Below are 72,089 nucleotides of genomic sequence, written 5' to 3' on the forward strand. Positions count from 1 at the left end.
AACAGATTTCAACAAATATTTATAAAACACCATCTTGTTTTGGGACACTGAAATAGGTTCTTAAACAGAGCCTGCAGTTTATGGGTCTCCCTGGATAGAAATAAAAACAACTTAGCTTTCACATTAAGAAACTCATTCAATGTATATTTAATGACATTGGACTTTGAACTCCTCTAGTCTAATATGATGTTGGATTCTGTTGTAAAGGAAGAGATAGTCACAGAGATTAGATAGTCGAGATCAGGGGCCAGCAAACTATGGCCTGCAAGTCAAATCTGTGTAATATCTAGTGACTCCATGGGGCATGGAATTGTGTTCAAAGCCCTGGTATAATGATGCCCCTGATTGTCACTGCTTAGCCAGCTGTGTGATCATACATAAATTGTACAACTCTCTGAACCTCAGATTCCACATCTGTGAAACCCAAGTAGGAATGGAGGACTTGAATGAGGTGGAGAACTTACAGTAATGAGTTCCTAACCTGTCACTGAGAAATCCCACCCTGAGAAATATTGTGTGAACCCGTGTTGCTCCTAGTGTTGCAAATGAAGTTTTATTGGAACCCCGACACACCCATTGGCTGGCACACACCTGCAGATCCTTTTGCAGTACAGCAACAGAGGGCAGAGGACACACAGAGCAGAAGATGCCCCTGACCCTCAGGCATGGTTTGCTGACTCCTATTGTAGATCAGCATCCAGGAGTTGAGGGACTCACAGAGTTTCCTCTTGGAAGTGGCTCCTGGGCTTTCTTCTCATATTGATGGGAATTATCTAGGAGTGGCAGGAGTGGGATGGGGGTGGGAAGCAGGCGAGTGCAGATGACAGGCTCAGAGAACCCCTTGTGAAACTCCTAGAAAACTTTATAAGACTTGAACAATTCAGTATGAACAGGGCATTAGTAATCACCATCCCTGCTCAGGAATCTTGGCATTTTTAGTTACTTCTAAATGTAGGAGTAGGGTCACCGCCACTGCTACCCCCACCATGGCCACAATAAGCTGCATCGTTGACTTGGGTGAGCCCTTGTGCTTTGTGAAATAGGTACCCGCAGGGCTGTCAGACGGCTGTTGGTTGAGGCAGGATGCATCTGTGTTGGCCAAGAGTCTCTATCCTGAGCCACAGCAGAGGGAACAGCCTTGAGTGGGGTGATGAGAGATTCCCATGGAGACCCAGGACCTCCAGCAGACTGTCCCGCATGGTGTGGTTACTCACCACTTCCTGGGGGGGCATGTGCTGCCCTCTGGGAAAACATCCTGGGATGGGCTACAACCCCAGTCTCCTTACCTCTCATCTCCCAGGCTTTGATATGTGCCCTTCTAAATCTTTCTTGCCACCACCCAAATCCTTATTCCATTTTTTTCTTCTTATTAAGGAGACTCAGGCATCCATTAAACAAGCATTGGGATCACCGAGGGTCCGTAGAGTAGATGATTTAAGTGTGGTTTGGATGCCCGATTCTCCAAGTTCAGATCTAAAGTCTGTGTGACCTGGAGCAAGGTGAGTGTGCTTCTGGGGTCCACCTGCTGGCTACCCGAAGCTCCGCCTCACTGAGGAGCTGTGCCATCACTTGGCTCACAGCAGATGCTCTTGTTTTAGTTAGTGATCAAAAGACCTAAGAAGAGCAACATAGAGGTGGAGATGTTGTTTGGGGTTCTCAATTTCAAAATGCCAATTCCATTGCATTGAGCCCAAGGAGAGGAAGAACAATGAGGTGGAAGGGCCTGGTGAGGACAGCAGCTCAGGGCATGGCAGCAGGGAGACAGAGAGAGTTCCATTCACCAGAGACAAAATATATACCCCAAAGGCATGCCCCCAGGGACCCAGCTCCTCCAGCCACACCCTACCTGCCTACAGTTACCACTCAGTTCATGTATTCAAGTGGATTAATGCACTGATTAAGTCAAGGCTCTCATAACCCAATCATTTTGCCTCTAAATTTTCTTGCATTTTCTCACACGTGAGCTTCTGGAGGATACCTCATATCCAAGCCATGACAGCTTTATATGTATGAATTATGCTTATTAGATCATTGGCTGAAAACCCAGTTCCTCTCTCCTGGTGAGCAGGGCTTCAAAATCTTCAAACACTCCTGGAGGGAGAGGGAAACTATCAGCCTTCTCTGTGGGGCTGTGCGTAGGGTAGACATGAGGAGTGGGGGATAGGATCTCTGGTGGCTCACACTCCTGTGGAGCAAAACTTACACACACACTCACACACACACACAATCAGTAACCAAGTTAAGTATTATTTTAACACAATCTTCTTTAAAAAAAAATAATGCAAAATCTATGATGAACAGAATATCAAAACTGTAAGTGAGGAAGTGCTGTGTGGAGTCATATAGGTGCTTGGGGTCACAGAAAAAGTCAGTAATGTGAGCGGGGTGGTGACTTCCTCTCCTCCAGCATAGTGTGGGAAGAAACCAAGAGAGGCAAGGGACCAGTTTACAACTTGAACAGCAGTGTCTTGCCTGGGCCTGGAATGAAGGTTGGGAAGAAGTAGGTGGAGAGAGAGAAGGCTGGAAAGGGAGCTGCTGTTTGAACATCCTTGCCGCAGATTATAAGGTTTATCCCCAGAGCCAGAGCAAAAGGGGTCCTTCCAGGGTTTTAAGCTGGGAAGTGGCATGATTTGATCCTCCTGGCTCATAAGTTGGTGAAGCTTAAATCTGTAGATTCTAAACCAAATGGGTTTCAAAACACTGCTCTTTGGAATGCAAAACTAGCAAGCAATTTAAAATACAATAAGCAAATCTATATGTTTTGTTTATTATGAATGGATTTTGAGATCAGACAACCATAGATATAATTCTGTTCAACATTAGCTAGAACAAAAATGAAAGAAAAAGTTGATTCCAATGAGCTTACTATTAAAACTCCCCTACTTTGATAACTGCCAGTTTTGTTAGCACCCTTGCTTGAATACTTGTGAATAAAATTGAGAAAAAAAAAAAGACAGAATTACTGGATGATGCTAAGTCGTCAATCTACATTTCAGGATGATATTTTTGGCAAGAAGGGATCCATGATATGTGGTTGCTTTTTGTTGTAGTTTGAAATTACCTGATGGTAATTCTTTAAATTTTTCATTTAAAATGAAAGGTTAATAGTTATCCTGCACAGTTCTTGCAAAGTGGAAATGAGATTGGAAAGTTAAAATATAATTAATTTACTTTCCTATTATCCCTTCCGTTGGAGGAATATTCATGCATTCTGAGCAGATAAGTTTTGAAAGAGGCACTAAATTGCAAGTGTTCACACTTGGATTCAGTTTAAAAGTTAAAAGCTTTCAGACCAAATAAATTAGACAAGCAGGCAAGAAGAAGCTCCATTTTAATATTAATGAGTAAATATTCTACCTTTTGTATGTTGTGTGTGTGGCTTCGGTTTTAGACCCTGAATCTTCTTGAAAGTTGCTGTGGGATTATATTTGATATGTGCTTTGTTGAATATATTGTTACTATTTGTACCTGTCCCAATGTCAGCTGTGGCCTTGGGTGATGCAATGGGGAAGGTGCTATTGAGACCTACTGGAATGGTATTTCTGTACCTTGCTTGCCGTGTTTCCTGTAGCTGGCTATTGATTGATAGGCCACTTAAGCTTTCTCTGGTTGCAAGCAAAAGAAGTGATATGGAAAGACAAGGATAAGTCCCCCAGAATCCAAAGAAAAGACAAAAATAAATAGTGAAGTTGCTTAGCAGGAATCCAAGGTAGAAGTGCTCACTGTGGTTCTCAAGGATGGCCTTTGCATGTCCCAAGGTGGAAAAGTGAGTTGTATTTAGCTGCCTGTGCTTTATCCTTCATTTACAGTTTACACAGATCCTGTTGATGGGTAAAGTGATAATAGGATTTCTACTTGAAGAATCCATTCATAAATGGCTGGTACTTGTCCTTCTATTTTTCACATTACCAGATTTTTCTATAGTGTAACATAGACGTGTCACATGTCCAAACACTGAGGGAATTAAAGAAAAATGTTGACTTACTGATTTATTTATTCATTCAACAAATATTAATTGATGAGTTAACTGTGTGCTAGATACAGTGGCTTCCAGCACTGTGGAAATGAGACAGACCTGGGCCAATGGAAGGTGCAGAGGATAAACAGTCAAGAGGTTTTAAGGAAAAGGATGCAGTTGGAAGGCTTCAGGCACTGCCAAACAACCAAACCAAACCAAACCAAACCAAAACCAGGGCAGTGGCTCAGAAAATGATACAAGTAGAGAAGGGCACTAATTTAGGAAGTCCAAGGAGGCATTTTTGAGAAGTTGTCATTGGAGCCTAATGGGAAGGTGCCATCATACACATATCAGGGAAAGATCACTGCAGGCGAAGGAAACCAGAAACCTAAAGGCCATAGAGCCGTGGCCAAGCTGAGCACTTGAGTGAGAGATCTCTAGGGTGAAATGGCAAAAGGAAAGGAGAAGCAGAAGGAGAGCAAGGTGGAGGGTGTGCGCTGCCTTAGGGATGAGGGAGGAGACCGGCCAGCATCTTGGGAATATTGCACACCCTCTTCCTGGTCCCCTGACTCAGAACATGTCACCAACTGAGAATCCTTGTGCTGTAAGCCAGAATCAGGTCCTGAACAGAGACTGGGAAGTGGCTGGCAGAAGAAATCAAAGGTTAAAAAAACTCTGAAGGCTATGTCCACCTTTTGATCCACAAATAACTCTGTTTTGTCATTAAACAAAAAACCATGACAGCTTTAATTTGAAGTCTGGTGATTACTGCATCCAATCTAATTTTGGCAAGGCAGTAAAGCATTTTGTAATAACTTTAATATCTTTGTTTTATTCTGTGGAGGTGTGTTTTCAAATATCCTTGAAATTCTCTGATTATAGTTATAAATTGTATCTAGTATCAGTGGAAAATTAAGTTAGGAGACAATGAAACTTTCAAGTTCTAATTAAATTTGTGCACCTTTAATAATTAATCATGAGGCTGTAGCAAATACTTTAGAAACACTTGCATCTTGTAGCATTGTCTGTGTATGAGTGTGTGTGTGTGTGTGTGTGTGTGTGTGTGTGTGTATAGAATATAGTGTTTGGTACAGGTAGGGGTCATGTATATTTCCTGTGTCCCTCCTAACACCATCTCACATATAAATATGTGCAGCTGGAGAAGTGATAAGTAACAAGCGGTTAAGTATTTGTATCACTTAGGGTGAGTTTTTGCCATTGGTAAAAAAAAGACTCAAAGTCTAAATGATGGACAAAACAAAAATAGAAATTTTGCTCACTCATGTAAGAGACATGAGACAGCCATTAAAAGTTGGTGTCATGCTTCCATTTCTTGAACCCTCAGGGACTTAGATTCAGTCTTTTATCATTTGGGGGGGTGGGTAGTCTGGGTCTTTCTGATACAAATTTGCTGCTATGGTGCGACCCAGTGTTTCCAGAGTTCACACAGCAGGGAAAGGAAAGAGAGAGAAGAAAAGCACAAAGGATAAGTACCAGCTGTCACTTTGCACAAATCCCCAGAAATGCTGCTTGGTGCCAGCCTTCACATCACCATTTGTGAACAAATGGTATCCACCATTTGTTCACATGGTCACAGGAAGATGGAAAGGAAGCATACTTTATTATTTTTGGTGTAGGTTACTCTATGTCCAGCTAAAAATGGAACAGTTTCAGTTAGAAACTCCTCTAATATGGAAAAGGGAACTGAATATTGGCAGGGGAGCAACTAGTTCCTAAAACAAGTATGTAAAATTTTTTTAATTCCCTTAAAAATGTGACAATCAATTTAAATACTAAATTTATCTCCTTTATATCCCTTGAGTAGTTATATATTATTGCAAAATTAAAATACTGATTTTATCACTTTTATATCTCTTAAATAGTAATGTATCACTTTATAATAAGTAGTAATATGAATTTAATAGGAAAGTCAGATAGTCCCAAAGAATCAATGGAAAGAGTTTAGCAATCATAAATTTTGTCATTTTCAGAGAGGGCTCTATCTTTATTAGCTGTATGATAAGTCAATGTTCTGCTCTGTTTGATTAGAAGTTCTGGTATTGCCACTAAGGAGCTGTGATCTTGAGCCTATCACAAAATTGCACAGTAGTGTCAGAAATCAGCAGAACACAATCACTGCTTCTAATAAAGGTAATAACACTGATATTTTAATAAAAATATTCACTTCACTTGGTGCTTTGAAAACTAAATGAACTGATATAGGTCGGAGAGTCTTGTAAGCTGCTAAGGACTATGATAATTGTCATCATCCAGAACATTTGAGGTTCAAAGGAAGTTCCCTTTGTGACTGTTCTAGGTCAGGACACTGGCTTTGCAATTTGAATTAAAGGATTAACATGGGGATAAGGTTTCCTATGATCCAGGATGTGTCAGTCTCAGAGCTGGTTGTCCTCAGAGACCCCTGGTTATCACCCCTGCAGTGCGAGCTCAGCAGACAGTTGCAGGGCCTATTGCAGACCTGTGGGCAGTGCCGCCTCGAATCCTCCATCTGTATCAAATCTCACTGTATGAACTCTCTCTAGTCGCAAACAATTAATTGGAACAAACATTTATTAAACAGTGTGCAAGTTTTTCTCATGGTTCTGTGGCAGATACGCGGATGAATGAGGATTTTCTACTCTCTAAGATGGAAAAAAAAATTTACAACAATTGTTAAAATGATCAATTTGAGAATTCTATTCAAGGCAGATGGGGGCAGTGACATAATGTTTCTAAAACCAAGGTCAATTTTAGTGAATAAATAAAGATTTCTATCTTTCAGATTAAACTGCTAATATTCTTAATAAAGATTGTAACTGTGTGTGTGTGTGTGTGTGTGTGTGTGTGTGTGTGTGTGCTTTTCCTGTTCTGTTCCATTTTTCTTTTCTGACTATTCCTGTCTCCTGAAGGGAAAATACTGAGAGGGAGCTGAGGGGGAAAATAGACTGATTTATAGAACAATTAAAATGTGAGTTGGTGAATTGCCTGTAAAAGCCAAAATTATCGTTTAGAAAACTGTAGCCTGTAGTTTTTCCTTGTTTTCTTTTAAGCTGTAACATTACTATAGATTATTTTATTCCTGTTTCATAATGCATAATGTAGTATGGTGACTATAAATTATTACAATATTAATTATCCATGGATGGTGGTGCTTTGCATATAAATAAAAGCAGTTTTTACTAATAATGCATGGTATTAAACCTTAGTTTCCAGTGTCAGTGAGGAAACACTACAATAAGATTGAGTTAAAATTAATGTATCAGTGAATTTCAGAAAGAATAGGAAATTGGAGCTCAATAAATTGCTACACCAGTAGAGAGTTATGATTGAAATTTTGAGAGGGAGAAATATAAATACTGTAAATAGGGAAAGAGCGTATTGGTAAGTTACAGGCAAAGGACCAAATATGGTCCGTCTATATAAATAAAGTTTTATTGGAAAGTGGCCCAGACCTTTCATTTACATGTTGCCGGTGGCTGTTTTTGAAGCACAATGGCAGATTGAATTGTTGCCACAGGATTTTTGTTGCATGCTAAGACAACTACAGAGAAAGTCTGCTGATCCTGCGTCACTAGATTGGCTCAACTCATGGTTCTTAATTCCCTCTCTCTGTAATGCTGCTCTCCTTTACTCAGAGTTCTGGCTTTATTGTCCTTCAGGTCCCACATTCAAAGCCCCCTCCCCAGGGATCCTGCCCCACAAAACCCCCATCTACTTCTCTACCATAGTGTTGGTGGTGTTTTTCTCAGTACTTCTCATATCTGAAATTGCAAGAAGGAGTGGCCAGGGGTACGTATGTGTTCAAACTAATTAGCTAATAGCAGTTGGGGATCTCATCTGTCTCTTTCTCCTCCTTATCACAGAGGTCTGAAGAGTGTAGCTCACGAATCTCAATGAACGAGAAATAAGCCATCTTGGATGTGTCTCCATGGGCAATAATGTTTATATCCCGAACATATTCAGTATTACCCTGGATTACAAGGAGCAAGTGTGTGTGAGAGTGAGTGTGTGTGTGTGTGTGTGTGTGTGTGTGTGTGGGAGGAGAAGGTGGTGGCACCAAATTTGGTGGCTTATTAGAAAATGTATTTCTCAATTTGAAGTTTTCTGTATGTTAAAAGATTTGTAGAGTATTTCATAAGAATAATATGTAAACATTTCCTCTTTCACTTCAGGGGGGGGGGACCATACATGTCAGGGGTTTTATGCACAATTTATAAAGGGAATCAGAGCTTGCAATATACACTGAGTATCAGATGTGAGGGTTGCATGTGAAGTGTCCTCCACAGGCTCCTGTGTTGAAGGCTTGGGCCCCAGTGCAGCGATGTCCACAGTGGGCCTCTGGGGTTATTGGGGATGGTGGGGGACATGGGACATAGTTGAAGGAGTGGGTCATTATGGCATGTCCTGCAGACTGTATCTTGTCCTTAGCCCTTTCCTTTCTCTCTTTCTGCCTCCTGTCTTCTATGAGGCAAACAGCTCTCCTTTGGCATGATGTTCTGCCTCATCTTAGGCCTGAAGCAATGGAGCTGGCCGACTCTGCACCAAAACTGGGAGCCACAGTATATTTGTTCCTTTAGGTCGTTTTTCTCAGGTATTTTGCTCACAGCTCTGAAAAGCTGACTGACACAGATGTGGTATGATCGGCTGTCCCACAGTAACACTCAGAGAGCATGGCTACATGAAGCTCAGTTCATCTTACTGATTAACTGATCTGAAACTATATCTATTTGCTTAATTTTATTGCCTTCAAAGATATTTTTTCCAGATAATGGATGCTAGTAAATATTTAATTCAGTAATGTGAGTTCTGTTTTTTTATGGGATATTTATTACAGGATTTTTCCGAGTTTTTTTTATCTTCAATTTTGCCACAATAAATCTTACGACAAAGTTTTGAATCAGCTGTACTTTATGTCACCATTCTTTTGTGTGAGGAAGCAAAATGTTATGAGAGTGTTTATAAACTCAACTGTGTAATTAATTAGAAGGCTCACAACACTCCTAATTCTCCTTCTGAACTTTCTTACTAATAATCTGACCTTCCCAAGTGTCCTTGAAAAACATTGCTTTGTTTATCTTATTAGACTCCTCAGGGAAAATGAAATGGCCCTCGTTTTCTATTAATTGATAATGTCTGTTTTTTTTGTTTTGTTTTGTTTTTAATGTCGTGGTGAAACATTTTGGTTATCTGCACACTCATCAAGAATTTACTGAGACTTTTCTGGGTGCCAGGCTGTGCCACGGGTGCCATCTCTCATGAGAACCTCAGGAGTATCTGGTGAGGAACATCCCTCAAAATCTGTTGAGAAGCTTCTCTGTAGAACTCAGGTTCACATGCAGGGGTGGTACAAGAAAGGTGAAACTGGGATTTGAAGACTATCTTAGTCCATTTTGTTTTGTTATTGTTGTAATAACTGAATATTACCAACTGGTTGAGTGGTAAACAATGGTTTTATTTGGCTCATGGTTCTGGATGCTGGAGAGTCTAAGAACATGGCCCCAGCATCTGGTACACGCCTTCCTGCTATATTATATCAGGGCTGAGGGCATCCGTGGTAAGTGTACCAAGTGTGTTGGCTGGAGTCTCTCATCTTCTCATAAAGCCTCAGCGGCCACCATGGGAATCCACCCTCATGACCTCATCTAATGCTAATTACTTCCCAAAGGACCTTTTCAAGTCCCATTAATATGAATTAAGGAATTAAGTTTCAACATGAGATTTGAAGGGGATAAACACAGAGTCCATAACAGAGAGTATACATAGAAAAGTATAAGAAATATAGCACTTTGCATATGAAAATTCTTACCTGAAATCAAGTTTCTTCCCCTCTCGAATGATCTGAATAAAAGACCTCAGTACTATGAGTAGAATGTGTGAAGATAATAATAATAGTCAATTTCATGAGTATTAACTGCATTTTAGCTGCTTTATTAAACTTATTTCTTGTAACACTATTCTTACTTCTAGATGAGCAAATGCAGTTACTAAGAACATAGAGCTGATGGTTGATCGGGTCTGGTTTTAAGCCAAAATTTTATTCCAGGGATCTAACACTCTGTCACCTCCAGCAGCTTCTGGCTTCTGATACTCTCTAAAATGACATATTGTACTAAATGTCCAGAATTCAAAGCATGTTTTGATTTCTCTTTACAGTGGCTATTTGCTGGTATGGAGATGCATGTGTGGCCATAGAAATGAAAGGGAAAATGGAAACCCGTGGCTCCCAAGCCTAAGAATGCCACTGTCCCACAACCGCCTTAGGACTACTAGATTCTTAGGCAGAGACAAAACCCATCACAGCCAGGAGTGTACACGCCAACACCCCTGCCCTTCACATCACAGCCTAGATTCTACTCGCGACGCTTTGTTTCAGTGGTTGGAACATTTAATCTGCTTGCTGAGCCCTCCAAAGGTGGATTTCGCCCTTCCATCTGATTTGTAGTGACTCACCTTGTCCTTCTGTCACTGGGTTTTTCCTTCACCATGCTGGAGGGTTAACTACAGCTACCATCTTGTACAACAGATTGCTTGAGCTTATTCTTCCTGCTTAACCCATTTTATATTCTCTGACCAACATCTCCCTGTTCCCTCAACCTCCAGCTCTGAAAACCACAATTCTACTCTGCTTCTGTGAGTCCAAATGTCTTGTATTTCACACGTACATGAGATCATGCAGTATTTTTCTTTCTGTGCCTGGCTCATTCAGTTTCACTTAAAGTCCTTCTGGTCTATCCGTGTTGTCACAAATGATAAGATTCCCTTCTCTATATGACTGGATAGTGTTAGATTGTCTGTCTTCATAGTTTCTTTGTCTAGTCATTGATCCGTGGACAGTGAAGTTGCTTCTGTTTTCTGGCTCTTATGACTAATGCCACAGTGAACATGGCAGTGAAGATGTCTCTTTAGCACTCTGACTCCATTTCTTTTGGATATATCCCAGTAGAGATATTGCTGGGTCTGGTTGATATAGTAGATCTTTTTAAGCACATTTTAAATACAGTAGATCTTTTTAAACATTTGCATTGTTTTCTACAATGGCCGCACTAACTGACATTCCTACCAACAGTGTAGGAGAGTTTCCTATAATCCACGTTCCTTCAAGCACCTGTTATATGTGATCATTTTTATACTAGCCATTCTAGTGGAGGTGAGGTGATATCTCATTGACTTAATTTGCATTTCCCTAATCATGTTAAACATTTATATTTTTGTATTTTTTACCTTCCTATACCTGTTGGTGCTTCATATGTCTTTTGAGAAACATCCCTTCAGCTCTCTGGCAAATTTTTAATTGGGTTATGCTTTCTTTCTGTTGAGTTGTTTGAAATCCTTCTATATTTTACTTACTAATCTTTTATCAGATGTAGGTTTGCAAATGTTTTCTCCCATATCTTAGGTCATCTCTTTACTCTGTTGATTATTTCCTTTGTTGTACAGAAGTTCTTTAGTTTGAGGTTGCCCTGTCTGCCTATTTTTGCTTTTGTTGCCTGTGTCTTTGAGGTCATATTTAAATAATCATTGTCCAGACCAACCCACTAAATCAATTGCCTCCTTTTGAACCTCATGCCAATCAAATCATCACTACATACCTGGTTGTACCTGGCTTCATTTACTCACTACATCTGTGAAAGTCTCTCAGCTTATTGTATGGGTCCGGGTTTTATGTCTGTGTCTGGTTCCATTGTAAGAACATAGTGAAACTTGTTCATTTAGTTCATTTATGGTTGCTTAGGCTGCTTCAAGTTTGAAAAATTTTGAACATAGTGGTAAGAAACATCTTTGTACACAATTTTTATTGGACAGAGACACTAATTTCCCTTGAGCATACACTTGGGAGTGAGTTGGTATGTTGATATTGCCAAGTAGTTTTCCAAAATGATAGCATGAAATATACCCCCAACAATTTAAGAGTTCCAGTTGTTTCACATTACTTTGGTATTATGAGTCATTTTATCTATTCTGGAGAATGTGCATTGGTGTTTTTTTATGGTTTATATTTTCATTACACTGATGTGGAATGTTTCTTTGTTATGGCTACATGGTTCTCCAAGTAAGACCACCCTATTTTAAAAAATATAATTTTAGTTGTAGATAGACATAAAACTTTTATTTTATTTCTTTATTTTTATGTGGTAATGAGGATCGAACCCAGTGCCTCACACATGCTAGGCAAACACTCTACCAACTGAGCTACAACCACCCCCACCCCCACATGTTTTATTTAACAAATCATCTATTGAGGGGTCATGAGCCTGTTTTTGGTATGTTTTCTGTATAGACCATATTCTCTTTGTACTTGTACTGTGATAAAATCCAGAACTTGAAATATTGGCTCAAAAATTATATTAAAAGTTTGATAGTTGTAGTTTCTCCAAAAACACATGCCTATTAATATATCTATCATCAATGTGTGAAAATTCCTTTCCACATAGTCTAGGCAACACAATATATTACGAATCAAACAAAACCCTTATGTTAATCTAGTCAATGAAAAGTGAGATCCATGTAAGTTTAATTTTGCTTTATTATTTTTCTGAATGAGGTAGAAAGCCTTCTACTGTTTATCAGCCATATGAAACTCATTTTCTATGAGTGCCTGATTATGTTATTTGCCTAATTTTTAAAGTAGGATTATTAGTGTAACTCCTCACAGAATCTCTTTATATATTTTAAACAGATACTTATGTAAGTGGCTGACAGCCTTCATTTAGATAAAAGCATTTTAAAGAAAAAGGAAAGAAAAATTTAACATAAAAGTGAACCCCCCCATTCTAACATTTTAAAGCATTCAGCAATACTTTGCTAGTTCAGCATAGCAGGACTCCATATCTGCTGCACCCCACTGGGTTTATAATGTGTTTGCTTGCCTAGTATTTTATTTAATCCTTATATTAATGCTATTAATTTATATATGTATTCCCTTTATTAAAGATATTAAGAAACTGAGATTTTAAGTGATTTGACTAAGGTTGCATGCCAGCCCCAGGGAGGACCTATGCAATATGGGTTCCATGTAATAAACGTGTTGTGATTTCCCAGGCACTCCCTCCCACCCCAAGTCCTGGTACGGGTCCACCTCTGAGGCCCCACCATTTGACCCCGTTAGCATCTGTACACATAAGCTCTTTCATATAGTAGGAAAGGAGGGCTGGAATGAGGTAAAGAAACGTGGATTAATTAGATCACTCATGATTTCTGATTAGAGAGTAATTAGAAGGTCATACATACTGAAAAGCTGAGATCAACAAAATATACCAAAGCAAGGAATTAAATTAGTATAATGGTGCATGTGTGAAAGAGACGGAGCACCATCCACACAGTTTACCATGTTGTAAAAATATACTGGAAATTAATGGAAGTTGAAAATTAATGATGAAATGTTTTATTTTCCCCCTGAGGCAATTATGCAACAGGATTTCACACATGGTATGATTTGGTTGCATGAAGTGTTCATATATAATAAGCCACCCTTAGGGAGAGCTTCCTATGTGGTACGCACTGTCCTATACTTTATTCATGGTAATTTGCTTAGTCCCCCAAATGTTTCCCAACTGCAACTCTGGGAAACAGATAAATTACAGGGGGCGGGGGGAGGGAAGAAAAAAGGGAAGGATAAAGAAGGAGGAAGGGAAAGAGGAAATAGCTGGTTATTTCTAAGTGATTAAAGTTTAGTTTAGTTTTAGTTTTTTTTAAATTTTCTGTATTTTCTTCATGTTTTTGTGGTTATTATTATTTTTTATAATTCCTGCATATTTCTTAGAATAAAATAAAAAATTATAACATGCCTGGAAGAAGACTTAAAAGAAAAAAAACCTTTTCCCATCAGTTTTTATTAGCCCTTTCCCCATACTTACCAATGGGTTAGGAATGCAGATATCCGATTAGAATTGGCAAAGCAGAGGTAAATTCCGAGAGAACATGATGTACAAAATTGGAAATTTTCCTGGTTCATCACTAGTCCCACCACATTATTATACAGGACAGACATGTCCTGCCTGTGGCTTCTCTGGAGTCCAGGTGGTAAAGTGGAAAAGATCCTGTTTTCTGGGGCTGATGCTGTCTTTGCTGTACAGACCCACACTCTACACCAATCTCTTTATTAAATTGCACATATGACCCTTAACAATGTGCCCAGAGGTCAGCACAACCCCTCCTGAAGCCAGATTTGAGGACTGGTGCTTTTTGTTACATGTGACTGTCTTGGGTCATGAGAGAAAGTGGGAGAGAACTTGGGGTTGTCTTAAAAATGGGGAGATGGATGTTTCCCCATTTTCTTCCATCAGTTGCTTGCCAGGGGCCTCTATTTATTTAATCAATTCCCAGACTTTGGGGATGTCCTTCATTATAGGTGAACACATGGTGTATTCCGAAGGGAAAGATATTTTTTCTGTTATTGGGTTGGCATTTGAAAGCCTGTCGTCCTTTCTGAATGCTGTATCTTAAATTTCTCAACTGACCCACCATTAGTGATTCTGAATTTTCAAGGAAGAATTTTAAGAAAAATATTTGGAGATGCATCCTATTAATTTTAATGGAGAGTAAGCAAATTCAATTTCCTCCAGTGTGGTGTTTAGCAAATAAGAAATCATTAAGCTCATCCATTCCATTCACTGGAGACAGACAGGTCTATATTCCTAAAGAAAACTGAGCTTGCTTTTGATACTTGTTAGCAATGAGGAAAAGGTCCTGAAGTTTCTTAGAAGGTGTACACGATATCTAGAGGCAATTACAGAGTTGGGCTTTAAAATTACTTTTATGAAAAGGAACAACATTTGTCATTTTTGTCTAAAATCTTGATTTATCACATTCTGGGAGCTGAAATTGAAATGCCGTGTTTTTATTTTACCTAACAGAATGCCTTGCCTGCAGGCAAACAGAATGTTGGATTAAAACTTTTAATACTCTGGGGCAAAATCTGCTGGTTTTAATAAGAGACAAAGGCTCATTTGGATCTTCTCTTCATTACACAAACAAGCCAAGCTTCCGTTTATCATGTTCATTGCCTTAAGTCTGGGTGCACGGCATTGAAAAGGAGGTGGTTACCAGGGCACACATGGCCTGCAATGAGCGATAAATTTGAGGATCTGTCAACAGATGTACTCGCTCTCACAGGTAATTGTCTAACTCCATCTTCTTTCATCTGTAGCCAAGACAATTTCGAATGGATATTGTTGACAAATGTATCACTTTATGCAAATAGTCTCAAAGAAAAATGAAGTAGAACTCCATACAAATAGTGTCAGTAAGGTCATCTGTCTTAAAAAATAATAAAGCTCATGGTGATTGAGACCTTCTCTAAGCCAGACACTCTGCCAGACACTTCAAATATATTGATTCATGTAATCCTCGCAGTAACCTTTTGGTTTCAATAGGTCTGCTGTTCTGTACTTTAGATCAGAAGGCACCAGGGGAGGTCATGTGACTTGACCATGGTAGGAGATTTTAGGGTTTGTCCTAGGAATCTGACATCAGAACCCAACCTAACAACCCATTATACTATGCAGCATAACAGAAGCTAATTCATGACTTTTTCTTTATGGCATGAAGATGGGCTGAAACAGACCAGAGGACAGCTCTGATATAAGGCTGTCATTAATACACATCCTGGCAGGAAGCAGATTGGTTAGGGTGTGAGGGGAGATGTCAATCATCATAGCACAAAATCAAAAAATGCTTACACTGGTAAAAGTAAAACATTGCTGGCACATGTTTTATTAGGGTCTGCTTTTAATCTCCTTGATTGACATTTTCCCCAGGCTTTATCTCATGTATCAGGGCATGATCACATTATGCTACGAATAGAGAGTGGCAGCAGCTTACCTTCATTGTGCCATCTAGGTGACTAGCTATGTAGACTTAAAAAAATGAAGGAACTCTTCTTGTTTTTTTTTTAATTGCTTTTATTTTTTAAATACACGACAGCAGAATGCATCACAATTCTTATTACACATATAGAACACAATTTTTCATATCTCTGTTTGTATATAAAATATGCTCACACCAATTCATGTCTTCATACATGTAAAGCTGCTTTTTCCTTTTTTTTGATAGAATGCTAGAATTCAATCTATATTAAGAAAAATCTGGATTACAGAGGTAACTTTCATCCTCTTAAATCAATAAATTATCATTTTTTTTTGTTGGTCGTTCAAAACATTACATAGTTCTTGATATATCATATTTCACAGTTTGATTCAAGTGAGTTATGAACTCCCATTTTTACCCCGTATACAGATTGCTGAATCACATCAGTTACACTTCCATTGATTTACATATTGCCATTCTAGTGTCTGTTGTATTCTGCTGCCTTTCCTATCCTCTATTATCCCCCCTCCCCTCCCCTCCCTTCTTCTCTCTCTACCCCCTCTACTGTAAATAATTTCTTCCACTTGTATTATTCTTCCCTTACCCCTCACTTCCTCTTGTATGTAATTTTGTATAACCCTGAGGATCACCTTCCATTTCCATACAATTTCCCTTCTCTCTCCCTTTCCCTCCCACCTCTCATCCCTGTTTAATGTTAATCTTCTTCTCATGCTCTTCGTCCCTACTCTGTCCTTAGTTACTCCCCTTATATCAAAGAAGACATTTGGCATTTGTTTTTTAGGGATTGGCTAGCTTCACTTAGCATAATCTGCTCTAATGCCATCCATTTCCCTCCAAATTCTATGATTTTGTCATTTTTTAATGCAGAGTAATACTCCATTGTGTATAAATGCCACATTTTTTTTTTTATCCATTCGTCTATTGAAGGGCATCTAGGTTGGTTCCACAATCTTGCTATCGTGAATTGTGCTGCTATGAACATCGATGTAGCAGTGTCCCTGTAGCATGCTCTTATTAGGTCTTTAGGGAATAGACCGAAAAGGGGAATAGCTGGGTCAAATGGTGGTTCCATTCCCAGCTTTCCAAGAAATCTCCATACTGCTTTCCAAATTGGCTGCACCAATTTACAGTCCCACCAACAATGAACAAGTGTACCCTTTTCCCCACATCCTCGCCAGCACTTGTTGTTGTTTGACTTCATAATGGCTGCCAATCTTACTGGAGTGAGATGGTATCTTAGGGTGGTTTTGATTTGCATTTCTCTGACTGCTAGCGATGGTGAGCATTTTTTCATGTACTTGTTGATTGATTGTATGTCCTCCTCTGAGAAGTGTCTGTTCAGGTCCTTGGCCCATTTGTTGATTGGGTTATTTGTTATCTTATTGTCTAATTTTTTGAGTTCTTTGTATATTCTGGATATTAGGGCTCTATCTGAAGTGTGAGGAGTAAAGATTTGTTCCCAGGATGCAGGCTCCCTATTTACCTCTCTTATTGTTTCTTTTGCTGAGAAAAAACTTTTTAGCTTGAGTAAGTCCAATTTGTTGATTCTAGTTATTAACTCTTGCGCTATGGGTGTCCTATTGAGGAATTTGGAGCCCGACCCCACAGTATGTAAATCATAGCCAACTTTTTCTTCTATCAGACGCCGTGTCTCTGATTTGATATCAAGCTCCTTGATCCATTTTGAGTTAACTTTTGTGCACGGCGAGAGAAAGGGATTCAGTTTCATTTTGTTGCAAATGGATTTCCAGTTTTCCCAGCACCATTTGTTGAAGATGCTATCCTTCCTCCATTGCATGCTTTTAGCCCCTTTTTCAAATATAAGATAGTTGTAGTTTTGTGGATTGGTTTCTGTGTCCTCTATTCTATACCATTGGTCCACCCGCCTGTTTTGGTACCAGTACCATGCTGTTTTTGTTACTATTGCTCTATAGTATAGTTTGAAGTCTGGTATAGCTATACTGCCTGATTCACACTTCCTGCTTATCATTGTTTTTGCTATTCTGGGTCTTTTATTAGTCCATATGAATTTCATGATTGCTTTATCTATTTCTACAAGAAATGCCGTTGGGATTTTGATTGGCATTGCATTGAACTTATAGGGAACTTTGGGTAATATCGCCATTTTGATGATGTTAGTTCTGCCTATCCATGAACAGGGTATATTTTTCCATCTTCTAAGATCTTCTTCTATATCTCTCTTTAGGGTTCTGTAGTTTTCATTGTATAAGTCTTTCAACTCTTTTGTTAGGTTGATTCCCAAGTATTTTATTTATTTTTTTTTTTGAGGATATTGTGAATGGAGTAGTTGTCCTCATTTCCATTTCAGAGGATTTGTCGCTGATATACAGGAATGCCTTTGATTTATGCGTGTTGATTTTATATCCTGCCACTTTGCTGAATTCATTTATTATCTCTAATAGTTTCTTTGTAGACCCTTTTGGGTCTGTTAGGTATAGAATCATGTCATCTGCAAATAGTGATAATTTAAGTTCTTCTTTTCCTATTTTTATGCCTTTAATTTCTTTCATTTGTCTAATTGCCCTGGCCAGTGTTTTGAGGACTATGTTGAACAGAAGTGGTGAGAGAGGCATCCCTGTCTTGTTCCAGATTTTAGAGGGAATGCCTTCAACTTTTGTCCATTCAGAATGATGCTAGCCTGGGGCTTAGCATAGATTGCTTTTACTATGTTGAGGTATGATCCTGTTATCCCTAATTTTTCTAGAGTTTTGAACATAAAGGGATGCTGTACTTTGTCGAATGCTTTTTCTGCATCTATCGAGATGATCATATGGTTCTTATTTTTAAGTCTATTGATGTGGTGAATAACATTTATTGATTTCCGTATATTGAACCAGCCTTGCAACCCAGGGATGAATCATACTTTATCATGGTGTACAATTTTTTTGATAAGTTTTTGAATCCGATTCGCCAGAATTTTATTGAGGATTTTTGCATCTAGGTTCATTAGAGATATTGGTCTGTAGTTTTCTTTCTTTGAAGTGTCTTTGTCTGGTTTAGGCATCAGGGTGATGTTGGCCTCATAGAATGAATTTGGAAGTTCTCCCTCTTTTTCTATTTCCTGAAATAGCTTGAAAAGTATTGGTATTAGTTCCTCTTTAAAGGTTTTGTAAAACTCTCCTGTATACCCATCCGGTCCTGGGCTTTTCTTAGTTGGTAGTCTATTGATGGTTTCTTCTAGTTCCTCAATTGTTATTGGTCTGTTTAGGTTGTCTATATCCTCCTGACTCAATCTGGGCAGATCATATGACTTAAGAAATTTATCGATGCCTTCACTATCTTCTATTTTATTGGAGTATAAGGATTCAAAATAATTTCTGATTATCTTCTGTATTTCTGAAGTGTCTGTTTTGATATTGCCTTTTTCATCCCATATGCTAGTAATTTGAGTTCTTTCTCTTCTTCTTTTTGTTAGCATGGCTAAGGGTCTGTCTATTTTATTTATTTTTTCAAAGAACCAACTTTTATTTTTGTCAATTTTTTCAATTGTTTCTTTTGTTTCGATTTCATTAATTTCAACTCTGATTTTAATTATTTCTTGTTTTCTACTTCTTTTGCTGTTGTTTTGCTCTTCTTTTTCTAGGATTTTGAGATGAAGTATGAGATCATTTATTTGTTGGTTTTTTCTTTTTTTAAGGAATGAACTCCAAGCAATGAATTTTCCTCTTAGAACTGCTTCCAATATGTCCCATAGATTCTGATATGTTGTGTCTGAGTTTTCATTTAACTCTAAGAATTTTTTAATTTCCTCCTTGATGTCTTCTAAAACCCATTGATCATTCAGTAACCTATTGTTCATTCTCCAAGTGATGCATGATTTTTCCTTCCTTCTTTTATCGTTGATTTTCAGTTTCATTCCATTATGATCAGATAAGATGCATGGTATTATCTCTACTCCTTTATATTGTCTAAGAGTTGCCCTGTGACATAATATATGATCTATTTTTGAGAAGGATCCATGTGCTGCTGAGAAAAAAGTGTAATTGCTTGATGTTGGGTGGTATATTCTATATATGTCAATTAAGTCTAGGTTGTTAATTGTGTTATTGAGGTCTATAGTTTCCTTATTCAACTTTTGTTTGGAAGATCTGTCCAGTGGTGAGAGAGGTGTGTTGAAGTCTCCCATGATTATTGTATGGTGGTATATTAGACTCTTGAACTTGAAAAGAGTTTGCTTGATGAACATAGCTGCTCCATTGTTTGGGGCATATATATTTATGATTGTTACGTCTTGTTGGTGTATGGTTCCCTTGAGCAGTATGTAGTGTCCCTCTTTATCCCTTTTGATTAACTTTGGCTTGAAATCTATTTTATTTGATATGAGTATGGACACTCCTGCTTGTTTCCGCAGTCCATATGAGTGATATAATTTTTCCCAACCTTTCAAGTTCAGTCTATGTATATCATTTCCTATCAAATGCATCTCCTGTAGGCAGCATGTTGTTGGGTCTTGTTTTGTGATCCATTCAACTAGCCTGTGTCTCTTAATTGGTGAGTTTAAGCCATTAACATTTAGGGTTATTATTGAAATATGGTTTGTTCTTCCAGCCATATTTGTTTATTAATGTTACTAAACCTGATTTGTTTGATTATTTTCCTCCCTTTATTGTCCTACCTCCCACTGTTGGTTTTCATTGTTATTTTCCATTTCCTCTTCCTGTAATGTTTTGCCAAGGATTTTTTGAAGATATGGTTTTCTAGCTGCAAATTCTTTTAAGTTTTGTTTATCATGGAAGGTTTTAATTTCATCTTCTATCCTGAAGCTTAATTTCGCAGGATACACGATTCTTGGCTGGAACCCTTTTTCTTTCAGTGTTTGAAATATGTTATTCCAGGATCTTCTAGCTTTCAGAGTCTGTGTTGAAAGATCAGCTGTTATCCTGATTGGTTTACCCCTAAATGTAATCTGCTTCCTTTCTCTTGTAGTTTTTAAAATTCTCTCCTTATTCTGTATGTTGGGCATCTTCATTATAATGTGTCTAGGTGTGGATCTCTTATGATTTTGCACATGCGGCGTCCTGTAGGCTTCTAGGATTTGGGATTCTTTCTCATTCTTCAAGTCTGGGAAGTTTTCTCATATTATTTCATTGAATAGATTGTTTATTCCTTTGGTTTGGAGCTCTATGCCTTCCTCTATCCCAATGACTCTTAAGTTTGGTCTTTTAATGTTATCCCATATCTCTTGGATGTTCTGCTCATGGTTTCTTAACTGTCTTGCTGAGTTGTCTATGTTCTTTTCAAGTTGAAATACTTTGTCTTCATTGTCTGATGTTCTATCTTCTAAGTGTTCTACTCTGCTGGTAGTATTCTCAATTGAGTTTTTAAGTTGGTTTATTGCTTCCTGCATTTCTAGGATTTCTATTTGTTTGTTTTTTATTACCTCTATCTCCCTGTATAATTGATCCTTTGCTTCTCGGATTTGTTTATGTAATTCATTGTCAAAGTGATCTTTCATTGTCTGATTTTGCTGTCTCATGTCTTCCTTGAGACTCCAGATCATCTGAAGCATGTATATCCTGAATTCTTTATCTGACATTCCATCTGTTGCAGCTATTACCTCTTCTAAAGTTGAGTTGACCTGCATTTCTTGTGGTCCTTTCTTGCCTTGTCTTTTCATACTGCTCGCGTTTCTTTCTGCTTGGTAAAACTGTTGTGTTTTTGAAAATTTCCCCCTATTTATTTATATTGGACTTGTATAGTTGAAAAATCTCCCTTGCAGAGCGGGTAGTGGCTGTGCTCCTCCTCCAATTGGGATGATCTGTTTACTACGCTGGCGGGCCGCTAGGCCTGCTCTGCCGGTTGTCGCAGGTCTGCCCACCCTGCGGGCGCGGGTGGCGGCTCTGCTCTGGCCCCACACCAATTGTGGTGACGTGACTACCACGCCCACGGGTCGTTGGGCCTGATCTGGATGCGGGCGGTGGCTCTGCTCGGCCCCTACTCCAATTGGTGTGACGTGTCTACCACGCTGGCAGGCCTCTGGGCCTGTTCCGCCGGTGGGTCGCAGGTCTGCCTACCTTGCGGGCTCGGGCGGCAGCTCTGCTTGGCCCCCACTCCAAATGGGGCTACCTGACTGCCACTCCGGCGGGTCTCTGGGCCTTTTCCGGACACGGGCGGCGGCTCTGCTCCGCCTCCACTCCAACCAGTGTGACGTGTCTGTCTCGCAGGCCGGCCGATGGGCCCGTTCCACCTGTGGGCCGCCAGTCTGCCTACCTTGCGAGCTCGGGCGGCAGCTCTGCTCGGCCCCCACTCCAAATGGGGTGACTTGACTGCCACGCCGGTGGGTTGCTGGGCCTTTTCCGGGCACAGGCAGTGGCCCCTCTCAGCCCCCACTCCAATCGGTGCAACATGTCCACACGCTGGCAGGCCACCGGGCCTGTCCCGCCGGTGGGTGGCAGGTCTGCCTACCTTGCAGGCTCGGGCGGCGGCTCTGCTCGGCCCCTACTCCAAATGGGGTGTCTTGACTACCATGCCATCGGGTCGCTGGACCTTATCCAGGCGTGGGCGGCTGCTCTCTTCGGCCCCAGCTGCAGTTGGGGTGACGTGATACCACGCTGGCGGGTCGCTTGGCCTGTTCTGGGTGCAGGTGGCAGTTCCACTCTGCCCCTCTGGCCCCCACAGCACCCAGCAGGACCCGGACCGAGAAGCAGTTTCCGCGGGATCCCCAGCCCAGGGCCAAAGCAGCTCCGGGAGCCAGAACCCGGCTGCCCTGAGCTCGGTGCACGCTCTGCTGGGAGCGGGCTCCAAGAAGCAGACCCTGCGGGTTCCCCCAGCCCTGAGCCAAAACAGTTCCAGGAGCCAGAACCTGGCTGCTCAGAGCTCGGAGCACGCTCTGCTAGGGGCGAGCTCCAAGAAGCCGTCTCCGCGAGTTCTCTAGCCCTGAGCCTGAGCTATCTGTCTGCGAGACGCAGGCAAATAACAGCCTGAAATCACCTGTTCCGTAGCTGAATGAGCTGAGATCGGTAGAAAACAGGGATGATTACGTCAGCTCTCCAAGATGGCGGCCGCTGGCCTCCTCCATGGACTGACTGGTGTGGAGAACCGAACTGGACCACTTCCCTCCTCCGTCTCAAACCCAGAACTAAGCACTGAGTGCAGCCATTCCACCGCTGGCAGAAGCCCACAGAATCCACAGCGCTGCACCTCCTCGCCGCCACCTCGCTGCTTCCCAGCGCGCTCCACAGACTCCGGTCGTGGGGCAATCCGCCGAACAAGCCGTGCGACCCTCCATGCGGAGAAATCGCCCGCGACCGAGCCCCCGCTGCCGATCCTCACGCGATGAAAATCCCTCCACTAGATTCTGGCGCACCTCAATTTCGCTGGAAATTCCCAACAAGACAGCCTTCAGCTGTTTTAACTCGTCATTCTCCCGCACAGTGACGCGGCACACGGGTGATGCACTCCCTTCGCCGCCATCTTCCCTTCCCCTCTCCTCTTGGTTTTGATTTCTGCATCTCCAATTAGGTGTGGTTACCACCATCTTGTAGGATTCCTGTGAGGATTTCAATGAGAAGACATTTGCCAAGAATTTTGCAAAGGGAAATATGGTTTTGATTAGCAATAGTCCAGCCTTCACACTAGAACCACCCTTATTACCATGTCAGTCTATGGCAGTGTGAGGTTAGTTTTTTGTTGCTTTAATATGACTCCTTTACAATGATAGAGATTTGAGCCCCCAAATGGGAATTATCATGATCTTAAAGCTGTGTGTTTCCATTCAGAGTGAAGTAGAGTTGAACTTTTTCTTTATTTTATAATTTAGCTACTGAATCATTTGGGTTAGTATTTTCAGCATTGTGACTTTTAATTAAAAAAAAATTCAGTTCTGTTCGATAAATATTCATTAAGCATCTACCGTGAGCTAGGCACTGTGCCAACTGTTTATGAGGCACAGATATCTTCTCAATGAATTTATACTAAAGGAGCAAAAGCAGCCACACCAACACATCCATCCATCTATCCATCCATCTACCTGTCAATCCACCCATCAATAAACTAACAAATAACATGAAATGAAATACACATGGTAAAGAAAGCATTTGGTGTTCCAGAAGTCTCCAAAGTGAAGATGATATCTGATTTAAACAAAATTAGAAATTACTCAGGGTTTTAACTGGGAGAGAGTAACATTCATTTATGTACTCATTTATTTATTTAGTATGTATTATTTAGCTATTTTATACCTGGCATGGTGCTAGGTGCTCAGGGTAGGATAGTGAGTAAATCTGGTGCTGGGTATTTTTTTCTCATGAAAATCCTCACTGACTGGGGAAGAAGACACCCAGTCTGCAGTTTTGATGATGTTAGAGTAACAATGTAAATAACATAACGGAGTAGAATTACAATGGAATACAGGAAGGAAGAGATAATTGCAATAGCCCAGGTGCTATTTTATGAGGACTTAAGATAAGACAGGGAAATACATTTGTCTGAATTATCCACAGAAATGCATCAGATTATGGACTCATATTTTTCTGTTAATCTATATGCTGCAGACATAGTATTCATTTAATGAGAAAAGGTATAACACAGAATGGTGTTTCCTTGTCTGCCTCGAGTATTCACATTTGTGGTTATTTCCAAATGATGTTACTCAGAAGGATAGAAATGGAAATAGAACCAATTCCCAATAACATAGAGTGGATAGATCTTAAAAAATGAAACAGTGAATAATTGTCATGAAAATGACAGTCTTGGATGCAGACAAAGGGAACCAATTCTAATTTCAGATTGTGCAGTCAGGCAACAGAGCTAAGCAGAAATGAAAGGCTTTGTAAAAATCTCATGTCATAGTCTAATTTTGCACACAAAACATCCACCCACTCCAAGAACAGATTAAAAAGTGCTTAACCTTAGCAAATCTGTATCTGAAAACTTTTCTGTGGGGTTCTGATAAGATGAATGAGATTCAGTTATTGGACCATTGGAAATTAGCCTGCTTGTCTATGATGCTCAATATTTCTAAAGCTATGCATTGAATTTAGCAAACATTTACTGAGATTCTAGCAGGGTAGGTGCCTTCAACAATGTGAGGTTGAAAAAAGACTTAATTTTGCCTTCTAGAAAGTCTTGGTATCTACTAATATGCAAATCACAAAGATGGCCTAGCACAGTGATAGAGTGTGGACTTTGAAGATATCTTTTGCTTCAAACTCCAGTCCTTTTATTTAACATCAGTGCCTGTAAGCACATTACAGGTCTCTCCCTTAATTCAAAATTTTGCCATTCCTCCAATAAAAATATTAGTATGGTATGAATTTTCTAAGCTGAAAAACCAAAACCACAAACAGTGGATTAAAAATAATGTACATTTATCATCTTGCAGTGTCAAGAGAACAGAAAACTAGGAGCCAGCTTACCCTGGTCTACTGCTCAGGCTCCAAAGAGGCCAGTCTGAAACCAAGAGGCCAGTCTAGACAGGTCCTTTCTGGAACTTGGGGGTCCTCTTTTAAGGTTGTATGGTTGTTGGTGGAATTTGGCCTTTGGGGTTATATGACTAAGGTCTCCACTCTCAGAGTGGCTGACAGCCAGGGCCTGTGTTCCTGGCCCAGTATGTTCTCACGGTCCTTCTCTCGACATAGCAGTTCACATCTTCAAAGCCAGCAGCAAAAATCCTGAACAGCAGACCCTTTTTTTAAAGGAATCACCAGACATTCTCCCTTTTCATTACATAAAGTCAAGTGATTAAAGATTTTAATTATTTTTGCAAAATCCCTTCATCCGTGCCATATTCTGCTGTTTAGAAACAAGTTCCAGGTCTGGCTCACATTCAGGGAGAGCAGATTCTCATGGGCCAGGAAATCAATGAGTACATCTTAGAATTCTTTACAAAGGGTTTGGATGGGCTGTATAGCTCCAAAACGTAGGCATCTCTGACTTAATAGCACACCATTGTGGTCACATGCTGAGACCCCTTACCAAAGTCTGCTTAGAACTTTCAGCCTGATGATGCCACATGCATCAAGACAGTATTAATATATGTTAAGTGAAATAAGCCAGACCCAGAAAGACAAATGCCACCTGAAGTCGCTTACATGTGGAATCTGAAAATGTTGGAGCAGAGAGTAGACTGGGGATTGCCAAGGGCTGTGGGGATGGGATGGGAAAGTGGAGGATGTTGTTCAAAGGATAAAAAGGTGTTTTAGGGTTCCCAAAGTTCTGGAAATCTAAGGTACAATATGGTGACCGCAGTTAGTGATACTATATTTTATTCTTGAAATTTGCTGAGAGAGTTGATCTAAAGGTACTTTGATTTTTATTTTTTTGCATATTGGAAATCAAACCCAGGATCTCGCAAATGCTAGGCAAGTGCTCTACCAGGGAGCTATGACCTCAAATCCCTATGTTAAGTATTATTAGCACAAAAAATAATGTAACTAAGTGGTGATAGAAATGTTAGTTAGCTTGGCTGTGGTGACCATTTTGCAGTGGATACGTACATGGAAACATTACTGTGTACATAGTAAACATATGCAGTTTTAATTTGTCAAGAGTATCTCAATATAGCTAAAGAAGAAAAGGAGAAGGAAAGGCGTACTTACTTAAAGATCTCTGGGAGTGTAGGACGGGCCTCTGAAGCTTTTTGGAGATGACTGGAGAGAGCCAGTGAAGGTCACTGGCCTGGGTTTCCTTACAGTTAGGGGTAGAGTCGGAATCCACATCTGTACATGCTGATGGGGCTGGCTTTCCCATCAGCATGTACAGATGTGGGCACAGGTAAGCAGAAGGGTGAGACACAAAAGCTGCCAGAAGCCTGACATCAAAAAATGGAGTCAGAGGGGTCCTGGCACCCACGTCAAAGCAGTGTTGGGGTTGCCAGCCCAGCTGGTGTGGAGGCAGTGGGGGGGGGAGGGGTGCAACCATCCTCCATCTTTCTCTGCTGTTCTCAGCCTTGCTATTCTGACTTAGGGTCTTTGCACGATTCATGATGGCTCTGAGACCTTTTTTATCCTTTTTGTCCACATTCCAGGAAGCTGTAAAGAGAAAGGAGAAAAATCTAACACATTCCTCAGCTATCTGTCCTTCATTTAAAAACTTCCTGAAAGGTCCTGCAAATAATCTTGTCTATGCCTCATGGCAGCACCATGAGTTAAAGAGGGCTGGGAGCCTCAGGGGAGTGGGAAATGCAGGTTTCCTGCTGATGTAGTGGGTAGGAATTCAAAGAGGAGGAAGATTTTTCCTTGGATCTCAAATACCTAGTCCAGTGACTGGCTTTTTTCTAGAAATTCTATTAATTAAAAATATGCACATTTAGCTACTTCAAATAATCCTAATCTAGGAGAATTATAGATTTTGTAGAAAAATGGGTGAAGAGTAGAAAGTGCCCGAGAGTCCTCACTCTTCCAGTTCTTCCCAATGTGATCTTCTTGTGAGATCGGGAACTATGTTGGTGTGTCTCCATGAACTCAACTCCAGACTTCCTTTGGAAGTCACCAGCTTCTCCACTGATGCCTTTTTTTTTCCAATTCAGGGTCCTCCTGTGTTTAGTTACCACATCACCTTCTCTCTCAGGTCTGTGATGCCTTTCTAGAATGTTCTATTTCTGAAGACCTTGACAGTTCTGAGGATTCCTGGGCAGTTGTTTTGTGGACTAGCTCTCAATTTAGATTTTTCTCATATTCCTCATGATCATAATTTTGGGGTATATCATCACAGAAGTACAAAGCATTTTCTTCCCCATCACACAAGATAGTACATGTGAAGTTGTTTTTGGGTTTCTGAAGTTACATTTTCCTCCCCTCCATAGACTCTAATTTGGAAGTGGGTCACTGAGTTTAGCCCTTACTCAGTGGGTGTGGCAGGGAAGGGGATTAGGCTCTGTGTTAGCTTTTCACCTATGTGATTGAAATGCCTGACAAGAACAACTTAGAGGAGGAAAAAGCTCACGATTTCAGAGGTTCAGTCTCTGGTCTGCTTTATCCCTTGCCCTGAGCCTGTGGTGAGGCAGAGCATCATGGCAGAAGGGAGTGGTGAACAAAGCTGCTCAGAGGCCAAGGACAGATATTGTCCATCCCTCAGTGACCCATTTCCACCAGTCACATGCCAGCTGCCTATAGTTACTACCTTAATGGGTCCATTTGAATTATTAATCTATCAAATTGACTTCACACTGATGAGGTTACAGATCTCACAATCCAAATTTTCCACCTCTGAGCATTGCTACATTGCCTAACATATGAGCTCTCTGGGGGACACTTTTATATCTAAACCAAAACAGATTCCATCTCCTGTAAGGAAGAGATCTAAATATACTATCTGGACTTCTTCATTAAATTACCCCTCTTCCTAGTTTATTTATTGCAATAATTTATTTGTATTAGTATGGAATTGTACATATTTTTGTACATGTAGTAAAATCAATATTAAATTATTTATTGTGTTTCTCAAGCCGTTTCAGCTCTGGCCACTGGGAACTCTTTTAACTGGCCTCCATGACAAGAGACTGTGGGCTCATCAGGAACTTTCCCTACTCCATCTTCAGAATCACCTATTTCTCTAAGGAGCCCCTTTTATTGGAAAATGGTGCTAAAAACTAAGGCCTGGGAACAGGATGCACATTGAATTTTATAAATGTCAGCTGAGTACTGACATGATGGAGATAGTGCTATAAAACTATGGTTATGATTAAATACCAGTGGAGAGTTACAGTGTAATAACGAAATGTGCTTTGTGAATGATATCAATGAATTTGTCTATACATCATCTCATTTTATTCTCCTGCTAGCACATGAATGAGATCTATTAAATCACAAAATTCTCCAATTTATGCATGAGAAAGGGGAGGCCTAGATATGGCCAAGTGCTTTGTGCATGTCACAGAACTAGTGAGTGGTAGAGATGAAACTTGAAATCACAACTTCCAGATCGCTCACTTTTCCATCACAGTATGCTGCCTTCCCAAGGGATGTTTTTAAAAGAGTTGCTTCAAAGTTTTTTTTTTTTTAAGTTCTTTTAGTTATTGAGTAAGTCAACAAAATGACTAGTCGTAGGCCAGGCACTGATCCAGAGTAGAAATTAAAAGTTGGGTGGAGCAGTTCCTAGCAATGTTGTAACTGGACAAGAAAGTCAGTTAAAGAGTCAAAAAATAAGTATATAGTTTCTTGGAGTATGAAATACCATGCAAAAATATCATTTTCTGTCAGATGAATGATGAAAAATGGCTACATTAGCTAAGGAGGCCCTAAGTGTATTAAGGCATGGCGGATACAAAGAAATCAGATATAAAATGATACAACCACAGAAAAAAGAAGGTTCCCATGGCTGGAACAGACTTGGCATGTTCCATGAAATATAATGAACGCCAGTGTGCTGGGAAACTTGGGGGGTATATTGAAGAAGATAAGGCAGAAGATAAGTTAAGCAGAATAGACCTCATAGGGCGTTAAGATGGTTTTGTTTCTACTATTGCTGGGAGAAGTAGGAAGTCATTGTAACAGTTGGTAGGGGAGTTAGAAGATCTGATGTGAATTAAAAAAAAAAAAACTCTTCTTACCATTTGTGTCAAGAATACACACCAAAACTTCCTTCAAAGTTAAGATACCATTGATTGTAATATCCACTCTTGTTTTGATATGCTAAAATTTGACACACACACAAAAAGGGAAAAGAACAGTAAAATTCTAAAGTGCCTTCCACTGATTGTAAGATGCATTCCAATTTCAAAGGTGTTAAAGCGTGGAAAAAAAGAACATCTTAGAATACATGGATTGCAGAATGGTTGGTAAGAGAAACAAGCAGTGAGATCAACAGGAGATGGTGGCCGTCCTGCAGGTGGGACATGTACCTGGAATAGGCTGGTGTCTTTGGGCTGGAGATTGTTGAACATATTTTGGTGTAACTGGAGGTAAAATAGCAGGGCCTATTGACAAATGAGATGTAGGTGTGCAGGAGAGAGAAACAAGACATCTAGGATTTAGGTTGAACCACGGGAGTATGGACGTATCTTCATTGGGATGGAAAAAGGCATTTTTGAAAGGGTTCTGACTTCATTTTTTGGCCCCACGAAAGTTGGGATAGCCAGGAGACTTCCAAGTGAGATTAGATACATGGTTGAATAAAGATTATCTGGCTACAGTAGAGCCAGGGGAGAGCTGATGATATTGATCTGAGAGCCATTCACATGTGGTCATTAAGGAGGATATGAACAAGATGAGTGAGAAACCAAAGAGACCATGGGAATTCTTAGAACTTAGACTTGGTCATGAGAAGAGGAATCAGCAAAGAAGTCTACAAAGGAAGTCAGTGTAGAAAGTGGTTGCAGGTGAAGTTTAGCATCACAAAAGGAAGAGCGTACAACGGAAAGGAGTGCCAACCAAGTGGCACGCAGCTGAGAGGTTGAGTTTGATGGAGAACCAGCGGTAAGTGTGGGTTTTGCAATGTGGAGATTAGCAATAACACTCTGGGCTTGTACCAAGTGCTCATATGTTAATTTACACCTTAGACAAGTAAAGATAAACTTCTCAGAAACTACTCATGCTGAATATTAACCTTGACCATATTGCCCTTTGTCTAATTTTTTTTTCTTTCTCTTTTTATAACTCTGGTACTTCTGTAAGATAAAGAATATTTGTGGTTTTTATTTTTAAAAATGCTTACAGTGGCACATGTATTAATCAATTCTGAAGTTATTTTGTCAAATGATAAAATTGAATTATTAATCTTTGCTTTTGAATTGCATCTGAATTATATATTAGTTTATTTATTCAATAACCTTTCTTTTTTATCCTGAAACTATTTACAAGAATCTTCAAATGTATAGAGGAATGATTTACTTTTAACAATCAACCACATCGTGAGGGTTTTGAGTTTGTAATTTTGACTAATTTTGTTATTGATCATTCTCTGAGTGTCTTAGCTTTGTCTAATTGTGAGATGTTTTACATTATAAGTTTAAATGTGGCTATTGTCATCTAGACATGGTGCTGGATTTTTCTGGAAACATCAATCCTGTCTTTGGGTTATTTAGAGACTAAAGAGCCAGTGATGCTGGATTTATTAAAACTCTTTATATTTTTTTCATAAACTCTTTATTTCAGAAGAATTTGAGACTTATAGAAAAATTATGATAGTACAGAGAATCTGGGGTGTTGAGAGCCACAGCCAAGGGGCCCCAGCAAACTTTCAGACTGCCAGCTGATGATTGGCTCACAGGGGCCCCAGCAACATCTAGCTGATTGGCTCCTCTGCGGTGATGCTCATTGGGCTGTTTCCCTGCCCTTTCAGACCACGGAGCTGCTTATTGGGGGACTATTTTGGCTCCGCCCATGCGACCCAGCGAATTGGCCTCAAGAGCAGGAGGATTATGGGAGGTGGAGAGGCTTGTGGTGGGGAGAGAGGCTTGTGGGAAGCCGGTGGTGGCAGTTGGGCTCTGAGGGTTTTTCCTGAGGAGCTGTTTTGTTTGGCGTGTGTGGTTCTAAAAATAAAGTTAGTTTCTTTTGACAAGTGGCTCCTGATTATGCCCAGACAGACTGCGGCACTGGGGTACCCCCAGTTTCTCCTATTAACATCTTGTAGTAATAATGTACATTTTTGCAATAAGTAAACCAATATCATTACCATGTGATTATTCATGGAAGTCCACCTGCTGTCCTTTGTTCCAAAATCCCATGGAGAACCCACATGACATATGGTTATCTTCTCCTTTGCCTGACCTTGACTTTGCTAGTTTCTCAGGTGTCACCATGATATTGGTGGCACTTAGAGCTTTGGTAATTGGTAGATGGTTCCTCCAGTAGGGCTTGTGTGTGGTTGTCCTTGTGATTGCACTGGCTTATTGGATCTGTGGGTGGAGTAGGTACAGTGTTATTCTTGTCACATGGTGTCAAGGGTACACCCTGTCCTTATAACTTGTCATGGTTGATGTTGACCATGGGCACCTGGCTGAGGCAAGTTTCTCCTCAATGGAATTGCTCTTTATTCACTTTTCCACATTGTATTTTTGGAAAGACGTTACTCTGTTCATTCCTCGCTTACTTAGTAGGGAGTATGCTCATTCTTTCTGAAGGCATCATTTTCCTCCACAAATTTTGTGGAATTCTGCAGATTTATCTCTTTTATTCTGTATTTTTTGATCTATACATTCAGTCGATCATTCATATATATATATATATATATATATATATATATATATATAAAATAATTAAGGAGCCATAAATATATATATATATATATATATCTATATATCTATATATATATCAGTATAGACTCATGGATTTATATTTTGTACTTTGAGTTATAATCTAAACAACACAGATTGGCATTTCTTTTATTTACTTTTCATATATGTACACACACATATAATTATATTACTTTATGTGTATCTTTCTTAAATTACTGCATATTATCCCATTGGTTAAATGTAGCATAGCTTATTAATTAATTTACTGTTTATGGTTCCTTTGTTGATAATTTTTCACAAATAAACAAAATTACATAGATACACTTGCAAATAAAAAAGTTGAGGTTCATGGGAGTGACAAAGGGCAAACTTCTGTTATTTATAAGCCATCTAGATTTTTTAAAAGTCAATTGCATTTCCTTATCTGATACAGTGACATTTATGCAAAAGATATTTTCCCAGAGACCTCTCATGACCTCAAACTCACACAATTCAGAATTATTTTTGCAGTAAAAGTCAAGGGTGGAAGGTGTCTTCTCAGACCACATAAATCAGCAACCATTGTTACATCTGCCTCTGTTTTCTTTAATGATGCTTTAAAATTCCACGGTATGTTTGCTTATATCTCATATCATGACATTCCCTAAATTAATAGTATTGCATATTATTGTGGTTATTTAAACTTCTTTGTGGCATTTTATCATACCTGATATCATTGATTTTCAGGTATGATTTCCAATGTCCGCACAAAACAAACAACTCTTTAGCGGCCACTTGAAATATATTGTTATGGGATCCAAAAAGAGATTAAATTATAACATGCTGTGTTAGCTGACAGCAAAACCAGACAGGAATCCATTTAAAATCATGATGTTCCATATAATACTTCCAAAGGTTAACAACCATTTCCAGTTACCAGTTAGTGAGTGGGATTACCATGAAGCAAGCATGAACACCCAGTTTGCAATTCCCTTAACCAGCTCTAAAGTCATACAGTGCTGATGACTTCTTGGGATATTGTTGCTGCTTAAAAGTTTAACTTGATATTTAGTAACATTTTTTAAATATTAAATTATTTCATATTTAAATTAAATGTGACATACATGCATGCCCATGTTAACCTTGTCTATGTTGACATATTTATGAAGATAACGCAGGTCGAATTATAAGATAACAAGATGCTATGATATGGACTTGTGACAAGTTTCTTACTGCATGTGGACCAAAGCTATGTGTAGGGAGCAATTCACATTTGAGTACAGACACACATAAGCATTGTGTGCATCTGTGTGTATTGGAGCATTTATGGAATTACTAGGCACTCTGTAACTATTTCAGTTCTGTGTCATGTCACATTGAGCTCTATGGAGGAGCAGGCATTTGAAGAGGATAGAAAATAAAGAAGTACTTGAGTTAATTCTAAAATAAATTTGTCTTAGTCTATTTCCAAGAAGTACTTAAAACTATTATATATTATATTTACATTTTAGCACTGACTTGTAAATTCATAGACAACAATGTAGCTTTCAACCTTTTCTTATTTTTGTAATTTTCCAATATTTTAGAATTTTATGTGGATCCTTAGACCAATGACCAAGTAATTAAATATAATCAAAATATGCATTATACTCCTTTCAAACTCCATGAACATTATTTTATAACATCAAAATAAATATCATTACTTACAATTTTTATATATTTGGTTTTGGAGAATGAAATCATTTAATTTGACACACTTCATCTGTCTCTAAAGAGCTAAATGTGATCTGAGTGTCAGCATCAATTTTCTTCAGAGGTACGATCATGGGTGAAATCCTCATCATTGCCATAGTAACTGTAATTAAAATGACCATATTTTACATATCCCCTCCTCAGTGTCTCTGGAGAGCCCAGTTTATATATTTGCTTCCATTTTCTGCTTTTTAAATTTTTTTTCCTTTGGTACTGGGGATTGAACCCAGGGGTGCTTAACCACTGAGCCACATCCCCATCCCTCTTTAAAATATTTTATTTAGAGACAGGGACTTGCTGAGTTGCTAAGTGCCTTGCTAAGTTTCGGAGGCTGGCTTTGGACTCTCCATCCCCCTACTTCAGCCTCTTGAGCTGCTGGGATTACAAGCACTTACCACTTTGCCGGGAAGAATTCACAAGTTTTTAACATGTGGTTAACTTCTTAACACTGCTGCTTTGGGATTTACCAGCCTTCACAATCCCCTGAGCCCATTCTTTATCATCACAATCTCTCCCTTTTATGGGTTATATTTCTCTGGAGAATCCTGACTCACATGGTCTCTTCTCAGCAAACTTGTCCTGGGACCGACCTTACTATTTTGCTAAACAGGGTTCATCTGCTTTGGGCTCTTAAGTTCACAGACTTTAACTCTCATGATCTCTTTTGGTTAGCTTTTTTTGCTGCTGTGAGCAAAGACTTGACAAGAACAATTTTAGAGGAGTAAAAATTTATTTTGGAGCACATGGTTTCAGAGATCTCAGGCCATAGACAGCCGGACCCATTCCTTGGGGCTCCAGGTGAGGCAGAACATCACGGCAGAAGAGTGTGGGAAGTGGCTTAAGATATCACACCAGGATGGGGCCAGGGGCACAGCTTTGCTCAACAAGCTCAAAATATAAACCCCAAAGGTGTGTCTTCAGGGACCCACCCCTTCCTGCCTTTAGTTACCCGTTAATCCCTATCAGGGTATTAATTCACCAATTGGGTTAAGGCTCTCATAACTAAATTATTTTTACCTCTAATCTTCTTGCATTATCTCACACGTGAGTTTTTGGGGGACACCTGATATCTAAAGCATAACATGGTCCTAGTTACATACACCTTCTCATTAGTTTCTATAAGGAGAAGGGAGGCACAGAGCAATATTACACCATCTCCCCATCACCCTCCCTGCTTCTACCTGCGTCAGTTCATCTCAGAGCACAGTTTACTTGTTATTGTTATTTCGAATAGCTCCCTTTTCCATTATTACCTTTATGCCTATGGAGGTGTCTTCTTGAAAAATGACCTAATTCAGCAGTTTAGACTTCACATGTCTAATGAGAATGTTGTGGACACTGAAAACTTGAGACATTTGGTCTTGATTTGTCCAAATGCAATAGCATGTTCTTCAGTTCTCAGGGCATTTAAATCAGGAGAAAAATCAATGAGATGATGGGTTTGAATCACTCAGGAGACAAAGCCACTGAGCCATAAATGATCCGTCTCAGTAAATACCTTTGCATTATCTCCTTCTAATGTGGTGATGTAGAGCCAGCTATAGAGCACAGGAAAATAACTAGAAATAGATTTTGTTAATATATTTTGGTGAACGATACCATCTGCTACAATTGTCAGTAGTGCTTTAAAGCAAACTTTATCAAACTCAGCATTATGGAGCTTTTGGACCGGGCAGTTTCTGTTGTGGGAAGAAAGAAAAGGAAGGAAGGGAGGGAGGGAGGAAGGGAGGAAGAAGTGGAGGGAGGAAAGTAAGGAAGGAGCAAAAGAGATGCAGATAGAAGTTCATTAACTTCCATCTATGGATATGCATTACTTTAAACTTGAACTTTAAAGCTTAAATTACTTCTCCAAAATAGGATAATGACAACTAAAATACCCTCACTAAAATGGTCACCGTTCCTTTGGAGAGTGAGTTTTCAAAAACACATCTGTGTATTTTTCCCCACCTACCTATTTGGGGGAGTAAGGCAACTACTATAAGAATCAAAAAGATTGTTATTTGAAAAGGTGTTCTGGGTCCACTTTCCTGCAGAGAACTGTGAGAGCTTCTGACTAATTTTTGGCTACTCAAAAAAAAAAAAAAAGTCACTCCCTTAAATAACTTATGATAAAGCCCTTCACAGTCTTCACAGGCAATTTCAAATGATGTTGTTTTTATTTTTTTCAGAAGTTGAAGGTGACTTAACTCATTTTTCCCCCTACTTTACATAGATTTATTTTTCCCATTTACCTCCCATCAATAATGTGTCATATATTTCCTTTATATTTTAAATTGCTGAGCATTCCCTTGGAGATTTTGTTTCAAAGATCAAAATACCAGATCAAATCTGCATTTTCTGTTATTGTAGGCAAGACCCTCTGCGGGGTGCTGTGGTGGAGACTCAATCAGGTGAGGGCTCAAAAGGCTTTCAATACAATCTGGAAGGTGACATCAAGAAAGCCAGGCTGGGAAGGTGAGAGGGTAGCATGTGGGGCATGAGCTTAAACGGTAACCAAGAGGGTGGTGGGCATGGCAGGGCACAATTATGATTCCATTCCCTGCTCTTGTGCTATGAAATTCTAAGCAGGCTAAATTTAATTAGGATTTGAACATGACTAATATATTGACTCACCTTGTCCAATAGATCCCTAATTTCCAGTCCTATTAATATTCCACTTAATTTGTGTCTAATTTATATGTGTGTGTGTGTGTGTGTGTGTGTGTGCATGTGTGTATAAAATAAGGGTTTCAACATTTGGGTTCAGTTCATGCTAAAATCACAAACTGCAAAGGAAAACACCCTTTCTGGATCGATGGTGAGTGCTGAAGTGCAAACCTACTTTCAGTTCTCATTTGGAGCCCTGGGGTAGCCACTAAGGTGTCTGAAGTTTTGCATTTTGCTTTCTCCTTCTGATCAGCCTGACAGAAGTCAAGATAGCCCTTCATTGTTTCTTGCCTCCTCTTCAGCATTCACTACATAATGAGCTAAAATCATGGCCCAATTTTCTTTAATATCGTAGTTCTTCTGAGAATGCCCTTTTGGTGTTCCTCCCAAATGAAATACGGGGCGCTTTCTTATTTTTTGTCCTTCTTTTCTTTTTAGGTGTAGGAGATTTGTCTTGTCTTCTCTCTCTTAGGGCTGTGAATTTGTCTTCTCTTTTATTGTTATCCGAAAGTTAATTTTTCTTATTCTTTGTCCCCAAAATGAATAATTCTTCCCTCAAGCCCCCAAGAAAGTGGATTTGTTCAATGCTTTCTGTCGTAGTGAATTTCCTTTAGTGCAGGCTTCTTGAAATTAAATTTTTCTTTTCTGCTTTTTTACTCTCAGCTAATATTTCTTTCCCTCTCCTACCCCCCAAATGGATGGTTCTCATAGTGTTTTTGTTTTTCCCTAGTTTTCTGATAAATTGAAAAAGCAATATTAGGACTTAAAGGGATAGCCACAATATTCTCTAGGGTCTTCTTCCAGGAAGCTGTGCAAGTGATTAATTCTGTGACTATTAATGGCTTATTCCTTCTCTCATAGCTCTCTAAAATATACAGGTCTAAAATATAGATATCTACATAATTAATACAAAATTTTTACTTAAAATTGAATATATCCCCTTTTCTCTAGAATTCCTAGACTTACGATCGGTTATCAACAGGCTTGTAATGACTGACTCAATGGTAAGCACATTTCTTGTGGCTTCCTGGGGAGACTGAAGCTTTCTTTGTAGTTTGAAAGAAGCTTTCTCTGAAGCTTTTCTTTTTCTAGTTTGTATGATCATGAGTGGTCAGGACAATTGTTCTGCTTGGCCCTTGTATAATCCCTTATACACAAGTATTTATTCCTTCGTCAAAGACTCATTGAGAATCTACACTGTTCCAGACACTGGACCAAGGGCAGGGTAGGTGGATAACTGTGGAGCTCTGGGACACTTCTGTGGGACTATCAATTAAGGAGTTGGTGTTGAAATCCATGAACTAATAGACAATGCAAGCAACTGAGCACATCCTGGTTTCCTGTTGCAGGGAAATGCAATCCCTTTTACCATTTTAAAGACATCTGTTTTTTCCATTTCTTACAAGAAAGTGTTGCTGCCACTTACTGAGAGGTTACCAGGAGCCAGGGACTTGAAGTCCTTTAATTGCATTATCTCATCTGACCCCACGGGACCGCTAATAAGAGTGACCACTAGTATACATTCTACCCATGTGCAAACTGAGTTTCCAGAATGGCTAAGTGTCCTTGTGCATACAACTACAGAGTCCAAGGCAGGTCCAGGAGACCTGACGCCTACACCTTGGATCTCTTTGAGCTGAATTAACTCACTTGGCTCTTTCCCCTTTTAGTCAAATGGTCACTTTCCATTTCTAATAGACTTTCTCTATCAAACCGGTTCAAACATTTTTCCCTCTAAACCATTAATGGTTCACTTTGGACAAATGTTTATTGAATGATTATTTATTTACTTTTTATTCACTCAAGTGCTTGGGAGTCGAATGATTACACATAAGAGTTTGTACACCATAATTCTCCCAAAGAGATGCTCAGTAAATATTTATAAATTGAATGAGAGAAAAGTTAATGGTTAAGGAACATTTTTCTACTTTAGGAGGACCTCACCATCCAAATCCACCCAATAAAATGTAATACAGTGTAATACAAAATAATGTGTCAGTAGAGGGATAAACACAGAGGGGTAAGAAGGAGGAATTCATAGTGTGGATTTTAGACTCAGAGTTTAGGAAGAAGACATCCACATTGTGGAAAGGGAGACCAAGTTCCAAAGTTCAATTACAGACCTGAGCAAATGTGGAGAACTGTGTGCCAAGAAGAGCATATGGGTAAATCTAGAGTGGCTGGGACATTATCCCTCGAGAGGGGTTGTCCCGAGTGCTGTAGAAAGCTGAGTATCATTTCTGGCCTCCAGCCACTGGATTCTAGCAGCACTCCTCACCCCCAAATAGTGCCAATCAAGAATGTCTCCAGACATCTCCTAATATCCCCCTGGGCTAAAATCCCTGGCCCGATAGTGGAACTTGTGTTCAACACAGAAGTGGAGGATACATGATCGAAGACAAGCTTGAGTCAATGGGAAGAAGAGGTTTTGCTAAAGGAACTGAATGACTTCACAATATGCTTTGACTCCTCAGGACTGATTTCTAAAGGAGAGCAATTCAGTCATCGTTTCAAGAACAGCCTTGGAGAGTAACAGTTGTGGTGTCTGTGTCATTCTTCTCATCCCCCTCTTGGGCATTATCAGCTAATATCTGTGTGAATTAACTTGGAAGTGTCAGACAATGATACCAGTGCTGGTAAAAGCCTCATAAGGCTGCAACTTTAAGCACCTGTAGACAAGGAGCTCGTCTGTCACTCATCGGATGGTGAATAGTAATAGAGAATCCATTTTTCAATGACTTTCTTGGCCTGTTTCCCCTGAATACGTCCCATTCAACTCTCTCTCCAAGAGCCTGCTATGTGCAGACACTGGGTGAGATAAGGCAATGAACTGTTTTGGGATCTCAGGGAAGCAGTATTGCTCAAGCTCATGGTTGGGGGTTACCTGAATGTGTGTGTCTATGCCACTGCTTTTCAGCTTCTGATGATGATAATGTTATTTCACTTCTGCAAGAGGTGGCTTTCTCATCTGTAGAACAGAGACAACACTGATAATACCACGTTAGGGCTGTTGCTATAGTTTGGATCTTACATTTTCCCAAAGATGTGTGTGGTAAAGGCTTGTCCTGGCCTCCTGTAGGAGTTCTCAGGCAGTGGGAGCATCTTAGACCTCTGTGTACTGTGCCATATTAGAAAGGCACTGAAGAGAGGGAGTGTCAGAAATCAAGCTATTTTCACCAAAGGGTGAGCACTCCCTTTGCACAAGTGAGTTGTGGCAAGCTTACGATTTGTAGCCTCGCTAGATTCTAGTTAGTAAGAGATCCACACTCTTGGTGCAGAGCTAGTACTTTACTGACTTGAGCATGTTAGGCGGTCCCAGAAGGCATGCCAACCATTTTTGTGTTAAAGCAGGATTGCAGCCTGGGCAGGGGGAGATTTGGCTCATTAAATGCTCAATGTTAAAAGAAATAAGGAGGCAGAGAAAATTGGAGCTACCAAAAGGAGGCTTGTGATTGACACCAGCTCCCCCCAGTTTTCCAGGGGCCCCCATGAGTGACGCATAGATGCATGTAGCAATGAAGGCCTGTCACACCGTGTCAAAGGAAATGTCATCTGCAGCTCAAGGCGGAAGTTTTAGAGCTGAGGGAAACACACGTGGGATGCAATATACATACCGAACCTAGCATTAAATCAAAGCACATTAGAGGAGTTGTTGCAGAAGAGAGCCTGGTCTGAGCACTGTCAGTTTCTCTGTGTTCCCAACTAGGCACATCACAGAAGAAATTCATATCAGCTGTGTGGAAAATTCATCTGTTGATCTTAAAGCAACTGCCAAGCTGTCTTTGGTACATGACAGCTGGAAGAAATTTCTTTCTCAAATCAGTGTTTCAGATGCAAGCACTCACCTGATGGGTTAAAGAGGGAGGAAGGGTAATGGAGATGAAGGTGTGGAGACGTGCGGTATGAGAGGCAGAGGAGCTGGAGGAGATGTGAGGAAGAAAATTAAATGAACCTTAAGTGGCTCATAAAGGCACCTGCAGGTTTTAGATAAGTCACCTGTCATGAGTCATTTTCTTATAGAAAGGAGTTCGCCCCTATTGGTGATGACGGGTCCACACTTGATTCAAAGCCATGTTCCCAAACTGGATTTTCAGCTTTATTTCTTGAAATGAAGCATGAGCTTAGCTCAGATACAGGTAGAGGTCCTCCACTGTCGTGATGCCTGACACTCATGTTTGTCTTTCTATGATGCCCTTAAACTCGCCCTTGCCAGTTTACCCTTGAAAAAGGTAAAGTGGTAAAGTCCACCAAGAAAATGGAGATGATGGTCTCAATAACGGCAGGTCTGAGGGTTGCTGGGTAGTTACTGCTGGGCTATTGCCACTAGAACTCCATGTAGGGCACGGCAAGCAAAACTCTGCTTATTCAGTAAACAATAGTTTTTTTTAAAATTTTTTAGAGAAAAGATTTCTAAGTCTTTGTGATTTTAGCAGTCAAGTGATATCAAATGGCATTATTTTTTTGACTCTCAATTTTATTCCTTGTCCATTGATTTTTTTCCCTAAAACAAAAATCTATGTTTTTTTAATGATTCAAAAATAGCATATATACATATGTAAATTCTAATTTAAAATGGATGTATACTCTGGTGTACTACATTATGTTTTTTCATAATATATCTACTTTATGTTTCCATTTCTGTGAATATAGACACATATTAATAACTGCCTACCCATTATTACATGAAATAATTATTTTGACCAATGATTTATTGATAGACTTTTTTCCCTTTTAAACAATAGCACAATGAAAATCTAAATTTCCATTGTGCATCTTTGGGCAATGCCATTTTATTTCTTTAGTAAAGAATTCCTAGAAGTGAAAGCGCTGGATCAGAGGACACATGTAAACTTTCTAATACACATTGGTAAATGAGCCTATGGAGAGAGGGTTCTATTTCATGTATCCATGGCAGTATATAGTCACCTGTCTCATTTTAACCAACTGAGAAGTGCTAAAAATAGCAATCTCTTCTTTATACCAAGTGGGCCAAATGCTCAGGGAGAGTAGGAAATGTCCCTGAGATAAAACTCACGTCTAAGTGGTTTATAACTGTTTTCAACAAGCCTTTGATGAAATTAATGTCTGGAGTTGGCCAGGACTAGGGAGGGATCTTGGCATAGTAATGCTTAAAGTACAAAAATTATCTGTTCAAAATTAACCCAAAGTATTTAACTAAGAAGGAAAGTTGCAACATATCTCAGATTTTGTAGGTCAGAGGTCAGGATCAGCTGGTTCTTTCATACAGACTCAAAAGGCCAAAATCAAGCTGTGGGCAGGAATGTGATTTTGTCTGGTTGGTGAGTCTGGGATGAATGTAACCCCAGTCCCATTCACGTTCCTGGTGAAGTGTGGCTTAAGTCACTACTAGGACTGCAGTCCCATTTCCTTGGTGGCTGTGAGCAGGTCCTGTTCTCGGCATCTGGAAACTGCCTGCAGTTCCTGGCTCATGGTCTGCTTTATTCCATTTTCAAAGCTGAAATCAGTAGCTCCTCATAGTCTGACCATCGCCCACATGCCTCTGCCTCGTCTCCTCTCTGCTCCTGAAGAATGCATGTCTGTTTTCCCTACCGGCTTTGCAAGCTCTGTGAATACATTGGGCCCACCCAGGTGATCCAGGATAATCTCCCCGTCTAAAGTCATAAGTGGCCACCTTAATTTTATTTGCAAATTCCTTTCAGAGCATCACTTCATGTCTTCTAAAAGGTCCAAGTACAGAATATCAAAGATTCTTAAGTTTTACAATCATTCAATTAAAATATATCAGACTTGAAATTCAAAGGAGTAATGTACACTCTGGGTCTTCGAAGAATTTTTCTGCCATTAGTTATAGAGAAATACAATTAGGGAGTACATACATGTGTATATGTATATATATATATATATGTGTGTGTGTGTGTGTGTGTGTGTGTATAGTTTTTTAAAATATACTGATCCCTTGGGGTTTATAGCTCAGTGGTAGAGTGAGAGGCACTGGGTTTGATCCTCAGCATCACATAAAAATAAATAAATAAAATAAAGGTATAGAAAAATACAGTAATCCCTAGCACCACCAAAAAAATGTGTGTGTGTGTGTGTGTGTGTGTGTGTTTGCTTGTGCGTATATAGGGTACATATATATATATATGTGTGTGTGTGTGTGTGTGTGTGTGTGTATAACCATTTAAACTCTGTTCTAGGTATTATATTAATGAGAAAAACCTACTCTCCTGGGTTTTACATTTTAGTACAGGAATGGGAAGAGAGGCAGTGTAAATAATATATTAGTAAATGTTTCTATATTACATGAGAAATATATTATGTAATATATTTATGTATTATAGAATACAAAAAAGAGCAGATGGTAGAAATTGGGAGTTTCATGAAGAAGGGGGAGAGCTCAGATTTTGAATGAAGTGGTCAGGACAGAACTCACTAAGAAGGTGAACATTTGAGCATGAACTGTGGAGGTAAGGGTGGGCATGTCCACCTCTGGGGTGAACATCCCAACAGGATCCACACACAGCTTTATCCTCTCACCTGCCACCACTTAGCATTCAGCCATAAAAGCCAGGAAGCTTTTAAACATCAGTGATATTACGGGAGGTTTTAGTGAGGAATAGTTTAGAAATAATAGTGTAATTGTATCAGAACAAGTTAGCGTGTTTCCTGTGGGGTGTAGAAATGAATGGCATTTGTAATGCATTGGCATGCGTATTCAAATAGATATAACTCATTCTCAGAGAAGAGCTAACAAGAAAACTTACATACACCTCTGCTGTCTTTACAAATATATTCAACTTTCAAGTTGTTCATGTTGATTCTCAAGAAAAATTGCCTTCCCCCAAAGAAATAGGGTGTAAAAGCTAAATAGCAACAAAGCAAATACTAATATTTTGCTTCCTTTGGTTTTAGTGAGAAAGTTCCAAGTCCTCCATCACAGAAATAGATAGCTTTCTTGATCCACTTTTACATTTTGATTTATATCCATTTAATTGTGGAGAAGGTGGGGTAGAATAAGAGGACAGATCCATAGAAGAGGGAGAAGCCCAGCTGGGTGGGATTTGTGGTTTCCACATCTGAGAAATATATGGGCACTGGGAGGAAGTAATGATGCTCATCAAAAGACACCATAAAACCACATTCTGGAAAGAATATGCTTGTCTCAGTTTCCACTCAGAGGATGAGTGATTAGCTTGTACGGCAATTCCATGACATGCCCTTCTTATCTTCTTTGCTGAAATTATGTTTATGTACAGGGCTTCAGCCATTGATCCAAGCACATCATGTTAGAGTGGAGTGCCCAAGATCCCAGGGGAGACAGGAACAGGATTCATTAATTTGCATATATTAGTTGAGCTCTAGTTAGAGGGGATTGGTTCACTTCTCAAAGGAGCTGGTCCCCTCAGCCTGCAGACACACACGCAGGGACATACACTGGGTGGACATTTATTTCTCTAATTCACAGTCAGAGGTGGTGAGACAAGGCTGGTGACCCTCAGAGTTATGGTACTATTGTCTCCATTTTATAGCTGAGAGGTTTTGAGGGATCACATACTCCATTTATGTTCTCATGTCTTGTAGGTGAAAGAGCCAGGACTGAGGCAACAGAAGTCTCCAGATACTATACTTTGGACCCTGGAATCTGGCTGCTCAATTGGGAGATGAAACAGTGTCTTGATGGCACAAGTGTCTTGTTTTTTGAAAAGGTAGAATAGATCAAGAAATAGCAAATTGAGTGTTGTTGAACATTGTGCTATTTCTGTAGAGTTCTTTGTTCTTCCTTCTTGATTCATTAGTTATTGGCTTGTGAAGGTGATTAATTTTGTCCAATGAAATGTGGGAAGAAGTCATGTTATGCAAATTTTTTTAAATAGTTTTTTTTTTTTTACCAGAGGGTTTTTTTTTTTTGCTTTATTTATTTATTTTATGTGGTGCTGAGGATCGAACCCAGTACCTCACGCATTCGAGGCAAGCGCTCAACCACTAAGCTATAACCCCAGCCCCATGGTATGCAATTTAAAGGAGAACCTTTAAAAGCTTCCATGAGTTTCCACCTCCCTTGAGCTGTTGGCTTCTGCAATAATAGCTAGATTGGGATAGATATTGGCTTTTTAGCTTGAGCTCTGGAATGAGAAGATGTTGGAACAATCCAAACCTATTATAAGCTTGGAGCAGAGCCAACACCCCTGTCCCCACATCCCACCTGTGAGGAATAAATACAGATTATTTGTAGCCATCAATGTTTGGGGATTGTTTGTTATGCAACATTATCATAGCAAAGGCTGACTCAGACAGCTGTGCATCAAATATATAACTTTCAATGAAAACAATTTAAATAGACTGTCAAGGTTCACAAAATAGCCATGATAAATACTTCTATTTAGTAAGTAATATTCTTTACACCACTGTTGTCTTATTCTCTTTCAAGACAAAATAACAATTTCAAGAATAATAGCAATTATTGAATACTGTGTGGCAGATATTTTTTCTAAGCTCTTTACATGTACTAATTCAAGATAATACATATAAGGATGTTGTCCCATATTATATAGTTGGACACTGTGGAAGCTAAATAGCTTTTCCACATTTCATACAGTGATTTCAAATGACAGCACAGGCTATGTGCATGGGAAATTTGAATCCAAAGCATTCCTGTCCACTATGGAATACTGCCAAATAAGTTAGGATGTTTTAACATAATTTACATGTGGATTTTAGTACAATGTGTAAATTAGTAAAATTGTAGCTTGCTAGTATAGGGGAAGGGGTGCTAGTAAGTTTGCTTTCTCTTTCTCTCTGTCACACACACACAAACACATGTGCACACATGTGTGCACCCACACACATACACACACACACACTCACACTTTACTGGATGGTGAAGTTTGTGAATATTGTGATTCCCTAGAAACACAGGCATACGTGAATAATTTGTAAATGTGTTTCAGGGACTTCCCAAATTGACAGGATCATTCAAGTAATTGAGGAATACTTACATGGAAGATGTTTCCTTTATTTTCTTTCCTGTACAGTGAACAGGTGCTTGGTGCTCAGTTAACATAGTGCACACAGTGCCAACTCTGACAGTTTTTTTTGTTCATATTGTTTTCATTCTGTTCACCTCAAGTGATTATGGTATAGTTTCCTCTGGAAAAGTAACTGCTGGGATTTTGATATTTTAGAATTCTAATGGTTACTTATTTTGGAAGAAGAGTTATGACATCTTGTATACTTCTGCATAACATGAAGAGAGAAAGATGTGAACCTTCCTGGAAAATTCATCATTAATTATCAATTTAAATAATTTCGAGTTACTTTATCCCACATGTGCAGACACCCATACCTCACAAGGATGGGCCACATGTGATACAAGCAGGCAATACTGTGTGATATCCTTTAGGTCATTAGACCTTTGATACATTAGGTGTGAAGGAAGTTGCAGCAGACCAGACAGTGATTTGGAATACAGTATGCCACTAACTTTGATTGTTTAGTCAAATATCATTAAGTAAAAATTCAGTAGAATTTACACGAAGAATAAAAGGAAAACAATATGGACGGTTAGTATCTTGTCATTTTATCCCTTCAAAATGTGTATTCCCGGGCTGGGGATGTGGCTCAAGTGGTAGCGCGCTCGCCTGGCATGCGTGCGGCCCGGGTTCGATCCTCAGCACCACATACCAACAAAGATGTTGTGTCCGCCGAGAACTAAAAAAAATAAATAAATATTAAAAATTCTCTCTCTCTCTCTCTCTCTCCCCTCTCTCACTCTCTCTTTAAAAAAAAAATGTGTATTCCCTAGTGATGTAAATGATAAGAAAAGCATTCTCTTATTCCCTTCAATCACTCCACACTGATGTGCCTGAAGACTGATTCTTTCAAAGTACTTCTGTCTCATTTCTGTCCTAATTTGTGTTATATTCACTGTATTTTTATCACTTTTATTATTTTTTTTTTTACTGGGCACTAATTTTTTACTGTCCTCTTTGTTTTAGAAACTTTAAAACTTACTTACAAGTTCAGATCCCCAAGGAAAGGGAATTGGTATTTCTAAAGATTTCTCTTGTTTGAAGAGAATTATCTAGGGCTGGGGTTGTGGCTCCATGATAGAGTGTTCGTCTAGCAGGCGTGAGGCACTGAGTTTGATCCTCAGCATCACATAAAAATAAAATAAAGATATTATGTCCACTTAAAACTAAAATAAATAAATAAATAAAGAGAATTATCTAAACAGATAAACTCTGGTTAAATGGCAGAGCTGATGACTTTCCAAATTTGTCTGGCACTCACATGGACAGACACGAATGGGATTGGAAACTGCAGTAAAGATATCTTATCACAGCAGAAGTGCAGACCTACAATATTTACTGTATGGTGCACTAAGCTGTTTCCACATGATCAGTGCCCAATTTTTTGGGGTGTTCTGACTGTGTATAAGTGTGTAAAATCCTGACATGTGGAAACACAATCATGATATAATCAAATGTCATCTATGTCACTGTGCCTCATTTGCAAAACTGTTCATTCTTGCTGCAAACATCCCCAGGTCAGTTAAGAAAGCAGACCCTGGCTTTACCCATCAGATTTCAAATTAGCCTTACTGTGAACCCAATGTCTATCAATGTGGACAGCTTATTTGTCTGTGCCCTAATATGACAGTTGTTGAAGTTGGGAAATGAGTTCCTCCTTCTAGTCGTGTGAGTTAGAAGCTTAGGACAGGTATACTCCAATCAACCATTCATATTAGATGTTGAAGAATCATTTTGAAACAAATGCTAAATTTCAGGATTCAGCCTCACACTATCTTATACTGAGCATTAATTTTCTCACACATATTCTAGGTGCTACGAATGCTTTTTTCTTTTTAATTAGAATAATCCTAAACTATATACTAAGTCCAGATTTAAACTGTGTATGTTCTTTTCTCCCACAAATTTGTTTTGATGTGATATTTACCTGTGAACTTCAACAGCTTGATTAGTTGAGCAAATTAATAATCAAAACAGATAGATAATGAGCAAATGAGTGAACCATGAAAATGACAAACTTAAAAAATGATTTCCATGGAGTCAATCAGAGAATGCCAAATGCAGCCACTAGGCCTTCTTCCTAAGACTTCACAAATTTGCTTAAAAGCTATGCCTACCCTTTAAGAGGCTTGACACTTGACATTTTCCCAGGTTCTAAGTAACTTGGGTAATAAAGCTGTAGGGAAATTGAACTTGTCAGCATATTAAATGCATTTGTCTCTTTGAATATAATAAACCACCCTGGTGGAATGGGTAATAGTTGCAGGCATAGTTTTGTAATTTATCACTATAGTACTTAAACTCTTTTTGAACTTTTATTTATTTTCTCTATATGTTACCCTTACATCAAATTTAAAACTTTACTTGGAACAAAAGGCATATCAATATGCTCTGTTTTACTAGAGCCTCGGTTTTGAGGTGAGAGTATTTTGTAGTCATTTCAATTCGAAGTTTGAGTTCTGCCTGCTAAGGATTTATTTAGTATCTCTTATCATTATGGGTGATGCTATCTTTTATCTGATGTGTTGTGATATGTTTTATTACCTGATGCATTTGTTGAAGATATGGTTCTAGATCACATTCAGAGGTCACACACTTAAATGCCACATGTATGAAGTGAGCTGAGCATTTGGAATGTATGCTGCACTTTGCCTTGACCCTGATGGAAAGCCTAGTTGAATCCCTAGGCTCCAGAGGAAGCATGCTCCCAGGGGGCTAGGACCATCCACCCACTTTACATGCATGAACTTGTCTAGTCTTCATAATAATCCCAGATGGCAAGTACTATTATTATTATCCTCAGTTTATTAGGTGAATAAACTGAGGCACAGAGAAACCTATGTTCACACAGGCAGTTACTGAAAGCCAGGATCCAAGTCCAGTGTCTTGGTGCCAGAGTAAGACCCTTTCCCCGTAAACTATGTTCACTTAATTCATGTATCTGACACACACTGCATACACTCTCTGTAACTGTACATTATATACATATTTTTTAAATGAAGGCAAATATTGTAAACTGTGTAAGACATGTAAATCTGAGCAGAGGATAAATGTGTGCTTGGAATATTGTTTTTGTTTTATGATCTACTGTTTGAAATCTTTCACAACAAAAGACATGAAGAAGACAAATTCAATTTCCTGTGCTGCAGTGCAGACATGGAGCTGCGTATCATGAAGACAGGGCTGAGCACAGTCAATTTCCTGGCTTTGTCACTTCTGCAGGACACACTTGCTTCCCATTACACTCTCACATGTGTTAACAGTCATTAAGCATTATGGTTTGTAATTATGGTGTTTACAGAAGAAGCCAAATGAAATATGTGGAATAAAGATGACTTGAGGGGGTTGACAGGCATATCCTTTGTGAAGGAGGAGGGTCCACTGCATTTTGCAGCTAAACCAAAGTTGGAGAATTGAGTAAAAAGTTGTGTAAGGTCCACTGGTTGTTAACAAGATGGCAAACCTGGTGCTTCAAATGCTTTTTGTGCTTAATGTCTAAAGAAGAGACAAATGGAATAAAACAAAGGGATTTTCCAAAAGGTCATGACTTCAAAGATCAGCTCTTTATGCCACACTACTCCTGATAACCAAAATATAGAAACTAACTAAATCTCCCTCCACAGAAGAATGAATAATGAAAATGAGGTTTGTATCTACACACAGTAGAATACCACTCAGCCTCGGAAGGAAATTTTGCAATACACAACAATGGATGCCAACCTTAAGCCTGGTATGCCAAGTGGAATAAGTCAGTCACGGGTGGACAAACGGTATATGAGCTCACTTACAGGAGCTATCTAAAACCATCACATTCATGGGACCAAAGAATGCAATGCTGGTTGCTAAGTTCTGGCAGGAGGGGGAAATGGAAAGGTGTGGATCAACAGGAACACATCTTCAGTTAAGTAAGAGGGATAGGCTCTGGAGATCTGCTGTCCCATGTGGTACCTGTAGCCAAAGACAATGGAGTTTTCACTTAAAAGTTTTGTTGAGGTGGCAGAGCTCACAGTAAGTGTTCTTATCACAATAAAATGAAATTTATTAAAAAGAGGAAAAAAAACCACATGCGTACAGGCTGGATCTTCTCTCAGAGCACCTAAAATAAAAGCAGCTTAGAAACACAAGTGGAGATTTAGCATATGAAAACAAGAAAATTTGACTTTTGGCATGAGAAAGACAGTTGAATCTGACAGTTTTCTTTTTTCCTTTTCAATGTGAGGCAGTACTGTATGAACATAAATTATCTGCTAAAGAAATGTAGATGTATATGCTATTAAGCTGGATTTGTTATGACCTTCACTGACAAAATAAACAGTTCTGTTGTGAATAAGTCTTAACTAAATGGAAACGAAAAATGCATTAAAGTGAACAAGTTTCAGAAGAATTATAAAACTCAAGCTTCTCAAGGATACTTAACATTCAGGGGTTGAAAATAGCAGTTTTCAAATGTGTTCCGCCAACAAATACTTCTCCAGATTACCCCATCCTGACAGCGCCTCTGCCTAATCTGTTTTTCCTCTTCCTCCAGCTCTTTACAAATTAAGGAATGGTAGGCATTTCCACTTAATTCCCTAAGTTTGCCTTTTACTCTTCGATGGATGCCCAGTCATTTTTAACACCCACACTTGTCGGTTTCTTAATTTCTAACATGTTATATTGTGTTCTAGAGTCTAAAAGTTTATCCAGTGTTACACTCCCGTGATTGTGGATGTTGGGGACCCATGAAAGGTACTTTCTGGCACCCAATTATGCTGTGGCCACCACAACATTAGGCACCATCACGTCTCTTGGCTCTAGGAAGAAACCATTCTCCCCATGGAGCCAATATCTGTTGTGTTTCTAAAATTATAATTATTCAATTTTTTCAGCCCAGCATTTATCACCCCACCTTAAATAATAACACCCCAATTAATTTTCATTTGAGGGGCAAGCCCTCTTTCCATCATTGATCTGTGTGATTTGAAAGGTGCAGGGAGGCACCAAAATTAGGTTTAGAATTAGAGCCACAGTTCATTGTTATTCTTTTATCAGCCAGTCCCCAGCCCTGCACAAGGACACTTTTTGGTGCTGCAATATTTGGTGCAGCTACTGGGAGGAGAAAAACTCAACCCAGTGATGATATTGAACCGTTTGAGTTTGTCAGAAGGGCAGAGTCAAGGGCTGGTGACTGAATTTGAGCCTGGGTATCACTCGAAGTAGAAGCCAGACCTCTCCTGGGAAGGTTTAGTTTTAAGAGTCAACACATTTGCTTGTCTTGCCTGATTCCATGGAGCACTTTTTCTAACTCAGAACTTCAGGGGTCCAGAGTAGACCACCCTTTACTCCTGGGCAGGGGGAAATGATTCCATCACAGAAGTTTCTCAGAGACTATCCATGATCTGGCTCTCAGACCTCCAGTGTTCTTCTCTGCAGGAGTTTCCTCCAGAGAACTTAGGGAGCCACCCTACAGCCAGATTCTAGGCTTTCTTAAAGTACAGATTTGGGAGCAAAATATTTTCATAACAAGACACACAAACACACACACACAGAGGAATTTATACACACATAGTGTATGAAAATTGGCTCACATGGCTTTGAAACTCAGCAGGTGTAAACTCTGTGGGCTTGGTCAGCAGGCTGGAGACCAGGTCGGGGTGATCCAGCCTGTGTCCTGTGTCCAAAGAAAGTCTGTGCACAGAACTCCTGCTCCCTGGTCCACTTGGATGATGGAAAGTAATCTGCTTTCCTCAAAGGCTATTGCTTGAATTAATTTTATCAAAAGTTCCTTCACAGAAACATCTCATATAATGTTTGACCAATATCTAAGTACTGTGGTCTAGCCAACTGGATGTAAAATATCAATCATCACAGTAAAAATTGATATTGGGTACATGGAAAGAATATATAACATTCCTATGTTCTATTTGTAGGTTAAAAAGAATAATAGTGACGCCTACCCATGGGTCCACTCAAGCGCTACTCAGGATGAGTGCTGCCCAGCTTTCGGTACCCTTTTGTGGCCTGTTCTTCTGGCTTTCTCTGTTTTTGAGTTCCTTGCTCTTTTGCATTTACAAAGCCATTTCTACCACATTGGCTCACGTCCTTTGGTAACTCTGGTCTGGTTCTGGCCATCGTTTTCCTCATTTGCCATCACCTGTGCTTGCTGCTCTTCTCTCAACTCTTCCTGATTCACCTGTCACCATGGGTGGCTGTAGCTCATTCATTTTAATAGGTGTAAAACTCCACTGAGAGGCTATGGCATATTATTCCCATCCAGTGTCTTTTCGGTAGACCTTAGAATTATTTCTACCTTTCTGCATTATTGGAAATGCTGTTGCCAAGAATGCTTATACCAGTAAGTTTTGGAGATTTTCTAGGGTAGGGGTTTCAAGGAGGGGTCCCTGAAACAGCTAGAGCTGGAGCAGCAGCAGTATTAGCCTCATCTGAGAATTTTTTCATGCTATGGCCTGAAGGTTTGTGACCCTCCAGACTCAGGCAGTGACTTCCTAGCTCCCAAGGTGATGGCCTGAAGAGATGAGGTCCATGGGAGGTGATATGTGAATGAGCTTTTGTGAATGAGATCGGTGCACCTGCTAGAGACCCCAAAGGAGTCCTATACTCCTCCGGCAGGTGTGGATGCAGCCATAGGGTGGTACCTGTGGGGAGCCATTCTGACACGTGATTGGGTGACTCCCGTTAAGGGCTTGAGGCACTCTGGCTGTGTCGGAGTTATCCCGACCCTTTCCTGATGAGAGAGCCCATCCGTGTGGGGGTGTGCGTAACCACTGACCCTGGAGACCCAATCACTGACCCTGACCTTGGAGTACAGCCCCCCCTCAACCTTCATTGGATGGAATTCTCCCCTGAATCTCTTGTCCCCCCAAATAAAAGGCTACTCCCCGGCGTGTTCGCTCTCTCTCTCTCCTGCTAGCCCAGAGTAATCCTCGCTGCCCTGCTGGGCGGCTGGAGGCAGGGAAACAGGGAGGCGAGCCGTCTCGGACCTAGCAATATAAAATAAGGTACTGTCTGTGTGTTTTATTTTGATCTCTTCTAACTAACTTAATGCCAGAACCTCATTAATGAAACCACTGCGCAGGCCGCGTGGTAGAGGTACCTATGAACCAGGATGGCACCCAACTTGCATTGGACATGGACTTCTCAGCCTCTAGAACTATGAGAATAATTGAACCCTGCTCATCAGCAGTCCAGCTTTTAGTAGTTCATCATAGCAGCCCAAATAGACAAAGATGGTTAAACATCCAACTTCTCATGTCCAAGCCAGACCTGCTACATCAGAAAATCCAGGGCGGATCTTTAGGTTCCCAGGTTCTCTCCAGTGTAGGACCTGGTTCTAGTGTGCCAGGTAGTGGCCTACTAATTCTTGCCTCAGTTTACCTCACTTATTAAGCCTCTTTTAGTGGAATATTTCTCAGTTCTCTTCATCTCTTGACTTCATGGTTTCATCTTTGATCTTACCAGTTCTGGGCCTCTTAAAATGTCTTCTAAATAATTAGCATTTTCTATCTTAATCTCTAAATTCTAATCATAGACTCGACAATTTCTCTCTCTACAATTACTCACTTTCTTCTGCTGCTTTTGCCCTTCTCCATCTATTGGTTTAAATATTTCAGGTTTTATCTCATATTTATTTTAATTTCTGATCTCTAATCTGCTCTCACCCTCTTGCAGCACCTATTATTTCTGTATTCTTCATCTCATTCCACATTTTCCCTATGTTCTTACTTTTTAATGTACATCATTCTTACTCTTGGCAAGAAATGAGTCTAGAAATTTGTGAACAGAGAATCTCATGTTACAGCGGTAAAATACTTGAGATATTTTTGCTGCAAGTATCTTAACACCTGTTTTTAACCTTCCTAAAACTCATATACAAGAGGCTATGGCAAGATGTGATCCTCTTACCCTGTACCACATGGTCTGTGGCTGGTTGGTTTGCTGGAACCTTATTCCTTATTATTAACTCATTCTTATTGTCTTTGGATAGGATTCTTTTCAACTCAGCTGGTTAGACTCAGAAAAGTGGTAGAATCTCTACCCTCCTCCTGGACTTTAGCCCTGGGCCCTTCTCTTGGCTCATGTGTAAAACATCTTGTGATATCAGAGAGACTATCCCTAGGGGATGAAAAGATTCCTAGAAGAGCAGCAGAGTCACATTTTTAGACTCTGTAGATACCAGGAGAACTTAGCATTCCAATGGGAAAAATGAAATATGGAATTGGTTACCCAGTCTTTGTGTGTAAGAACTCCCATTGGTCTGTGTTGATACAAGGAATAATAAAGGAATGAATTAAAGGCAGTAATGATGCTTAAGCGTCACAGCTTTAAACACTGAATTGTGCTAAACTTTAAAGGTGGTACAGTGAAAGGATTAAAAACATCAACTCTGGATCCAGCTGTGTAATATTGAACAGGGATTAGGAAGCTGTGGACCTTGTTAGCTGGATGACTTTGGGTAACTTACCTAACATCTCTGTGCCTCCATTTATTCATGGTTAAAATGTGGATAATAACATAACTTTTCTAAAGATAAATGGGTCATTATATATAAACTGTTTAACATGGTGCTAATAAGAATTGTGTTTTTACTGTTATTACAATTGTATAACTCATATTTTTGTGATTGTATAATGATATTTCCGTAAAATTTAGAAGATACTATCTAGCATTTGACAAATCCTTATTTTAGCCAATGTTTTAATTCATTTCAAAATTATATTTTATAGTTGATGGGAAAATATTTTGACTTTTCTTGAAAAAAAATTTTTTTAATAATCCATTAAATATTAAGGCAGCTTTTTATTCATTGGAATATATCACAAAGAACTGCAGATCTCCAGAAGTTGTAGCTTAGAGTTGACTGCTAAACAAAGAGTGTGTTCACATGCATGTGTGCGCGTGCACACACACACACAGCTTATGGTTACATGGGCTTGCTGTACAGTTTAAGTTCTAACACAAAAGAAGCACATGAAGCTAGAGTTCAGATATAATTTTCCACTAATTGACTTTAAATTCTTTAATGAAGAATGCTTACTGAGCCGAGTTACACACATTGGTGTTAGGAAATAATTAGGTCCATAAATAAGTAATTCAAAATAGTGAGGACTTATGAATTGATATGCATTGTAAACAAGCCAACGTGTGGTCACCCTGCTAGAATTGAAAATTAAGGGATGAGCTGTCCCTGTAAGACTTGGCCTTCTTGGGTCTACTACAACTATGAGAAATACTTTCATATAATTTCTTTGGAAAATCTTCCCTATCTTTCTCAAAATTCTCAAGAAACACTGAAGAGAGTCAATAAATGCAGGCTGTGGAGACAATCCACTTAGTTTTTTAACATGCTTGAGAGTTGGGCACACTTGAGATTTAAGTGAGTTGGCTGTAGTGTGTGGCCATAAATGGTTCCTTCTGAAGAGATGTGCCCACATGGACCTCAGAGGCAGAGTAAAGACAACATTTTACTTTGAACAACTGTCGGTTCACGCCTTGGCTATTTTCCATGTGTTTTAGGGCTAGAAATGAGGATGGAAAAACAGTTTCCTTTCTCATGCCAGCTCTGATCAGTGGGTGGTGAGCAGCTGCCTGGACTGTGTGGTAAAGCGATCAGAAGTTAATTCCCAGCTCAGAGAGTGCTGCCATTCATTATTCATGTCTGGCCTCCATGGTGGGAAGGACAGTGTGTGCTAGCCAGGTATTGTCCATCTCAGGTGGAGGTACATATTGGAAAGGAAAAGTTCTCCTTTTTTTTCAACTCTGAAATGATGTTTAAGAGCCTGGATTCATTTTGCATATTTATTCACAGAATTAAAATGCCAGACTTTTCAATAGTTCCTTTTTATTTATTTATTTTTTTCTTAACTAGTTAGCCTAAACCAGCAAGATGATCCTCCTTCCTAGCTGCACCCAGTCCCGATAGGAAGGTCAGATTTACTTTTGTTTCCCGTCAGTTCAACACCTGCCATGGGGCAAGTGGTCCATAAATTGTTGTTAATCGCATATCTGTTAACTATTTATGGATCAGCGCTATGGGTCAAGAATTTTCCTTACACTCAATAGTGAACCACAAAGAAATGTCATCTCTCTCAATAGAGCTTGTTCGTTAGTGAACAAGCCCATCAAAATTGATATCCTGATGGTGGTTAAGTGCTACTAGGTCCAAGTGCCACACTCAGGGAGACAAAAAAAAATGGTGAGATCTGCCTGGGGATTCGGAGTTGGGGAAAGGTGCTTTGAGAAGAACCTTTAAATTTGAAAATGAAGGACAGGTTAAATTTTTTCCAGCTAGAAGGTTTTGAGTTTGTTTAGAACTAGAGCATTTCTAATAAAAGAAGCAGCATGTGCAACATCTGGGGACAAGAAAGAGCTTGGCATAAGGTAAAAGGCTGTTTGGGTTGAGGTATTGTGAGGGTAGGAAGAGTCCCTGAGAGTGAAACTGGAGGGATGGGAAAGGCCAGGCTCTGCTGAACAGGGAGGCCCCGTAAATAGCATGGGGTGCGTTTTAAGAGTCCTAGGAAACCGATGAACATCTGGAAGTGGGTTGTGTTGTGAAGCTTTATTTGATTGGCATTTTTTAAAGTCACACTGAATGCTGGGAGAAGAATACGTTATCTAAGTTAATTTGCCTAGGATCCAAAGGACAGAGTCGGGTGGGTAACCTGGCACCAAGACCCATATATATGGCTATTCTCCAATAAATGATAATGAACACATAGACAAGGAATGAGTTCTCCGGTTTGCAAGAGTTCACCTCCTCTCCTTTGGTCTAGGATGACTATAGAGGAAGGGAGAAGTAGGGATGTCCTCTACACTTGACCCCATTCACCCCCAAACATAAGGTGTCTTCCTGCTTCAGCGATATATCTGTCATCATGGTGTCACTATCTTAATTGGAATCACCCATGCTCACACTTTCCCTAAACTCCCTTTTCCAAATTGAAGAAGGCCAAAAAAGAAGGAACCCTGTTTTCCACCCTTCAGAGAAGTGCACTGGAGAGGAGACGGGAGACTTTCCTTCACCATTTTTGTCATCTGCAGACTTGATCTGGGAATGAGTATTGCCTCTGAAGATTCTTGAAGGGGTGGTTTGAAAACAAGTTTAGTACATGCAGTAAATAGTGCCAGAGTGGAGGGAGGAATGGGATATGATTTCCATTACCTTTTTTTATTTTGATTTTTTTGGTGCTGTGGATTGAACCCAGGCATGCTTTACCACTCAGCCACATCTCTAGCCCTTTTTATTTTTTATTTTGAGACAGGGTCTGTCTAAGTTGCTTAGGGTCTTGCTAAGTTGCTGAGGTTGGCCTCGAACTTGTGGTCCTCCTGCCTCAGTCTCCCAAGCTGCTGGAATGACAGGCATACACCACCAAGTCCACCTCTGTTACCTTTTGTAGCAGGATTCTCTGACATCAGGCTCAGCTGCCCCCTTAACCCTTTTGCAAGCACCCGCCAGTGAGCAATCAGAACGGCCATTTGAGCTGCTTTATGTGAAATGGGAAAATAACTGCCAAGCCCAAGTCCCTTGGCAGCCTTTCTGAGAGGGTTTGGCCCACATCTCATCAATGAGGCTTAATAATGTTGTTACATTTTGTTAAGGGAACATTATGTTAATTAAATCAGCAAGAAGATATTGGGTGGCTAAATTGCAATCGTTTGGTCTTTGATCAAGACACAGGCTCCTTCAAGTAAGTTGGTTAGAGAATAGGACTTTTGTTGTTCACATTGCCAGCAGCAAGAAAAATCCATTTTCCCCCAATCCAGAGATGTTTAAATACATCTTAATTGTCCTGATTACTCGGAGAGTTTTATTCTCAAGACTTGGCTCTATTTAAAGGGCTGAGTACTTTTTGAGAAAAGCAAATCTGGCTGAATACAGCCAGCTAAGATCGATGGTATTTTAATGCCTTAGTAACTAGTTGTTTTCTTTCATTTATGAACTAAGAAGTAGAGCAGATATATCACAAAACATTCTGACAACGCAAAAGCTTATCTTCTGAAGAAGAACACCCCTTCCTTCCACCCTCAGACTGTCAGCTCCCCAGACACCATTGCCACAGCAGAGATGGGAATGGATTCTCATGTCTCCTTCCAGACCTAGTTTATACCCTACTGTTGCATATGCTTCACTTTATGAGGCACAGATAGAGCCTTCTATTACCCTCACATGGTAGGAGGGTGGGCAAGCTCTGTGTTCCTCTTTACCTTATAAGGGAGCTAATTCCTTTCCTGAGGGCTCTGTCCCCATGACCTAATCACCCCAAAGGCCCCACAACTTAATACTAATGTATTAGGAATCAAGCTTCATCATACTAATTTGGGAGGACATAAACCATGCAGACCCCAGCAACACTTGCCATTTTGTTTACTCTCATGTGGGCCTCCTATACTCACCGATGTGCTCCCTGCTTTTTCCCACTCAGTTAGCTTAGACGTAATTTCAAGATTCTAGGTGATTTCAATACTCAGGTGAACAAACCCTCCAGCACCTGAACTCTCACTGTCATTCTCCTTTGGCGATTTCCAGCCTATTTTTTTTTTTTCTTGACCATATTCTAATCTAGACTCGTCATGACCAACGAAGGCAGCAGCACTTCCTTCTCAGTTTCATGATTCCTGGTCTCCAGTTGTTCCCTCTGCATTATGACCCTTTTATTGGAATTCCAACATTTTTTTCACCATGCTGAAACCTACCAACCATGCAGACCGCTATCCTAATAGTCCATGAACACCTCAAATCTTCTCCTTTTACTCTACTGAGACCACAAGGACCATTGTGGTCACATTCCCTCATATATTCTTAAATTCTCAAATTTCTAGTCATACTCATCAGAGAAGACCCCAGAATGGGTAAAGTCCAACTTTTGCCTATTTTATACCTAACCCTATGTGTTGCTGTATTCTTACTTTTTCTTAGTTCACTTTTTCTCCCATTCTCCTGGGACACTTGCTTTTCTTCTCAAACCCGCGGAATCTCACCCAGCTTGGATAATGGTGTTGATCTTCATCTTCTTGATAAACTAGCAATCACACCGAGAGCTTACATAAAAACACAAGTCATCCAGCAGCTGATGGGCTCCTCAATCATATTCTGGCACTGGAAATGTGGGTCTGGCAGGCCTGCTGTTAACATCTGCAGGGCTTGGAGAATGGATATAATTGGAGGTCCCCGCTCAGGCCCAAAGTCCTTCTTTTTCAAGTTTTATTCTACTTTCCCAAGCACAGAGCAGCCCTTCCTCCAAGAAGCTGACCTGGGGAAAGAACCTCCTATGTCCTGGATGTGGATTCAGACCCTTAGAGTAAAACATTGGGTGCTGTGTACATGTAGTACATTGTAGAAGAGGAAGCCCTGGTTTCTGATGGACATCTAAGGAGGACAAGAAGGAGCTTCTTAGAGCATGAGGTCTAGGACTGTGGCTCAAGCTACCCAGCTGTACCAGTGGCTTATCCCTCTGGTCTGTTAAGTGACATATCCTTCCGCAGTCTGGCTGGGCACAAATAACCGGGAGGTCACGAGCCACTTGTAGGTTCAAAATAGGAACTACTTTATTGCCAGAACCCAACGGGAACCCCACCAGAACTAAACGGAAACTCAACGGGAACTCAACAGGAACTCCGCAAGAACTCAACAGGAACACAACGGGAACTCTGCGAGAACTCAAAAGTAGCGGGCACCCGAGGTAGCAGGAGCCACCTTATTGTAGGACAGCAGAGGTTCATATACACAACTGAATACACAGCTTGTTTCAATTTAGCATCATCCAGTTACAGCAATCAGTCATTATCTTAATAATTATACACAGCTTAACTTAATTATCATCATCTTAATGGCTCACTGGCATTACTTCTCAACCACTCCTTCTGGCAAAATGCCAGGCACCATCTTGACTTGGTTGTGGCTCTCAACAATATCCCACAACTTGCATAATTCCACCTCTTCTCTTTTCTTATTTTATTGGCCTTTGTGCTGGTGCTATTTTTTCTTCTATGGACAATTTTTAGCATACACACATAGTGTAATCGCTTCCATCATACAAAATAGAAACCCAGTAACATTTGAGGCAGTTCATTAGGCAGTAAGGGATAACTACAAAGCCTTCTAACATAATCTTAAAATCAGTCATCCTATGAATGAATGAATATACTTCTCATTCACATAGTTTAAACTTTATACAATCTTCTGTCTTCTCTCCCTTCCTCTCTTCCATAAAGCTATTTCCCTTCAGCTAATACCTCATTTCTCTGCTCACAAAGACAAAACAAAACTCTTAGAATGCATAGTCTAGAATTGCTGCCACCATATTTTCTCTCCCATTTCCCCCAGATATCAGTTAGACTTTTCTCACACCTGCTCCACATGACTGCTCTGGATGAGGTCACCATGGCTCCAGTGTTGCTAAAACTAGCTGTTAATCCCCACTCCCTGTCCTCCTTGACCAGCAGCAGTCGGCCAGCTGTTCATGCCATTCTTCAGCCACTTCTTCTGTTGGCTTCCAGATCATCACTGATTTGGGGATTTGTGCATTTCATTGGTTGTCCCACCTCATTTGTCAATCTCTCCCTTCTGAATGCTCCAGAACCCGCAGGCAGCTGCTTTCCCTCTGGACACTCCTTTCTGAGTGGCCTCTCTAGTCCTGCTCTGGTAAGTACTATTTAGGATTGTTGGCATGGTAATAATGAGAAGCAGAACAATTTTAGTTATTTTATTATTGCTCAAAAATTCTTGCTGGGCACAGTGGCTCATGCCTGTATTCTCAGTAACTCTGGAGACTGAGGCAAGAGGATCAAGAGTTCAAAGTCAGCCTCAGCAACTTAGCAAGGCACTGTCCCAAAATAAAAAAATAAAAAAGGGCAGGTGATGTGGCTCAGTGATAAAATGCCTCTGGGTTAAATCCCATGTACTAAAAAATAAAAATCTCTATGGTCAAAGCAAGCCCACATTGCTGCACACACAGGACAGACCCCCCCCCCAGACACCTTGCCTTTGACTCTCCACTCTTGGGGGACACAGAGAAAGTGTCCTTGAATGGCTGCTCAAAGCTTGTCTGTATTGTCTACATTATATACGATAATGTCATTATATACGATAATGTCTTTCAAAATTTCTGGTTTGGACAGTTTTCTGAATGTTGACAGGTTCTGCTGTCTGCACTTGCATGTTTAATACACTTCTCAAACTTCATAAGTCCAAAGCCAACAGCTACCCTCCTCTAGACTGCTCAAGCTACTGTATTCTTCTTCATTGCAGTAAATAGAAATTCCATTCTTTCTTTCTTTTACTCTTAATGCCTTGGTGTGCCTATAAGTTCTCTGCATCCTACCTCTAATATAGCTATAGATAATTTTAGCTATACTGCATGCACACTTAGAAGGACTAGTAAATTTGGACCTTCCTAATTTTTTATCATTCCCTCTATATGACAAAAGATTTTTCAGTAACTGTTGTGAAATGAAAATATTGAAATACATAAAGAAACGCAGACAGGAAAATTTTCTTCATCTATATATGAACATTCTAGCAAAAAGAAAAATATAAATATATATGAGAAATAACTATGAGAAAGGAAAACAGTAACAGTAATCCATTTTAATTATATTAATGCATATAATTAATGCATTAGTATATTAATGCGTATAATTAATGCATTCTATTAATGCATTAATAGTGTCCATACATTTGTCTTTCTCAGTAATACAATCAGGGCTTCAGTTCTCTAAGCAACTTGTTAAAATTTTAAACCCCCAAACTCCAGTGGTCACATCAAAGGACAGACTTGAAGCATCCCATGTTTGCTTTTTCTTTACTGTACTCTCTGGGTAATCAGTGTTTATGTCACAACTACTATTTAAATGCAGCACTGCTTGGCCCCTCAGGAGTTCAGGGGACGAGCTATGCCTGAAGCGATGTTGAGGGTTTCTACAGAACCAGGAGTTTATGTGACTGATTCTGCATGTGTCCCAGCCAACTCATAACCGGGGGTTCTCCAAGCAAATTTCTATCCACAAAGCAGTGTTTACTAAAGGAAAACTAACAGCAGTGGGCTAATCTGAAATATTTTATGCCTTATTAAATAAAACCCACTGGTAACCACAGCAATTGATTACCGCTAAGAGGAACAAAATAGGGCTGGGGATGTGGCTCAAGCGGTAGCGCGCTCGCCTGGCATGCGTGCGGCCCGGGTTCGATCCTCAGCACCACATACCAACAGAGATGTTGTGTCCGCTGAGAACTAAAAAATAAATATTAAAAATTCTCTCTCTCCTCTCTCTCTCCCCTCTCTCACTCTCTCTTTAAAAAAAAAAAGAGGAACAAAATATCTCGTGGGAGGATTACTTTCATTGCCAATATTTCCTAGAATTGTTGGCATGGTAATAATAAAAAGAGATTCACTTTTAATTATTTTATTGTTATTTAAATATTCTCTATGGTAATGTGTACCCTATTGCTTGTACATGGGACCCCCTCCCACCATCCTGCATTGGATATCTACTCCTGGGGGACACAGAGGAATTTCTCATGACTTCAGTGGGAGTTCAAAGCTTTTCTGTGGTGTCTACATAGTCAACAAAGTTTGCAAAATATTATTCAAAAAACAAATTGACCCTTACACATCTTTTATCTTAGTTACAGTGAGGTTTTAAGTTGGTGGCAATCATTTAAAAATATGAAGAACACATAACAATCTGCATGGCTGGACACTCTTGTAATCCTGATAGCTGCTGCCATGCAGGAACTTCAAAAGCATCATGCTAAGTGAAAGACATCAGTCTGAGAAAGACTTATCCTATGACTCCATTTACATGAAATGTTCATAATAGGCAAATCATAGAGACAGGAAATAGATCTCTGGTTTCCAGAAGCTGGGAGAGAGAACAAAAGTAATTGCCAATGGAAATGAAGTTTCTTTTTTGGGATAGTGAGCATGTTCCCATTGAGTTTATGGACATCGTTGCAGAACAATAAATATACTAAAATCCAATGATTTGTGTACACAGAACCAGTGCATATTTTGCTGTGTGAACTATGTCCCAATAAGACTGTTAAAAAGAAAATAAAAGTGGGGGGAGGCAACCAGAACATCAGATGATGATGTTACTCCTCCCAATTGCAAAACTTGCTGTTGATTAAGGTTTTTTATATTTTGATGGAAATGTCCTCTTCCTTATCACTGTCCACACTCTTCCTCATTTAACTCCCAAACCTGAGGCCATGTCACAGTTGCTATTTGTCACTGTTTTTGCATTGTTTTTCTTACATTACATTTAAGAGGACATTATAATTTTTTGTATCCATGTCCTCTAGCAAATGTAGGAAGTTGCAACATATTTCTAAAAATGAACCAATTGTTCTTCCATGAATGGGAAGCAACTGAGTTTTTTTATGAGTTCATTTTAGTTATATATTAATGAGGGTTCACTCTGACATCATTATACATGTGTGGAATACAATTTGCTCTAATTAAGTCCCCCTGTTTCTCCTTTCCCTCCCCCAATATGTTCCTTTTCATCTACCGATCTTTCTTCTATTTATTTATAGTTTTTAATTTTAATTAGTGCCTTGTGAATATACATAAAGGGAGATCCACTGTGTTATATTCATATACATACATTGGAAAGTTTGGTCAGATTCATTCCATTGTTCTCACCCCTTCCTGTTTCTTCTCCCTCCCCCTCAACCTCTGTTCTTCTCCATGCATCTCTTCTATTTTCATGAAATTCCCATCTCTCTCTCTCTCTCTCTCTCTCTCTCTCTCTCTCTCTCTCTCTCTCTCTCTCCTCCTCATATTGGTCTGGCTTCCACATATCAGAGAAAACATTTGACTTTACTTTCTGCGTCTGGTTTATTTCACTTAGCCTGATGTTCTCCAGCATCCATTTACCAGAAAAATGCCACAATTGCGTTCTTCTTTATAACTAATTAAATCTCCATTGTGTCTATATACCACATTTTCTTTATCCATTCATCTGTTGAAGGGAACCTAGGTTGGTTCCATAGCTTAGCTACTGTGGATTATGCTGCTATAAACATTGGAGTGCCTGCATTCAGTATTCTGACTTTAGATCTTTGGGATATATACTGAGGAGTGGGATAGCTGGATCACATGGTGTTTTCCATTCCTAGGTTTTTGAGGATTCTCCTTACTGATTTCCACAGTGGTTGCAACAATTTGCAGTCCTACCAGCAGTGTATGAGTATACTATTTCCCTCACATTCTTGCCAACATTTATTGTTACTTGAATTCTTGATAATGGCCATTCTGAACAGAGTGAGATGAAATTTCAATATAGCTTTGATTTGCATTTCTCTGATTGCTAAAGATATTGAACTTTTTTTCATATATTTATTGGCTATTTTTATTTCTTTTGAGAAGTGGCATTGACTTAAAAACACTCCTAATGCATAAGAAATAAAATCAAGATTCAAGAAGTGGGACATCATCTAATTTGAAAGCTTCCTCACAGCAAAGAAAGCAAGAATGTGAAGACATAGTCTACAGAATGGAAGAAGAACTCTGCACCTCCTCCTCAGGGGATTAGTGTCCAGAATATATTAAAGAACTCATAAAACTTACCCCCCACATAAACAAACAATCTAATTAATAAATGGGCAGCTGAGTTTTGCTCTGGCCTCCAGTTTCGTTCTGCAATCTGTGTCTTGGAGTTCTCCCTAAGTGGAAAGGCAAGAGGAGCAGTTTTTGATCCACTAGAGTGCCCCAGGGTGGGGGCCAGCATGCAGGCTGGGCAGCTGGAAGTCAGACCTGTTGATGGACTTGAATGGACAGCATCCACGCTGTGCCCACATTAAACATTGTGAAGTCCTCTTCTGACATGTGCTTCACTCAAGTATCATTGTGAAGTGGACCAGAGGACCGTAGCTTCGATCTTCATAAAGATAGGTGCAATTCTTTGGTTTTCACCCTAGGCTGACCTTGCGTTCCCGGGCCATGCTTCATTAGACCCCTCAAATTTTGACACTTCCCCCTCACTATAACAATGGAAAGTGCCAAGTGGAACATAAAGCAAAAGTCACACAGTGGCATGAAAAAGCAATTCTCCCTCCATCACCCTCCCCTCCCATATCTATGCACGCACACATTTCTAAAAATCCACCATTAATATTGACATAAGTGCAGTAGGCAGTGCCATCTTATGTACAGAAACAGCATGAAACTCATGTCATTCTCATGCCAGCTTGCTGTGTCACCTGTGTTGGGTCCTGGATTAAATGCATAAGTTCAATTCTGAGTCTTTCACTTACTAATTATATGCAAAAGATATGTCCCTCTACATTGTGGTTGCTCTAGCTGTGGAATGGCAGCAATTCTGTTTATTATTAGTACTATTATTCTGCAGGATTGGGGGTTTTGTAGCAAGGATCTTGGGCAGGAAAAACACAGGCAGACTCTAGATGCAGGCACCATGACACTGACTCTGTCCCTTACTCAGTTCAACTTCCCTCTGTCTTCTGTATTCTCCAGCTGCTGCCAGATCTGTAGCACAGACCGGGAAGGCTGTGTCTGTCCTCAAAAATGTTGTCTCTTCTTGGTTCTAGTCTGGGCTTTAAATCTCTTTGTTCTAAATACAAATTCCACAGCAGTGAGTGAAAGACCTGGGGTGACCACATGTACACTGGAGGTCCACTCACCTATGGCTTAGGGAACAGAACTCCGCAGAGCAGATGTCGGGGCTGGGAACCTACACGATGATGTTGTGGAGTTGTGGGGAGAAGGATGACATGGAGAAAACACAGTCTTTGAAGGCTAAACCCATGTTAGAATAAATCCTGAAATGCATGCCTGAGTAAAAATATGTCAGTGGCATTATTAGTTCTAAGGTGGGGAAACAGAAGACAGTGAGTTTAGGAACTGCCAAAAGACAAAGCAAGCTGATGTGACAATTACCACCACTCAAAGTTCTGTGAAATGAGACTCAGGACCATTTGCAAAGTCGAGAGAGGAGAATGCTTCAGAACTTGAATATGTTTGGTATTTGACATTTGTTTCATTTTGAAAATGGATCTGATAAACAAATTCAAGTTGTTTTCTACCTAAATATATCAATTCATGCTTGGTAAATCTCCAAATGTGCTTTCCATACATTTTAATGACATTTATGTCACGTGAATGGTCATCGTTTGGTGTCCATCTTTTCTCACCCCATTCCCCAAAATTTTCATAACCCTTGCCCCAGGCAGAATTCACCTGGGAGAATTAGAGATCTTCTTTCTTCCTCTTTTTTCCCTCTAACTTTACATTTCTTTGTCTCCATGGTAATTGAGGAAATTAGGAGCTCTCATGACTCTACATTAGGTCACTAAAAAGATAATAAGTGGACACTTTGATATTAGCCATAATTCCAAACTACTTACCATTCCACATACCCACTTATCCCTGTATGATACTGAAATTATTAATAAAGTGAAGAAGTAACTTACAAATAAAAGGAAATCTACCTTATGGCTCAGCAATTCCATTTCCATAATATAGTAAACTATAATGTTCCAAATTACTATGCATTTATGTATGTATTATAGCATTACAAGTAATTTTGAAACAGTTTTTATTGTCCAATAAGTAATTGTTTAGTTGAAATTATAATGGAACTTTATGTATGGTCCTGCTCTGCATTTTTTAAAAGCACATTGCTAAATGATGCACAAAGGGTGTGAACATAACCATCAATGAATTGGTTTATATTGCACACACGTATACATGCATAGATGTGACATACATGTGTATGTGGCATATGTGTTTGTGTATGATTTGCAAGTGTTCATCAACATACAAACAATGACAATATGGATGAATATTTTCCTTCATGAAAACAGTTTTCTGTATTTTTCAAATTTTTTTGCAAGAAGATGCACCATTGGTATAACCAGAAAAGCAATGAAAATTATTTGCAACCTAACAAAAAGAAGCCTAGTGCTCTTTCTGGATAAGGTGGTCTTGGGATTTCTTTCTTACATACAAGGGATAAAGACTTGATGTTATTATATTCTAATTTAAAAACAGAAATCTGGAGCAAACAGTGTGAGTGCATACCATGACCTGTAGGACAGGCGCTGTCAGGAGCACCACCCCAAAGGCACTCAGGACAGACCACACACTAGGAGGCGTCAGATGTAGCTTGTCCTTCTCGTGAACCAATTGTTGCCTTTCTCAGAGGGATTTCTACTCTGCAAAGTTACTTTACCATAATGCCTTACTTCTGCCCCAGGTGGTGAGAGGGTGCTACATCCATTCCTTTGCTTTGTGTGCTATCCTCGCCTGGAAGAAAAACTAATTAAATGTGTTCCTTATCGTATTTCTTTCCTCTAGGCTTCTGGAAAGTGATCACAGAGTCAATTTTCTTGGATAACAACTTCCCTACATAATAAAATTCTCCAAACCCACCTAAGATGATCAAAGATTTTTTTCACACTTAAAAAAAATTAAGAATGTGTCAGGCATTTTTCCCCTTTATCTTTTGTATTTAGTTGTTGAATTACTGGGATGCTTTAGCAGGGCATGAAGACAGGTGACATAATAAGGAAACAAGAGTGGTTAAGAATAAGGAAAAATATACCTAAAAATGACATGCAACTTCTCCAGCACACGAGAATATGATGCTCAGGCACAGACACACACACACACACACACACACACATGTACACACACACACATATACACATGCACACATGTGTGCATCTCCACACAAACCCTAACAGAAACATGTTCTGTGTTCAACTTTGCAGCAGAATAGCAGCTCCATGCAGGTAGGCAGCAGACTCACTTTACTCATTTTATTATCTCCTGTCCTAGGAACAGTGAATGGCATGAGGACATTTTCTGTAAATATTGGCTAAACAAGAAGTATACTTTTAAGACAAAAGGAGAAATAGCTAGTCAACTGAGAAAACTATTATGCCCACACACCAAAAAAATTCCAAATTATTTTGATTTACCTTGAATTTTATGAACCAGTAGATTGGCTGTATTATTCAGGGTGTAGAGCAATACCAGTGTATGTTATTTTAATTTAGAAATAATGTCAAACTTAGATAAAAGTCTACCCCAAAGAACACTTTTCACCTAAATCATCTGAGGCTAAGTCGCTGACATGATACCCTGTCACCCTCTACTATTTTAGTATGTGTTCCCAGAAATGAGGACATTACATGACCGCAATTCAGCCATCAAACTCAGGTCATTAACATTAACATATTGCTACCGTCAAATCTATACACCCCATTCCAATTTCTCCAGTTGTCCCAATAATGCCATTTATAGCCAAAGAACCTGATCCAGGATCACAGGATACATTGAGTTGCCAGGTCTCTTGAGTCTCTGTCCATCTGGAATAGTTCCGTAGTCTTACTTTGAATTTTGTGACATTCATTTAACAAATTAGATATTTGCAGATTATTTATACATAGAATGTCTCCCAATTTGAGTTTATCTGATATTTTCTCACAATTTTATTCAGTTTATGCATTTTGGGCAAGAATGTCACAGGTTTGAGGGCAATGTACCCTTCACAACTCTATAATTTTGATTTGTTCCATTACTTTTGATATAGACTTTGATTTCTTCTAGGTTTTTCCAATGGAAAATTAACTGATATTTTCCCTTTGCAATTGATTAATATGTACGTAATGGGAAGATGGTTTGAGAATGCATAGACATCTAATTCCCCATCGAGCTTTTATAAATTAATTGTGTATCCATTCACATTCCTAGTCTGAATCATTGTTGTAATTGCTGTCACATTATGATTGTCTATTCCATGATTTTCTTTACATTAATTATTAGATTTCTATTTTTCCATTTATATAGTGCAAACTAATGGATTCATATTTCATTCAATGGATAGAATTTGTTATTATCATTTTTAATTTTGATGCTCAAGTTGATGGACTTTCAAGTTGACCTTGGTTTGTTTTGTTATGTCCACTCTTGTCTGAGCACAAGAGGTTCTAGGCTGATGGAGTTCTACTCCTGTCCCAGCCCTGGATCTGCCTTTACCTCAAGATAGTTTGCTTCCTTTTAGTTGAGAGTGGTGGTTAGAAAACTGGATCCAGGCACTAGATGTGCCAATTGCTTGTGAGTTGTCACTATTCCCCGACCCTCTGGGAGGACAGAGATACACACATGAGCTTCCTAGGGTATCATGTGTCTCTGATTCTGTCCATGATTCCCCCTCTTCATACTTAAAAGCTGTTTATCCAACTGTGAAATAGCCGACTGCTGTTAACTTTAATACATTTACTTATTAAATTAATAGTCCCATTATGTCACCCAATCTTCTCTCCTTCCATCCTTTACTCACTTTATCTGTGAGACCAAACCTCCACTCTAAACTCATCTCTGAACACCTCTTTACCCATTTCAAACTCTCATTCATCAACTATTCTGAACCATGTTCAATGTGGCACCTGCTGTTCCAAAGACAGGAGAGAGTAGAGGGAACAAAATAATACCGGTCTCTGCACACATGGAACCTGTCTTCTACCTGGAAAAGAAACTGAATATATTTTTGATATTTTAATTGTTTTCTAGTGGAATGACAGTCTTATAAAACTACAGTGGAGTTACAGGCTAGCCTACACAGATTCAAACTTTGGTTAGGACTACTAAAGATTTTCTATGAATCATACGTTTTGGAAAAGTTTAAAAAAGATACAGGCCAATTTGAATAATAATGACCTACAAAAGTTATTCACCCCTGCCTAGAATAATTATCAAAGCACTCACTTCCTTTAGTAATTTTCCTTTCTTCCAGTTAAATCTTCATTGTCAGACTTCATTTAGAGGCAAATCTTTTAAGTGAATTCTTTCTGAGAAGTTTTAATTGTAAGAGACATGTAAGAAGAGATGTCTGTGTGAAGTGGGGGTGGGTCTGGGAAGTTTTGCCCTGGTTCTTTTACTTCTGATACAACCCATGGAGCAACACTGCAGAATAAGTTTGGAAATCTGGATCTACATAAATGCCAGCCATCGCCTGGGGCAAGTTATCTGAAAAATGACATTATTTTATGTAATCCACAAATAATTACTAGACCTCTTTTCTGTGCAAGAACTATTCTAGGTGCTAGAGAAGAATGGAAGACTAGAAAGAATTGCCTTCACCTCACCATATCTGCAGGCTACTAGGGAATAGAGATAGCACACAAAGATATTTCCAGACTTGTAACAACTGTGAAGGAAACACACCATGCAACCAGGGAGCAGTATGCCAAACCTCAGCATTCGGTAAGAGCTGGTCTGGCAGGATCTCCATAAAGTGCTGATATTGAAGTTGAACCCTCAAGAATGTACAGCCGTTCCCAGGAATGGTGTGTGGAAATGGTAGGATAATTCAAGCAGACAGAAAGACTTGCAAAAAATGTTGGGACAGGAAAGAGCTGATGCATTTCCAAGAACCCATCTAGGCCACTGTGGCTGGGAAATACTGATCAAGAATGATGGGAGCATTGGCAGTTAGAAGAGGCTACTTCCCACAGGGCTCTGTGTAGGAGTTAGAATTTTGTTTTTAAGGAGCTGAAAAATAATTGAAGAGCTTTGTGTAGAATAGTGATTTAATAGCTATTTGTCATGTTTGACTGTCCAGCATCTGACCTTCTTCTCTTGGGGGAAGCTCCTGCGCAGCATGGACTTTGGTGACCAACGCTCACCACCCAGCCTTAAGGAACAGCTTAGCCTCTTCTGAACAAATTGAGCAATAAATGATAAAATGATTAAGTGATTTATGGGGTCAAAATGTCACCCTAATTCCTACAGAGGCCAGACTGGAGGACTTGACTTGAGACCTGTTAAATCCAGTGGCTTATTGATTTGAATCCCCAGATAGGTTAGAGTAAACCAGGCCTGTCACATCAACATTTTAGCAGGACGGGGTTCCTGCTTCTCCCTCCTAACAGGGCGGAGCTGCCTGAAGAAGCAGAACAACAGACTGTTCCCTAAGGACCATCAGCTTGCTCCTAAGAGTCAAGGTTAAAATGAGCTGAGCATGAGCACTTATCTGCCTGGTTTACCACTCAGCAGTCATTGTACTTCCTCAGGAACAAAGTGACGTGAGGATGGAGAGATGCCAGGAGTTACACCAGTTAGGTATAGAAAGAAACCACAAAGAAAGAATCTTCAGAAACAGAGAGGTAGGTGTCCCTAATAAGGCAAACAGAATATTCTGCCCTAGGAGGTTGGCATCTGCCTTCTTCCTCCGCCTGAAATACCTGTCTACATCTTCATATGGCCCCATGCTTCTCAGCATTTTAGCTAAAGTCCTATTGCTCTTCCTCCAGAGGCCGTCCCTGGAGCGCTGTACTTGACAATGTTCACCTGTTCTCAGCACCAACACGTCACCCTGCTCAGTGTCCTCCATGGAACTTCCATCTACAATTATTTCATTAATAGAATGTAAGTTCTCTAATTTGAGAGCCTTCATGTTGGGGACCTCAGGGTGACCTCACACACAGAGATGGGTGTCTCAAGTTGGGTATTCCAGATGCAGAGGCTGGGGTAAGATTTTTGTGCAGATGTGTGTACAGGGGTCCTCTGAAGAGAAGTAAGAGCAGCAGACATCCCACAGGGGAAGATGCTGATCAGAAAGATGTGGGTTCAGTTCTGCAGGGGTCCACTTCCAAGTCTGTCTGTACTGGAAGGGTTTCCCAGAGCTTTCACTGCTGAAACCAAACAAGCCCAGGAAAATCAGGGCTGTCCACCACTTGTTCTCTGCCTAATCTCATGGGGACTCTAGAGCATAAATTCATCATATAATCCGTGCACTTGGGAGTTAGTGAATCCCCATCCAGATGAGTCAGTCATGGACAAGAGAAGTGGACTATGAGCTAAGGATGGTCTTGGTGAAAGTAAAGCTGTGAGCTATTGGCAGGCAATGCTCACAGCCCTTGTGATGGGCACAGCTCCTGGAAAGGGGATCTAGGTGAGGCACTAACAAAGGGGACAGGTAGCATTACCATAAATCTGTGTTTGATGAATGAATGGTATATATGAAATTGACCATCTCATCCCATGTTAATCAAATTAATCTGACCTTTGTGTATTTGGCATTTTGATATAAATGAGATGATGGAAGTTCCTTGAGGTCCTTTCTTGTATGTCTTGCTAATATCTTACTTTTTACAGTTAGAACACTCTGTGCCTTCAATCTTTCTCCCTTAGTTGGTATACACAAAGTTTATGACTTGCTGACTCAGACTCTCTCCGTCTGTTAATGCTCGCTGGGGGTAAGTTAGGGAATTTGAAAGAATGCACTAACTTCTTAATGAATCCAAGATGCCTTGTAGGGAATGTTGGTATTATTCCAAAGTGACAAATGGCATCCTAGTGGGGCAATAGAGACAGTCTTTTCACAACTCCAAAACAACCAGTGTAAAAGTTGTAAAGAGGCGAGTAATCAATTGTCTCTTCTACTTAATTTCAGATGACTTATCTTGAGTTCCTTTCACTTGCTTCTTACTTTCAACTTCCATTTAAATAATTAAGTAATTTAAAATATGCAGTATGTAGGCTGGGCATGGTGACACACGCCTGTAATCCCAGTGGCTCAGGAGGCTGAGACAGGAGGATCACAAGTTTAAAGCTAGCCTCAGCAAAAGTGAGTTGTTAAGCAACTCTAAATAACTGTGTCTAAATAAAATACAAAATAGAGCTGGGGATGTGGGTCAGTGGTCGAGTGCCCTGAATTCAATCCCTGGTACCAAAATAAACACACACATACACACACACACACACACACACACACACACAGATTATGCATGTCTGCGTATGTTGTGCTATTTATA

Source organism: Spermophilus citellus (assembly GCF_964194105.1).
Source record: "Spermophilus citellus genome assembly, chromosome: 4".
Lineage (NCBI taxonomy): Eukaryota > Metazoa > Chordata > Mammalia > Rodentia > Sciuridae > Spermophilus > Spermophilus citellus.